A 72089-nucleotide genomic window follows, 5' to 3' on the forward strand; every position below is an offset into this window, starting at 1 on the left:
TATTCCCCACCCCCTTCTTGCACCTCTGACACTGTAGTTGCCATTGGCAGGTTTTGGTGCGTCATAACAATTGTTATGTATAGAGTGCTTGGGGGGGCCCCATTGTAAAACTTGCATCAGAGCCCACAACAGCTCCTTAGCTATGCCACTGCCAGTGATTCATAGCAGAATATCGGTAATCTACCAATGTTCGTAAAGAGATTGCTTATTTCACAGCAAAAGCGGAGATCTACTTTATGTTCCATGGCTGGAATGGGGAGAGCTTAGGCCCAGCTATGATTAATGACTGCTGTATTCCAGAAGGAAGGAGTTAAGATCCTTGCATGACTTGGCACAGAACATGTAATTACACTCCAGTCTGCGTCGCGCACACCTGTTCCAGCCGCCAGTTGTCACATGTGGTCTTCCCAGCAGAACAGCGGGATTCTCTCATGTTCAAGAGCTCTAGAAGATTCCGGCTTGCAGCTGACACCTCCTATATGTCATTGGCCGCTTAGTGTCAGGAGGAAGCAAAGAAGGGAAAATGTCAGATTTACACTCCGAGCATAACCGAATCGCTATGACACAAAGCTGCTTGGAAAACGGATAGCTTTCACGCCACATTAAAGAGAAACCCTGGCTGGAATGATAAGCTGCATTTAGATGCTCCGTCTGTGAATATAACTGCGCAAACCTTCTGTATGACCTTCCTGGCGATGTATGAATTAGTATCTCTGACTCAACTCTTCTAACACATTAGTACCGGGTTTTAAAGCCTATCTTCAGGCTCAGAGCTAAAAATACCATCTAAGAGCTTAATAATTGGAGTGCTTAGATGTTACCTTTTGGTGTCAAACAAGGCTTCCGCGGCTAAAATTCCTGCCGCAAAATTATGACCAGAAACAGCTGAGTTCAGCAAGTCAGTTTCAGGATCTGTGGCTGCTGCTGCTGTTTGGATTGTGTCATTTTCACTGTTCAAACTACAAGGGGAGAAGCACAGACTGAATTTCTCTGAGGAGACTGTAGACTAGACAAGGGGTCCCCAACCTTTTTCAGCCCGGGGACCCCTATCCAGACCAAACTTTTCTCTAAGGCCTAGGGGGGCATTGTCTGGGTTAGCGGTGGTCGCCCCCGATTTTGCATGTATAACCTTGTGCTATGTTGTATAACCATTTGCTACCTCTCAGTCTGTCACTCCTTGTTGCAATGTATGTACCCCTATTTATTGTCCAGCGTTGCGTAATATGTTGGCGCTTTATAAATACAATAAATAATAATAATAATACTAATGGGAACTGCTGACCCGCTTCCTTCCTCCTTACAGCAGCCGAGGAATGCGCTGCTGTTATAGAAGATGGTGCATGGAGGAGAGGGGCCACCAGGGAATATAAAAGAGGAAGTGTTCGCCAGCCCATAAGGTAAAGGGCGGCGGCTGCGGAGAGGAGGGGGGGCGAGGCCACACCCGCGGCCCGGCGGAAAACTGTTCACGGACCATCAGTGGGCTGCGGACTGGTGGTTGGGGACCCCTGGACTAGACTCTATAGCAATGGAAGTCACTTTGTGCTGCTACTAAAGGAAGTGGATAGTGTCTGAGACCCTGGCCATGTACTTTTAAAGTGAACCAAGCACCATTTTTAGCACCCAGGGCATCTCAATAGCACAATAAAATGAATGCCAACAATGTGGCTCATTATTTAAAAAAACCTTCAGTTTGACCTTAACTTTTTACATTTAAAAGTTTAGCAGAGGCCTTTATTATCCTACTCTAACAGACTGCTGGACCACAAAAAATTTCAGACAAATAAGGGCCGATGTAATTATTTTATTGCACACATTAGAAGAGAACAAACAAAAGCTTTCATCAGCAGAGGGGGCGGAGAGATAAGACACTAAGCTTCAAAGAGTTTAGAGAAGGCACAGATGCTATCTTCACACTTTCCCCTGGATACATAGTGGGCAGCTAGAAGGGGAGGGGGAATATGGCAGCTCCTATAGCTATTAGAAACCAGAAGAAACATTAGAAAAAAAAGTGGCGCTTGGTTCCCTTTAAAAATAATGTATTTGCCTATTTGGCCTATCTGCTTAAACGTAGTCTGTGGACAGGCAGGTCTGTGGCCACAGCCTGCAAACTATGCCCCACTCCCCTCTTTTGCATACTTGCAAATGACAAGGTTGGTGGCATGACAACACTTAGATAGTGGAGGGCTGAGGTACCCAATGACTGCATTTATATAGTGAGGGGATAGGAAACAGGGTTGCCAAATTACATTTTTTTTTTTTACAGACAAAAGGCTAAAGAGTTCTGGACTCATGGAGGACACATGTCTCACTGACGATCGCCGCTGCTGGTCCCCATACACAGTCTGGTGGCTGGCAGTAACATGGGGGTCTCTACTGGGCTGCAAAAGACCAAGGTGAATTCCCCTGGGAAGATTATCATTGGTTCATGGTTGACTCCTGCCGGCCCCCGGGCTATACAGATGGACTGAGCGGCAGTGAGACAGGTGAGCAGCCAGTGAAGCAGACGGGAGGACGTGGAGGGGACGATGAAATTGCTGCAAGTGGATGAAAAACTGATGGAATGCTTACTGTGTCCATCTTGCATCCGCAATATTGTGAGCCGCCGACACTTACAGTAGCTATTATTGATGTGACAGCTCTGAACCTCTTACTGACCTCGGACAACTACATCTGCTCATGGGAAAAACTCAAGTTTTCCTCTATTTCTAAAAAAAGCACTCTTTGGCAAGGACCTATAAAAAACAGTGGCCAACCTGCCTACTTGAGTGCCACTGCTCTGACAGCTGAACACTGCCACGGCCATTCTGGGTGCGCTTTTGAAGATAAAATAAACTTGGAAAATTCCCTATAAAGAGATGGACTACTGCAAACAGACTGAAAAATTGTGCAAAGGTAAATACAATGTAACACTGTGTCCACAAGGACATGGGCCCTAAAGTTCACTTCTCACAAATAGTTGCACGTCTTTAGCCCACTCAAAAGCCGAAAAACTGTACAAATGACAGGCCCTTCTGCAAAACATCAATTTGTAAACTCGTGAGCTCAACACTGGACAGATTTACAACCCTCATCTGTGTATTATCCCGTTGTCGGTTACACGTCGCGCCATCCTCTACCACTGGTGATTGGACTTCCCCCTCTATTTGCCTGTGTACCCCCATTGGGTCCTGTTTCTCAGTAGTGGTGTCTGAGAGGGTGTTAAAGGCAGAAGGGGGCCACTCGATAGGGCTTCTGTTGGTTGCCCTAAAAAACAGGCTTGTTAACATGTTTTAAAGGGTTACGAATATTTTTGTTTATGTTTCTTTTATTCCCCTTTTTGGTATTTCTAGATGTCCCTGAATTTCTTATTGAGGAGTCGGATTCTGTACCCTATTACATCTCACTGGCTGAGGGGGATAGTTCACCACCTGTTATGGGGTTGGGATTGTTCTTAATTGCCCAAGTATATACTCTATTTAGTATGAAGTCCTGACAGTCTCTTTGAAATTTACGTCGTTTTTTAGACTTCCCCCTTTTAGACTTACTGTCCCCCTGGTACGGCGGTAGTTGCTTCCTTTTTGGTGAGTATGCATTACGTTTAGATTCTTTTGGTGCACCGAACACTGAATTTATTCAACAAGAGAGGGTATGGCCTACGTTTCGGCTAGTCTCTACTCTGTTAAAGCACTGACTGCTGAAGCCAGGAAGACTGCTGCAGGGTTGTCCAGATGAATAGCTACACCCCACCATGAGTCTATAGTGGGGGGGGGGGGGGAATGAGCAAAGCCCTCCTCTGGACAAAATGCCCTGACCCTTTCAAACATCTTTTGCTGCGCCTAACACTGACTGACGGGTCAGTGCGGCAGGACATTCTTGCATTTGAATCAGTGTACTACTATTACTTTTAATAAGACAGCTGACATTTACTGTCTATTACATAGGAGTGATTTACATTTATCACTTAAGTGTACTTTTGGGTCCTTGTTCTTGTGGACACAGTGTTGCAAAGAGTTAAGCTAACTTGGACTGTAATATATGAATGAAATGTAGCTTTTTATAGTTTAAGGAAATAGGATTATTAGTAAGCCAATGTCACACAAGAAACATGATCTTGTTAAAAAGGTTACATAAATACAGCTCACACGTTCCCTATTAGGTCCAAAAAGCCTAATGTGTGTTTCATGGTTCGCTGACCACAATCATGCATCATAATCTTGCTGTCTGAATAATCAGTCAATCCAGTCTAGCCATAGACAAACCCATTGGGTAATGATTGAGGACGTGAGTACACTAAGCGATTTTCCTGCCCAACACGCGATTTTCCTACCGATTTTCCCGACAACCGGCGATTTTTGGAGTGATAGGTTATTGTTTCTGCGATCTTGCGATGTGGGTACAGGCGCGTGATTGCACTAACGACGTGCACCGATTAATGACCGTCACGGTGGCTTGGATCTTTAAGATCCACGATGACTCCATGCAAAGTACCACAATCGCTTGAAATCTTATTCGGGCCTGTTGTGTAACGTCCCGTATTCCCGCTGGCTGGAGGAAGATGGATGGGGAGCACCAGGGCCGGATTTACCATAAGACACTGTAGGCATGTGCGTACGGGTGCCTGATGATGGAGAGCGAGCTCACTCCCCTTCCCGAGTGCCTCTCGCCCTCCTTCCCTATGCAGAGTCCTAATGAGAGTGTAAATGAGAGGTTACTCACCCTGCTCTCAGCATTCCACAAACGAGATCTCCCCTCAGTCAGGGGCACCTCTAGTTTCTTAATAATGAGGTACCTCTAGCTACGTAATACTTGTCACTGACAGGCAGAGAATGAAGCCACATGGTGATTTGCTGCACTTCACAGAGCAGGTGAGTGAAGCGGAGCCGCGCATCTAGGTAGGGGGAGACAGGGAGTGAGAAAAGAAGGATATTTGGGGAGGGGAGCCGCCTCTTGCTGCCCTCTAATTGTTGCCGCCCTGAAGTCCGTGAGTCATGTTGCTTCACGTAAGAATTGCCCCTGGGTAAGCTGCTTCCACACTTAACCTGTGGCGCTGACAGCGTACAAGCGAGGCAAACTCCTGCTTTGGGCCTCACTTTACAGGGGGGCCTCGCTCTGTTGCTGGCGGCTGCCGACCTGCTCTGTGCAGCCCCGGGTGGTCCCCGTACTCAACCTCGCTTCTGCACGGACTCCTCGCAGCGCTCTCCTCCTGTCGCCGCCGCTGGCGTCCTGTTTCCATAGTTACTCAACGGTGCCTCTAATGACGTCAGAGATACCGCTGGAAGTAACATGGATGCGGCGAAGTGGCGAGAGCAGGAGAGTTGGAGAGCCCGGCAAGAGGAGAAGAGCGCAGCGAGAGGAGTCCGCGTTGGAACGAGGTAAGCCTGGGCACCACCTGTATCTAGCTACCTAAACTGCTGCCCCTATAGCTCACTACCTATACTGAAGGCCCCATCTGTACCTGGCTACCTATATACTGCTGCACCTATAGCTCACTATCTATACTGATGGCACTATCTGTACCTGGCTACCTATATAGTGCTGCCCCTATAGCTCACTATCTATACTTATGGCACTATCTGTACCTGGCTACCTATATACTGCTGCCCCTATAGCTCACTACCTAAAGGCATCATCTACACCTGGCTACCTATATACTGCTGCCCCTATAGCTCACTACCTATACTGAAGGCCCCATCTGTACCTGGCTACCTATATACTGCTGCACCTATAGCTCACTATCCATACTGATGGCACTATCTGTACCTGGCTACCTATATAGTGCTGCCCCTATAGCTCACTATCTATACTGATGGCACTATCTGTACCTGGCTACCTATATAGTGCTGCCCCTATAGCTCACTATCTATACTGATGGCACTATCTGTACCTGGCTACCTATATACTGCTGCCCCTATAGCTCACTACCTATACTGAAGGCCCCATCTGTACCTGGCTACCTATATACTGCTGCACCTATAGCTCACTACCTAAAGGCACCATCTGCACCTAGCTACCTGTATACTGCTGCACCTATAGCTCACTACCTAAAGGCACCATCTGCACCTGGCTACCTATATACTGCTGCCCCTATAGCTCACTACCTATACTCTTGGCACCATCTGTATCTGGCTACCTTAACGGTGCCGCCACACGTTATCACGCCGGCTGCTATGCGGCGTGAAAGTACAGCGCATGCGCCGTTGAGAGTTAGAAAACAGCGCATGCGCAGTACTGTCACGCCGGCCGGCATGATGACGCGTAGCGTCACCATTCAGGAAGTGTCGGGCCGACACTCAGCCCTGGTGTCACCAGTAATGAAGTCTGCAGTGGGACCCGAAGAGGAGCATGGAGGATGGCGGGGGACCTCGAGGCCTACGGTGGGCTGGAGGAAGCCCCAGGTAAGTACCGATTTCATTTATTTTTACTGCTCAGTGTCCCTTTAGGAGGCAAAATTACTATTTAATGTCTTATTTTTGGCAGATTTTTCATTAGTTTTGATTTTTCTTGGCTCTAAATAGTCTTTTAAAAAGCTGAGTCACTACTCTGGATGTCAGCATTTCCATAAACCGTACTTTAACTTAACAGAACAATGTAAGAAGTATATGAACAGGAATGATTTCTCCCCAGTCTCATTTACCAAGCTTTGGTTTGCTGTAATGATCTCATACATAATGGCAGATTCGATTGATCCCCTTTTAGTTCTGTAGTGTGCTGCATTAGATGTGTAAGCGATCAGGCAGTATTGATCACGCACGGGATTGCTCTTCTGTTTTGCGGTGTGTGGCTGATATTACTGTTTAGATTGGTGGTGCGGACAAAAGGCCATAATTAAAATGTAATAAAACTCTGACAGTACATTCAATAAAAATGTGTTTTCCTACTTTTTATTACCCATTCAGTTACCATGTTTGCTGTTGTGCATAAGTAATATTTCCTGTTTACAAATTACAAGTTCCCAAAATACAGCATATCTGCTCTGAAACCTGCCATTGTATTTAATTAATTTATGTTAGTATATAAATACAAATTAAAAAAAAAAAAAAAAAGGATATAAATACAGCAGCTATACAGTGAAAATGTATCACCTTGTCAGCTCAGTACAGTACCGTTTCACCATGTGGCTGGCTGTAATTAATTGTAACAAAAGAGCAATGTAAACAAAAGATAATGTTATCTCCTCTGGGTATAGATCACAAGCTGAAGGAGCTTTCCACTGCAGAACAAAGTGCTGTGTTTAATTGTTTGAATGCTGTTCTGCTACAATTTTTTATGATAGTAGGTTTAAGGCTATAAATAATCTTTTAGAGCAAAGAAGAAATGCTGAGTTTCTTCCAGAATTAGAAAACAAAGGGGCTCTGTTGTCTACTTAAATCTCCTTCAAAAAAATGTTAGACCATGCTCTTATTATATCTTGTTTGGACTATTGTAATATACTGTGGACTACCAACTAACCGCTCCAGCCTGTACTAAACTCAGCTGCTCATCTCATTCATCTTTCTTCTTCCTTGGCTACCAAATAACCAGAGGATCCAGTTCAAATTCTTAACCCTAACCTACAAAGCTCTCCACAATCTCTCTCCTCCTTACATCGCCTCACTAGTTTCCAGATACCACTCCAACCGCAGTCTCAGATCTGCACATGAGCTTTTGTCCTGCTTTAGAATCACCTTCTCACATTCACGTATACAAGATTTCTCACGTGTTTCACCCCTCCTCTGGAATGCCCTCCCACAACACATCCGTCACTCTCCAACCATTGAAATCTTTAAAGAGACTCTGAAGCGAGAATAAATCTCGCTTCAGAGCTCATAGTTAGCAGGGGCACGTGTGCCCCTGCTAAACCGCCGCAATAGCGCCGCTAAACGGGGGTCCCTTGACCCCCAAACCCCCCACTGCGACACTTGGTCGCAGACTTGGTCGTTCCTGGAGGCAGGGCTAACGGCTGCAGCCCTGCCTCCAGTCGCGTCTGTCAGCGGCGCATCGCCGCCTCTCCCCCGCCCCTCTCAGTGAAGGAAGACTGAGAGGGGCGGGGGAGAGGCGGAGATACGCGCTGACAGACACGCGTGGGGCAGGGCTGCGGCGGTTAGCCCTGCCCCAACCAGGAAGCGCTCCCCCGCATTGCGGAAGGGATTTGTGAGGTGAGGGACCCCCGTTAAGCCGCGGGATAGCGGCGGTTTAGCAGGGGCACACATGCCCCTGCTAACTCTGAGGTCTGAAGCGAGATTTATTCTCGCTTCAGACTCTCTTTAAAAGCTCCCACAAAACTTTTTCTGACAAGCATACGCTCTACCCTAGGCCATTCCCCTTTCGACCTCTAGCCAAGTTGCACTCCTTATTAGATAACCTAAAAAGACACTGCATCTAGTTATGAATATTTTATACTAACCTACTTCTTGTCGCCCCCCCCCATCCCTCTTTCTTTAGACCATACATGGTAAACTCTGGTCTTCGGCACCATTCAATTTGGCCCTCAAGGGGTTTCCCTACTTTGAATTATATATGTCCCACTGTAGACCACCAGGAAAGCTATATGGGAGGTGAAGCCCTAGAACACTAGGGAAGCCATATAGGGGAGATGGGCAACATAATTAAACACTATGGAACTGTATAGGGGAGGGAGGGGAGCACTAGGCACCAGGGAACTGTGTAATGGAGGGAGGGGACCACTAGACACCAGGGAACTGTATAGGAGCTGAAGGGAGCCATTAGACCCCTGGTAACTTTATAAGAGAGGAAGATGGCCAGTAGACATTGAGGTTGGCCCGCGACTAGGTTCCAGTGTATAATTTCGGCCCCCTTTGTATTTGAGTTTGACACCCCTGCTTTAGACTGTAAGCTTACAAGGGCAGGGCTCTCTCACCCTTTTGTGCCTTTGAATTTGTTCATTTTATTCATCATGTTACACTTGTCACTGTAATTACCAATTCTGTATTTTGTACCAGTGTCTATATTTGATAAACACTATTGTCTATATTATTATGTACCCCGTTTATTTCAAACTGTGTATATCACCATATGTTGCTACTTTATAAATCAATAATAATAATTGTATTATATATTGATCAGTATTTATTACAGTTCTCAGGGCCAGTTCTAGCTACAATGGTGCCCTGGGGAAAAAGTAACTTTGTCCCCAAACCCTCTTCCAACCAAATCACCCCCAGGGCCCCTGAGCCAGCTGCGAGGCCCAATCAAATCCCCCCACCCGGTCACACAATATCATTAGTTGTCCATCATATGCCCCCTAAAAAGCATTTTTGGGGTTCCCATTATTCACCTTCTTTTCTTAAATACACAGCATCCCCACCATCATGGGTCATGATAAATGGAGGGAGGAGGAGCATCCTGGGGGACCCCCACAGGGCCTGGGGCAATGGCCCCCTTTGCCTCTATGGAAGTACCGGCCCTGACAGTTCTTTCCCAGCATCATATCCACTGTCTGATACCTTGTAAGACTAATAATGCTATTGTTTGTCATTTTAAGTGGAGGTACTATATTTAAAAATCATGTCTTTCTACTTCATTAGGGCCTATTTCCACTGCCTAGATTTTTATGCATGCGATTTTGGATGCATCCGAATTGTGTCTGCCCTCCAAAAAAAACAACGCTGGCTGCAGATTTGCACACGGTTCCACTGTACAGTGGCGTAGCTAAGGAGCTGTGGGCCCCGATGCAAGTTTTACAATGGGGCCCCCCAAGCACTCTATACATAACAATTGAAATGGCGCACCAAATCCTGACAATGGCAACTACAGTGTCAGAGGTGCAAGAAGGGGGTGGGGAACAGTGTGTTAATGATTACCATTATTCAAAGTATCTATAGAAGTGATTATTATGAGCACAGGACCAATAGAGAGCTAATACTGTGATTGAGGGAGTGCCCTTCGGGGCCCCTCTGGCCCAAAGGCCCCGATGTGGCCACAACCTCTGCAACCCCTATTGCTACACCCCTGCCACTGTAGCGATTTGGGTGCAGCTTTGTAACAGCATGTGTCCATTTCCAAATTGGTTGCCGCACCTAGTGGAAAGCTAGTGGAAAGCTAGTGGGTGGGTGGGGGGAGATAAGACTAAAGCCTCATCTACACGGGTAGATGAGGCTCCGATGATCCTTATCAATCGAGCCGCTGATGCGGCTCGATTGATAAGATCCGACAGGACGGATCTTGCTTCCGCCGATTCCCTGCTCGCTCCCCGCTAGGGGACAATGGCAGGGAATCGAGCAGAAGATAAGCGGCGCCGGCGGGGACGAGCGAGCACAAACGGGGAATCGAATGCTGCGCACGCGCGGCGAGCGGGGACGCGGCGGGGACGCGCAGGAGGCGATCCGGCGGCTAATCGAGCCGCCGGATCGCTACAACCTCTTATGGTGTAGACGGGGCTTAAGATACTCAAAGAATAGAGAAGTCTCCGGATCCTATAGAGACCCCCCCTGTCCTCTCTGTGGGACTCTTTCCACCGCCAGGTCCTCCGTTGAAGTAATCTGACTAGAATGTCAAAATAATCCTCAGAAAGGCTTTGGAAGTACTCCCATCCTGATTTCTCCCAAAGATGAGCGGATCCGTACTGCACATGCGTGGGAATGAGGGAGGGGACGCAGAGAGGCCCAGAAAAGCCCTATGGGATCCAGAGCCTTCCCTCTCCACAGGTGAGTATCTAACTCTTTGTTTTTTAGGTCAGTTCAGGTTTTCTTTAACTCTGTGAGGAAAAAAAATGTAGCTGAGCTTTAAGAAAGTGACTCACCTAATGGATACGCTCCCAAAGCAAGGTCACTGCCGGTGACAAAGCTGCAGCCTTTATAAGTTGCTGCTGTAGAGATTTTCTTCCAAGACAATCCTCAGAGGAGGCCGATCACAGCAAAGCGTTCTGCTGATTCTGCCCGATCTGCAGAGAGTGAGAAAAACAAGCTATTAGCTCGGCCTGTGGGGACTGTGTAATTATCAGTCAGGACTTTGCCAGGTGATCGCGCCCAGGGAAGTTCCTCCTCTGACTGTTCCAGAATATTTACAGCTGCAGCTCAACAAGCCCCACAAGGAAAGGTAAATCCGTGGCCTGTGACAGAGCTCTCTCAGGACTGTGGCCACTGATGACAGAGATAGGTCTGTCTCTGAAATCAAGAACAGGAAGAGGCCCATTTGCAAAGGGCAAGCAGGTTGTGTGCCTTCTCTTTTTTTCAGTTAATTCTTCTTCAGAATTATTGGTACTTTTTTAACATTTTTTTTCCAGGGCAGTTTCTAGGCTAAATTGGACCCAGGGCAAGGGAGTAAAAATTGACCTCCCCTCCCCCCGTGGAGTCAGGTATAGGTCCCCCCAGTATAGGTTAGCCTGCTATAGGTGCCTCCAGTATAGGTAGCCAACTATAGATGCCCCCAGTATAGGTATCCAGGCATAGGTGCCCCCATATAGGTAGCCAGGCATAGGTGCCCTAAATATAGGTATCCAGCTACAGGTGCCCCCAGTATAGGTTACCAGTTATCGCTGCCCCCAATATAGGTAGCCAGTAATAGGTGCCCCCAGTATAGGTAGCCAGCTATAGGTGCCTCCAGTATAGGTGGCTAGGCATAGGTGCTCCCTTTATAGGTAGCCAGGCATAGGTGCTCCCAGTATAGGTAGCCAGGCATAAGTGATCCCAGTATAGGTAGCCAGGCATAGGTGCTCCCGGTATAGGTAGCTAGGCATAGGTGCCCCAGTATAGGTAGCTAGGAATAGGTGCTCCCTGTATAGGTAGCCAGGAATATTTGCACCCAGTATAGGTAGCCAGGCATAGGTGCTCCCACTATAGGTAGCTAGGTATAGGTGCTCCCAGTATAGGTAGTCAGGCATAGGTGGCCGCAGTATAGGTAGCTGAGTACATTACAAAAAGTGGCCTTTTTAACAGCGTGTTTAGGTAGCCATACATAGATGCAAAGATCCATCATGGACTGACATCCTAGCTGATCGATCCTTATCTGATTGGAATTTGATTGGATAGTGATCAATTTGTATCGTACACAACAAGCATTGATTGAATGCTTTGTACTACTTGATGCAGTGTAATGCTACGGGCTATTGGATCCCACCCTCATTTTTTCACAGCAGCTAATGTAATTGATAGCAAAAACACACACAGTGCTGCGCAGCTGTCAGTTTTTGTCTGAATGTGAAAAACGTACTCAAGTGTAAGCTAAATTAACATTAGTTCTCAGTTTTCCTATGCAAAAAATGTGCATGAAAAGAGGCAAAACTATGGAGGCTCCCTCCTAGGATCCTGGCCAATAGCCTGGCCAAGTCGCACACACTTGGCCAGGTGCGCTCCCCTGCTGCGCTCCCATACTTGGGAGTGATATGCAGTTGTGCAGAAGTACTGCGCAGGTGCAGATCACTGAAGCGGGAAAAAAGGGCGCAGGCAGCTAGTGGCCAAAAAGGGCGCCGCCATTCACTCTCATAATAAATAACGTTTAATGGGCGCCGAGCAGGAAAAAAGGGCGCCGGAGATAAATAACGTTTACAAACGGCGCCCGGAGATTTTTAATGATTTATAACTGTGCTTGTGGTGATTTACGTTTATAAAATGCACCCGTGCCGAATAACGTTTATAAAAATACTAAACATATTTATCTTATTTAACTAATTAAAACATTATTTAAAGTTTTATCCCTTACTGTTTGTAAAACATTTTCACAAAATAAAGCGATCAGTACGTAACGTAAATTGCAATATATTTTTTGCAGCCACATTGTAGCAGCATGAGGTGAGTAATTCATCTTCATACATTTTTATTACATAATAATTAAATAATACAGTTCAAGCGACCAACGGTGCATCTTGATTACTAAATAATTACTATAGCAATGCAAAAAGTACAAAAGCAATAAATATATGCATACAATTGTGTGCAAAGCATGTCAATACTGCAAAAAAAATGTTTACTCCCAACAAAGTTTCTTATAAGTCAACCAGATTGCCCCTATGTGGCTAACTTGAAAGTGTCTGTCAAACAAAGCTTTGAACAGACTCACTAAAAGTGCTCAAGTGCTAAAAAGTGCAGTCCAAAGTGTGCTGTACAATTGAGCCGGTCATCAAACAACCTCAGCTACATATACATTAGGAAGCCAAACGGTAGTCGGTCACTATAGTCCGTTTTGGATGACTTTTATCTAACATGTGGACATACCTTACATTAAAGTTTTGACTGCCTCATCTTCAAGGGACCCTGAGCAGGCCCTTAAAATGTAAATCAGCACTTACCTGGGGCTTCCTCCAGCCCCCTATAGCCCGCAAGGTCCCTTGGCATCATCTGGGTTCCCTCAGTGGTACTGTTGGTGGCCCCCCTTAGCCCAGTGACTTCAGGCAAAGTCACGCGCAACTGCGCATGCATGGCTCGTCTGTGTACCTGGCTCAATTACACGCCCGCCGCTGTAAGGGGTCTGCGCATGTGAGAAGCGCGCAAGTGATGAGATGAACATGTGTATGTAGAGTACAAACATAAATTAATAACCAGGCTGTTTTACTTGCCTTATTTTGCTGCTTAATTTCTAGGCATGGATGTGACAGCTTCTGTCTTGTCAGTACCTTGGCCAAAATATAGGTAAACATCACTGGTAAGCAAATTACAGCCTTAAAATTTTCCTGGCAGAATACAACTTCTAAAGGGCAGGGAGAGATAAAATACATGACTATTGAACTATTAACTCTGGGACACTTAATAGCCTGCCACTGATTAACTTCTTGCAGAATGCTCCACGCCAATTGGCGTGGACCCGGCGGCAGCCTCAGGACCGCTCCACGCCGATTGGCATGAATGACCTTCTATGGGGCTACCAGGAGATTGCGCTGATGCGCACGCATGTCCTCTTGGAAGGCGGAGCTCCGCCTTCAGTCTCCCAGCAGCGATCGGAGACTGTTAGATGGCGAAAACGCCGTCTAATTACCCCGTACAGCGTTACGATCTAAGGCATCGATGTACTGGGGACAGCCGTGTGACACGGCTGTCCCCTCCATAGGCTGGGGAGTGTTTGGTTAGGGGGGTGGGGGGAGAATAAAAAATAAATTAAAAATGAGCACAATTTATTAAAAAATAAATACAATAAATATTTATTTAAAAAAATAAACAACTGGGGAGTGATCAGACCCCACCAACAGAGAGCTCTGTTGGTGGGGAGAAAGGGAGGGGGGGGGGGAATCACTTGTGTGCTGAGTTGTGCGGCCCTGCTGCTAGGCCTTAACCACTTCCGGATTTCAGCCTGATCTGTGTTGCGGGGGCTCTTCAGTAGAGTTGGGCCGAACGGTTCGCCTGCGAACGGTTCCATGCGAACTTCCGTGGTTCGCGTTCGCGTCCCGCAGGCGAACCTTTGCGGAAGTTCGGTTCGCCCCATAATGTACCATGGAGGGTCAACTTTGACCCTCTACATCACAGTCAGCAGGCACAGTGTAGCCAATTAGGCTACACTAGCCCCTGGAGCCACTCCCCCCTACTAAAAGGCAGGCAGCGGCGACCATTACGGTCACTCGTGTGCCTGCATTAGTGAGAGTAGGGCGAGCTGCTACACACTCTCTCTCATAGGGAAAGATTAGTTAGGCTTAGCTTGTCCCTGGCTGCATACCTGTTCTGTGAACCCACCACTGCATACCTGTTCTGTGAACCCACCACTGCATACCTGTTCTGTGAACCCACCACTGCATACCTGTTCTGTGAACCCACCACTGCATACCTGTACTGTGAACCCACCACTGCATACCTGTTCTGTGAACCCACCACTGCATACCTGTACTGTGAACCCACCACTGCATACCTGTTCTGTGAACCCACCACTGCATACCTGTTCTGTGAACCCACCACTGCATACCTGTTCTGTGAACCCACCACTGCATACCTGTTCTGTGAACCCACCACTGCATACCTGTTCTGTGAACCCACCACTGCATACCTGTACTGTGAACCCACCACTGCATACCTGTTCTGTGAACCCACCACTGCATACCTGTACTGTGAACCCACCACTGCATACCTATTCAGTGAACCCGCCACTGCATACCTGTTCTGTGAACCCACCACTGCATACCTGTTCTGTGAACCCACCACTGCATACCTGTTCTGTGAACCCACCACTGCATACCTGTTCTGTGAACCCACCACTGCATACCTGTTCTGTGAACCCACCACTGCATACCTGTTCTGTGAACCCACCACTGCAGACCTGTTCTGTGAACCCACCACTGCATACCTGTACTGTGAACCCACCACTGCATACCTGTTCTGTGAACCCACCACTGCATACCTGTACTGTGAACCCACCACTGCATACCTATTCAGTGAACCCGCCACTGCATACCTGTTCTGTGAACCCACCACTGCATACCTGTTCTGTGAACCCACCACTGCATACCTGTTCTGTGAACCCACCACTGCATACCTGTTCTGTGAACCCACCACTGCATACCTGTTCTGTGAACTCACCACTGCATTCCTGTTCTGCTGCTTTGCGTCAAATCCAGATTTTTCCCGGGGACTTTTGGCGTGTATCCCACTCCGCCATGCGCCCCTCCAGGTGTTAGACCCCTTGAAACATCTTTTCCATCACTTTTGTGGCCAGCATAATTTTTTTTTTTTTCAAAGTTCGCATCCCTATTGAAGTCTATTGCGGTTCGCGAACTTTAACGCGAACCGAACCTTCCACGGAAGTTCGCGAACCCGGTTCGCGAACCTAAAATCGGAGGTTCGGCCCAACTCTACTCCCTTGGGATCATATGTATAATAGTAATAATATAATAATTACATATATATTATCAGTTTGAACCCAATAAACTTGTTATATATTTTTGAATATACCCTGTAGTGGTGCTGTTCATATGGGGAGACCTTTTCTTCCTTTTTACCTTGAATATATGTAATCTGCTGCACAAAAACGCTCCAGAAAACGCTCGGCATGTTTAGAAAACCTCCCTAAACATGCCTAGAATCGCTCTGAAATCTGCTTCAAAAACCTCTAGCGTTTTGCAGATCTGCTAGAGGTTTTTGGTGTGCATTGGGCCAAATAGTCTACCAAATGGTCTCAATTTCAGGAGAGAATTTAGACTGACACCAAACCCGCCATAGGTAAGCATTTGTAGTAAGGTAACGCAATTCAACAAGTTGTTACCTCTTGCTTACCATTAAAATGTATTTGTCTAGTTTTTGCTACAAGTCTTCCAGCGGCGTAACTAGGCCCGACCGGGCCCCCCTGCAGAATTTATGAGCTGACCCCCCCCCCCGGAGCCCGCTCGGGGATATTTTGTTATACAGGAAGTCGCGTCAGAGACTAGCGAGAGGAATGCACGCTGGAGCGGACTGAAGGTATGTATCTGTCTGCTGCCTGCCACTGCCCGCCGCTGCCCGGACCCTAATTTAAAGTGGAGGGGAACGCAGAGGGGAGAGCCCCGAGGTGAGGGAGGGGGGAGAACGTCCCCTCTCCCCGCCGAATGTGGCCATGGCTTTCCCCTCATGCTGTGTCCCCTCCAACCCCCACAAAACGGCCCTGTGCGGGCCCCGGGGGTGGGGTGGGGTTGGGGGCTGCCCCCTCTCTCCCCCCTTCGGGAGCAGGGGCTGCAGGCCCTATTGTTACGCCAGTGAAGTCTTCGTGTTTTACTTATTGTTTAGGAAGAGTTATCTGTAATGTTTATCTCTTTATCCTGTTTCCGTATCAGTGCAATCTGTCAAACTTACTGTAAAGGTGACCATAGATCCAGGGGAGTTCTTCCATGAAGCAACGTGAATCACATGATTCAGGGCGGCAACAATCAGAGGGCGGCACGAGGCGGCTCCCCTCCCCAAATGTCTCCCTCCTCACACTCCCCATCACCCTCTTCCTAGATGTGCAGCGCCGCTTCACTCACCTGCTCTCAGCGTTTCAGCGATGGGATCTCCAATCGCCCGTCCAGTGTCCTGTATCCACGGCTACAGCGGTGCCTCATGTGACCTATTACATGCTGCCGGGTCACATGAGGTGCTGCTGTAGTCAGAGAGGAAGAAGGACTTTGCGTGTGGCTGGTGATCCAACCGCTAATCTGCTGGGTGCGGGGGAGTGATGCGGCTGCGGTGCAGCACATACTTGGCCGGCATCCTGAGGATCAGCTGCTGCTGCTCCTTTGAAAGTACTTGATCGGGTGCTCAGCAATTCTAGCGTTTGATATCAGGATGACCATTGTACGTGACCGATGACCGTTGTATGTGAGGCGCTTGACCCAGACTTAGACCTGCATTTCCCATATACTCCTACCCCACTGCCTGATGAAGCAGGGTCATACCTATGAAACGTGTTGCAAAGAACCTTGGAGTGTATCAATAAATTCTCTAAGTTTTAAATGTTAATACGTTTTTGTGTCTACTTGGAGGAGGTAAGTCCACCCCTGTTTTTGGCACCTCTGTTCACCTTGTACTATACTTTGTATGTCAGTTGAGTTTCTGATACTAGACATCTGTTTTATGTATTTTGCTCCAGTACCTGGCTTTGGGATAATGCCATCAATAGAAAATATCCATTACAAATAACTCAGAAAGAAAACTATCAGAACTGTGACATTTAAATAATGTATTCTAGGCCTCGCTGTACTATTTACCGTATGAGATGGAAACGCCTGTCTGAGAAATTGCTCATGAACTCGCACTGGATTTTTGAACCGAATATTTTCTGCCTGTTGAGATGATTGAATTAGCCACATGTGGTTGTTTTTTATTTTAATGTAATTTATTCATATTAAACTATTTCTCCTCCCCTGCTCCAATTACATCGCATTTCATGTTTCCGTGTAATCTTTCCTCTTGTAAAAACAGCATTTGTCAGATTCTATCAGAAGGCAACTAAAGAGAAGTTCCTGGCATTATTTGGTGCCTGTGTGATAACCTGTTTATGATATTGTCCATAGTTAGAGTGACCAGTTTTTTGTGGGTACAAGCTGGGTCGGGGAGGGGGGCGGGTGGGGGGCGGCGCGGCGGCGAAAAGTGGGGAGGACTGAGGAGCGCGTAGCGACGAAGACTGGGGGGGGGGGCTGCGGCACGCGCAGCGCACCGCAGTGAAAAATGGGCGTGGCCATGACATTGTATGGGCAGAGCTAACGCAATGATGTAACAGCGAGGCATAAGAAAGCAGTGTTTACGCCATGATGTGGACAAATGAGACTTCATGGGTGTGCAGAAACTGTGTGATGCTAATAGTATACAGTAACCACAAAGCAGCAAACATAGCCATCTATGACCATTAAATAATAAATGCAGTAACGGTTACCCCGGACACCAGAAAATAAACGCAATAGGCAACATGTCAGCACAAAATAACCGCAATGCGGGCAACATGTCAGTATAAAATAAATGCAATGCGGGCAAACATGTCAGTACAAAGTAAACGCAATGCGGGCAAACATGTCAGTACAAAATAAACGCAATGCGGGCAAACATGTCAGTACAAAATAAACGCAATGCGGGCAAACATGTCAGTACAAAATAAACGCAATGCGGGCAAACATGTCAGTACAAAATAAACGCAATGCTGGCAAACATGTCAGTACAAAATAAACGCAATGCGGGCAACATGTCAGTACAAAAGAAACGCAATGCGGGCAAACATTTCACCAGAAAAGAAACGCAATGCAGGCAAACATTTCACCAGAAAAGAAACGCAATGCGGGCAAACATTTCACCAGAAAAGAAACGCAATGCGGGCAAACATTTCACCAGAAAAGAAACGCAATGCGGGCAAACATTTCACCAGAAAAGAAACGCAATGCGGGCAAACATTTCACCAGAAAAGAAACGCACTGCGGGCAAACATTTCGCCGGAAAAGAAACGCACTGCGGGCAAACATTTCACCGGAAAAGAAACAATGCGGGCAAACATTTTACTGGAAAAGAAACAATGCGGGCAAACATTTCACCGGAAAAGAAACAATGCGGGCAAACATTTCACCGGAAAAGAAACAATGCGGGCAAACATTTCACCTGTAAAAGAAACAATGCGGGCAAACATTTCACCTGTAAAAGAAACAATGCGGGCAAACCTTTCACCTGGAAAACAAAGCATTGATTTACTCACCTGGCAGAAGTCTCCGGCCTCTGGCGCGCTGCTCCTGGGACCGTCTTACTTCTCCTGCAGTCTCCCGCGCTGACAGGGCTACGGCAAGATGGCGCCTGAAGCCCTGTACTGGAGACACAAATAGGTCTCCAGTACAGGGCTTCGGCAGCCATCTTGCCTAAGCCCTGCTCTGCCGGTGTCGGAACAGACACCGGAAGAGGAGGCTGGAGCGGGGCTGCAGGCAATGAACTGGAACGGCGTCTATAGACGCCGCTGCCAGTTCATTGAGGAGAGAGTGGCCAGAGTCCCGAGGCCGGGATGTCCCGCTGCTGAAAGCGGGACGTTTCCCGGGACCTCATTAAGCCTGGGACAGCGGACCCCGAATCCGGGACGCGTCCCGGGCAATCCGGGACGTCTGGTCACTCTACCATAGTGTTCTGTGCTGAGTATAGGCCTTTTTTTCCATTGGCAGTTGATAGGCCGTGAAATGCCTCTCAAACTCTCACAACTGCTTGCTGCTGCCTGGCAACTGCTCACTGCTGCCTGCCTGGCAACTGCTCACTGTTGCCTGGTAACTGCTTGCTGAGCACACAGTTCAACTGCCCATGGAAATGAACCCTTATTGAGTGGTGGTGGCGAAGAAAAGGTTTATGTCTAGAAGATTATCATAAGTGGTTGTGTACAGAGATGGCACAATGGGAGGAGTTTATTATTTTACAGCAGCACTGTAGTGAGATTGTGTTCCATGGAACCAATGGGTGGAGCTTAAAGTGAACCCAAGGACAAAATACACTGTTGAGGTAATTATTTGTATCCTCCTACTCCTAAAAATTACTTTTTTAAGTATCCCATGGTTTTATTTTATATTTAATCATTTACAAAGTAGGTTGAATGTTTTACTGCCTTTAACCACTTGAGGACCGCGGTGTTAAACCCCCCTAGTGACCAGGACATTTTTACTAAAATGGCCACTACAGCTTTAACCACTTCAGGATTCTGCGTACGCATAAGTACGCCCCTGAATCCTGAAGCGGTTTCCATGGATACGAGCGGCCATTCCATGTCAGTTCACGGAGGGTGCCTCAGTGAACGCCCTGTGAGCCTCCGATCGCGGCTCGCAGGGTAAATGTAAACACGCGGGGAAGATCTTCCCTGCTGTTTACATACATACGTAGAGGAGATCAGCAATCCCCGGCCTCTGATTGGCCGGGGATCACCGGCATCTGATAGGCTGAAGCCTATCTGAGGCGGCGCAGGAGCCCCCCCCCCCCCCCCCCCCGCTAGGCACAGCAGCGCGGCGGCAATCAGACCCCCCCCCCCCAGCAGGACATCGCCCTAGTGGAGAAAAAAGGGGGAAAGTCTGATCACCCTGCCTGCTATCTGATCTGTGCTGCGGGCTGAAGAGTAGAGTTGGGCTGAACCTCCGATTTTAGGTTCGCGAACTTCCGCGGAAGGTTCGGTTCGCGTTAAAGTTCGCGAACCGCAATAGACTTCAATGGGGATGCGAACTTTGAAAAAAAAAAATTTATGCTGGCCACAAAAGTGATAAAAAAGATGTTTCAAGGGGTCTAACACCTGGAGGGGGGCATGGCGGAGTGGGATACACGCCAAAAGTCCCCGGTAAAAATCTGGATTTGACGCAAAGCAGCGTTTTAAGGGCAGAAATCATATTGAATGCTAAATGACAGGCCTAAAGTGCTTTAAAACATCTTGCATGTGTATACATCAATCAGGTAGTGTAATTAAGGTACTGCTTCACACTGACACACCAAACTGTTCACTGAACAGAACAGGTATGCAGTGGCGGGTTCACTTAACAGTACAGGTATGCAGTGGCAGGTTCACTGAACAGAACAGGTATACAGTGGCAGGTTCACTGAACAGTACAGGTATGCAGTGGCAGGTTCACTGAACAGGTCTGCAGTGGTGGGTTCACAGTACAGGTATGCAGTGGTGGGTTCACAGAACAGGTATGCAGTGGTGGGTTCACAGTACAGGTATGCAGTGGTGGGTTCACAGAACAGGAATGCAGTGGTGGGTTCACAGAACAGGTATGCAGTGGTGGGTTCACAGAACAGGTATGCAGTGGTGGGTTCACAGAACAGGTATGCAGTGATGGGTTCACAGTACAGGTATGCAGTGGTGGGTTCACAGAACAGGTATGCAGTGGTGGGTTCACAGAACAGGTATGCAGTGGTGGGTTCACAGAACAGGTATGCAGTGGTGGGTTCACAGAACAGGTATGCAGTGGTGGGTTCACAGAACAGGTATGCAGTGATGGGTTCACAGAACAGGTATGCAGTGGCGGGTTCACTGAATAGGTATGCAGTGGTGGGTTCACAGTACAGGTATGCAGTGGTGGGTTCACAGAACAGGTATGCAGTGGTGGGTTCACAGTACAGGTATGCAGTGGTGGGTTCACAGAACAGGTATGCAGTGGTGGGTTCACAGAACAGGTATGCAGTGGTGGGTTCACAGAACAGGTATGCAGTGGTGGGTTCACAGTACAGGTATGCAGTGGCGGGTTCACAGTACAGGTATGCAGTGGTGGGTTCACAGAACAGGTATGCAGTGGTGGGTTCACAGAACAGGTATGCAGCCAGGGACAAGCTAAGCCTAACTAATCTTTCCCTATGAGAGAGAGTGTGTAGCAGCTCGCCCTACTCTCACTAATGCAGGCACACGAGTGACCGTAATGGTCGCCGCTGCCTGCCTTTTAGTAGGGGGGAGTGGCTCCAGGCGCTAGTGTAGCCTAATTGGCTACACTGTGCCTGCTGACTGTGATGTAGAGGGTCAAAGTTGACCCTCCATGGTGCATTATGGGGCGAACCGAACTTCCGCAAAGGTTCGCCTGCGGGACGCGAACGCGAACCACGGAAGTTCGCATGGAACCGTTCGCAGGCGAACCGTTCGGCCCAACTCTACAAGGGAATGTGGATGGTTTTAAATGTTTTTAAATGTTTTTAATTGTGTGTCCATACAGCTGTTGTTGTTTTTTTTTAAACCAATAAACTTGTTATATATTTTTGAATATACCCTGGAGTGGTGCTTTTTACATGGGGAGACATTTTCTTCCTTTTTACCTTGAATCTCTATATCTGCCCATAGCACATTCCTAGTGGTTGAGTGCGACACATATTTGCATTTCTATACATCAGATTACATATATTGTTACAGTAAAGCTGTCACTGAACAGCTTCTGTTACAAAAGCCTGGAAAACCGCTCTGATCTCAGCGTTTTTCCAAGCGGTTTGCGTTTTTCCTATACTTTACATTGAGGCAGATACGCTTCTGCAAACCGCAAAAGAGCTGCAGGAGCCACGTTTGCGGTTTGGTAAAAACCTCAAACCGCTGGTGTGCACCAGCCCATTGAAATACATTAGCCAAGCGTTTTCACAGGCGGAAGCGGTTTGCGTAACGCTTCAAAAATCGCTCGGTGTGCACCAGGCCTATGAGGTTTTTAGGATCCATACAGCTGAGGACTTTAGGTGTACCTGGGTGTGTTGTGCCAGATGGTTGCATGGCGGGGTGGCCATCCCATGCGTTTTTATCTTTATGCATATTTGTTGGATTAATTGAATTTCATAATTTATATTTTGTTCTATTTAGAATCAGTTGACTAATAGAGCTGTTTGTTTATGACACACATGCCAGCCATAAATTTACCCACTTCTGACTTTTTGGTACAGTTTACAAAACAACCAGTGCTATAATTATAAAAAAAAACTGTAACTACAAAAAGTTCCCCTGGGGGGTACTCACCTCGGTAGGGGGAAGCCGCCGGATCCGATCGAGGCTTCCCCCGTCCTCCTGTGTCCCACACCGGTCTCACTGTGCCCCTCCGAACGGCGGGATGTAAATATTTACCTCCTCGGGTCCAGCGCAGGCGCAGTATCCGCTCTCCACTCGGAGATAGGCGGAAATAGCCGATCGCTGTCGGCCCGCTCTACTGCGCAGGCGCATGTCTCCTGCACCTGCGTAGTAGAGCGAACCCGACAGAGATTGGGTATTTCCGCCTATCTCCGTACGGTTTGCCGCAACAGCGCCCCCGCTGGAGCCAGGAAAGGTAAATAAATCAACGCTTATCAGCGCTTGTCAGGCTTGTCGAAGGAGGATTGCTGGACACTTTGTGGGAGCCAGCGCTGGACTGCCTGCAGCTACAGGGGAGGGGGGGGGAGCCTCATTGGGACCCTGAGGCTTCCCCCTACCGAGGTGAGTACCCCCCAGGGGATTTTTTTTTTGTTACAGAGTCTCTTTAAAGCAGCAGGGACAGCCTATCCCAGAAAAAAACACATATATAAGTAGATAAATACTTGTTCTACTTACATAACATATGTATTATACTGTTCACCTTTTGATTTCATTTACTTTTATATAGTAAATTAAGCGTAGACAGTTCCAGGAATATTCCATCTTTACTGCATCTAACTGAAGCCAATCCTGATGTAATTTCTTCCCTTAGGCTACTTTCACAGTGGGACGTTGCGTTTTGATGCAACATTAAAGTCGCAATGCAAACTAACAACACAACGTCCCAAAAATGTCACAACGCAACTCTATGCCCTGTTATCATCGCATACAGTAGGGCATACAGGCAATGGAAAGTATGCTTCCAGGTCATTACTGAGCATGTGCAAACAGTCCAACGCAGTTAATAACGCGTATAACGCACAGCATGCAGCACTTTCTAAGGATGCTAGCCTACACGTTACACACAAACGCAACGTGTGCACTGTGAATGTTGCACAGACTTAGTATTGCTGTGCGTTAGTCCACGTTAAAACATTTTCTAACGTGCGACTTTAAAGCGGTATTGTCACCATAAAAATCAAATTTCAACAGCAACTGGTCTGAGTGTATTAAATGATAAAGATGCTAATCCTGCATTCAAAACTTTTTCTGCTGTTATGGTTTGGAGTTATCACATACTTAAGGAGCACTGGCCCTAGTGCCAAACAGTGCCAAAGAGTTGAATGCTGGGAGTTCTTTTGAATGTTGGTTCTTTTTTTCTATAATATATTCCTCCTCTTCCATTTATTTCCCTGCCTAGCTGATCACTTGTGTTTACAAGCAAGGCTGAGGTGACTCAGTGTTTGGATGTGTAAATATAAAAAAAAGACTCTGGGAGGAGGGCAGCTAATGAATACACAATGAGCAAGAGAAGGGAGGGGGGAAAACAAGAGTCAGGGAGGATATGATGTCAGCATTAGCTTGGCAAGATGGCCACTGCCTTGAATAGGATTTTCTGCTTTTCGTTTATAAAATTCACAGGAATCATTATGTGGATAGCACAATACATCTGTTATGTAAGTAGTAGTAGTATTTATCTACTTATATATGTGTTTTTTATTTCTAGGTTAGCATGGGTGTCGCTTGTTCTTTAACGTCGCACTGTGAAAGAGGCCTAACTCTGTCATATCCTGCTTTCTTTGTAAACACATGTGAGCTCAGCATAAATTGTGTTTTAGCAGCTTCTGCAGAGGGGGGATGTTCATTGCCCTTCTCAGCCTCCTGGTACACTGAACTGCCTTTAGCCAATCAGTAAAGAGCAGGAATGTGGGAGGGAAGATAACAAGCTTCCCTCTCCTAGGCAATGTACCAGAATAGAGCCAGGCTGACTGAGATAAGATTCATTACAGGAGACACATTTATGATTATATTGGAATGCTGTCAATGCAGAGTCAGGATGTAGACTGCTTAATACACACAGAGCAGTGGGTAAATGGAATTTGATTTTATGGCTGACAATCCTGCTTTAACAAAATTTTACATGACTACAACAAACCTCCCAAAATTCGAGCAGTAATGATTACAAACAGCCCACTGCAGAATGTGACTATCTACATTAAGAAATATGAACACACAAATTAAAGGCATTACTCACAGGTGTCAGCGGCTGCAATGAATTATTAAATCTCTCCTCCCGGCTCTTAATTAATATATGCTAATGGGTTTTCTGCGCACTGTCACTTTTTTCTTTAGATGCGGCTCCTGTAAAAAAAGTATCTGCAAAGTTAATTACTGTTTTGTTGTTCGGTCTAATTCCAGAGAAATTCACAAATAGTTTTTTTTTCCCTTGCAAAAGGTGATCATTAGCTTGTCAGCTTCACAATCTCATTTCTGTGTGACTAAAGGAATTCCAAGAAACACGTATTAGAGTTTCAACGTTAAAGTTTAAAGTGTACCCAAGGCAACATGTGACATGATGAGATAAACATGTGCATACCTCCCAACTTTTTGAGATGAGAAAAAGGGATGCTTAAGCCACGCCCATGCCACACCCCTGATCACGCCCCACCACGCCCCTAGTCACGCATACCATAAAGATTTCATAAGAAAAATATGTTGTTTTATAATTCAAACCACACTGGTCCTTTCTGTCCTGGTTCATTTTCCTTCATATTAACATTTTAAAATTAGTAATATATCAATTTAAAGGATGGGTATAAAGTTTAGAGTCAATCAAACACATTTGCGTACTATGTTGGCGCTTTATAAATACAATAAATAAATAAATTTTCAGTATAGAAATATATATATTTATACAGAAAGAGGGACAAATTCCTGAAAGAGGGACAAATGAGGAGGAAAGAGGGACAGAGCTCCCAAAGAGGGACTGTCCCTCCAAAAGAGGGACAGTTGGGAGCTATGCATGTGTATGTAGAGTATGTGTATGCAAAACATATTAAGAACCAGGCTGTTTTACATGTTTTATTTTGTTGCCTGAAAGAGTTCATTTCTAGGCATGGAAGTGACAGCTTCTGTCTTGTTTGTAGCTTGTCCGGAATATAGTAAACATCATTGATAAGCTAATTACAGCCATAAAAGTTTTCCTGGCAGAATACAACTTCTGAGAGCAGACCTTTTTCTAACTCTGGGACACTTAATAGCCTGCCACTGATTAGAGACAGTAAAACATTCAACTTTCTTTGTTTAAATACAAAAGAAAACCATGGGATACTTTAAAAAAGTCATTTTTAGGAGCAGGAGGATAAATATTATTGTTTATTTCATCAGTTTTTTCACCTCGGGTTCACTTTAAGTGAACACATCATGTGGCAAAATGTGATCCAAATGACATGAGTCAGGGTTCACCAATTTGTGGTGGCTTCTAGAGTTGGCCAAATATCTCTGTGTTTGGTTTGCTGGCCATTCGATTGAACAGGCCAAGATTGTTTGGGTCATTCAAATTCGAACACCACTAACCACTTTCCCTCCTCCATGACGAGTATCTATGTCTCAGCAAAATCCCTCTACACCTCGCTGGGATGTAGATACACGTCCCTTGCCTCCGGGCATGCCTGCTCACTCCTGCGCTCGCTCCAGCGCTCGTTCTCGCAACTAATCGTTAGAGTGGAGATCATTGAATGTGAATGCAGTTACTATTCATTGAACTAAGTCCCCATGTGAATGATAGACGGCATCGATGAGATACCATCGTCATTCACAAACACCAATACCTACACGTCCACACATTACTTCCTGTTTGCGTACTAATAGTACACACAGGAAAGTTATGCGTGAGGACATCTTGTGGCCAAGTAGTAAAATGACACCTAAACACGTTTTTTTAAATTAAAATACTTATATTTACATTTAAAAGTAAACCCTTACCTCCCACACTCCCCAAAAGTTAAACAAAAAAAAGGTTTTGTAAATATATATATACACAATGTACAAAAAAAACATAAAAAGTTACCTCAGGGACTGAACTTTTTTAATATGTATGTCAAGAGGGTATTTTACTGTTACTTTTTCAATTATGGGCTTGTAATTGGTGATTACTGAAAAAATGCACCTTTATTTCCAAATTAAATATTGGCACCATACATTGTACTAGGGAAATATTTTAAACGTTGCAATAACCGGGATAAAATGGGTAAATAAAATGTGCGGGTTTTAGTTACAGTGACATTTATTATTTTAAAACTATAATGGCCGAAAACTGAGAAATAATGATTTTTTTCAATTTTTTTCATATTATTCCCATTAAAATGCATTTAGAATAAAATACTTCTAAGCCAAAAGTACCATCAAGAGAAAGCCTAATTGGTGGTGAAAAAAACCCAATGTATAGATCATTTGAGTGTGATAAGTACTGATAAAGTTATTGGCAGATGAAAGGATGCAGCGCTGAAAGGTGAAAATTGCAATGGTTTTTAAGGGGAAAAACCCTTGGAGGTGAAGTGGTTAAAGACACTCTGAAGTCTCTTTTTTTTTTACCAGTTTTTTTAATTTAGTCCTGTTCAGCATTAAATACTAAGTGGATTCGCCACATTCCCACAGCAGAACAAATGTTTTATACTACAGAAATAGACCACGTTCCACGACTTTGCAGGTTGCAGATTCTGCTGCCCTGGAGAGGCAGAGCTTTGCGGTATAGCTCTGCTTCCTATCCAGTTAATCTCCACCTCTCCCCGACCCTCTCAGTGAAAGAAGACTGAGAGGGGTGGGGAGAGGCAGAGATCGGAGGAGATTGACTGGAGTAGAAGCAGAGCTACTGTGTACAGCTCTGCCTCTACCCGGAAGGAGGATCTGCAGAGCCCAGGAACTTTGCTGGGCTATTTCTCTGGTATAAAACACTTGTTCACCTGTTGGAATGTTAACCTCTTAGGTTCCTGTTTGAAGATGCGGAGGAGCTAGTGGGGAAATCACCTAAGAAGGGCATGTTTAAAGTTTCTTGGAAGTTCATCTAAGCTGTGGCAAATAAATAAAATGTTGAGAAAGACTAACGGATTCAGAGGGAGCAGAGGCAGTATAACAAACAGTATAGCAAACGTACATCTAAAGGATTGTCGGGATGTCTCTTACTATTGTAATGTGCTCACTGCACTGAGTTTTGACTATTGAAGCTGGTAAATTACTGAACTTCTACCGCACCTGTGAACATTTTTATGAATTAGCACACAAAAGTCTAAAATACCGAATGTGGTGATTTACTGAGCACTATACATTTACCGCACTGTGCAGCACTTTGGGCGGGAGTCGTCGGGGATCTTAACCACTTTACCTCCATTTTTCTATGGGAAGGTGTATAATCGGGTATTTGGATGTGGTTTTACTTTTTGGCCACAAGATGGAGATACAGAGTTAGTGTGTTCTGAAAATAGAAACAGAACCAAGTGTTTATTATTTGTTTATATTTGTGTAAACACCGGGGCGTAGATACTCTATCTGGTGGTGGTAAAGTAGTATTAAAGATCCAATCCGCTGTGATCGTCATTATTGTCGCGTGACGCAAATCGTCATTCGCTCGATCGCACACACGTACCCACATTGCGAGATCATGGAAACAATCGCTCATCACTCATAAAATCATTGGTCATGGGAAAAATAATTCATAAAATCGTGCCGTGGGTAAGTAGGCTTAAAGAGACACTGAAGCCAGTTTAAAAACGGCTTCTTACCTTTTATTTATGTTAGGCATGTTTGCCCCTGCTAAAACTCCGCTATCCCGCGGCAGAACGAGGGGTCTTTACCCCCCAAATCCCCTGGGGCACACGGGCGGGGAGCGCTTCCGTGAGAGGCAGAGCTTTAGGCTGCAGCTCTGCCTCTCCACACGTCTATCAGCGCGTACCTCCGGCTCCGCCCGCCCTTCTCAGTCTTCCTTCACTGAGAGGGGCAGGGAGAGGCGGAGATCCGCGGCTGATTTACGCGCATGGAGGTAGAGCTGCAGCCGAAACCTCTGCCTCCCGGGGCAGCAAAACCCACAACCAAGAAAGTCGTGGAATTTGCAGGGGGGATTTGGGGGGTAAAGACCCCTCGTTCTGCCGCGGGATAGCAGCGTTTTAACAGGGGCAAACATGCCTCACATCAATAAAAGGTAAAAAGCCGTTTTCAAACTAGCTTCAGTGTTTCTTTAAGTGATCCAGTTCAGTAGTACAGGGTGCCTAGAAGTAAGCAGGTAGCGCTGGGCTTTCTTATTAAAAAAAAAAACATGCATGCTTTGCAAACTGAATAACATGGATGCACTCTGTAATAAGTGCTTATTTATTAACTTTTTTTTTACAAGGATGTATTATATTTTAATATAAATCTTCATATACCAAAAAAATACTTCTTCAAAACTCATCTTTTAGTGTTCTTTGAAATATTAAACACTAATCATTTAGCCATCTCTAACGGAGGACCTTTTCTGATATTTCCTCTCGGTATAATTTCAGTGCGCTTCGTCGAGGGAGAATGGCTCCTGTTGACTAAAGTTTATAAATATATGAAGCGCATCCATAATTCATGAGAGCCCTCTGAAGCGCAGTAGGCATTCATAAATGAATAATATATAATCACTTATTACTTATAGCTGAATCAGAGCACTTCTTCTTCAGCTGGGATAAAACGTATTCCAGTGCCACTGTTTACTACTCTCTGCAATAAAACATTTACGTGAGCCAAGAATGGGTCGCGTCGCGTTATACGGATTTCAGGCTATGCTGCTAATTAATTAAAGGGTTCAGTGTTGCTTTTAATTTGAATAAACTGGAAATGAACTCTGGGCAGCCTCATAAACACTTATCTTTATAGTTAATTATCCCCTCTGCTGGAAAGGAGCACTGATGTCTGCAAAAGTTGGCTCGCAGCACTTTAGGTTTATACCAGAAGTTTGAGTCACATGACCCTTTCTGTACACTGTTGTATACGGTGTACAGACACGTACATGGTAACAGGGCGCATGGAAGTGTGGGTGCCAAGAAAGTAGAATATTGATAAATTTACTGATATTCTATTATTAAAGTGTAAAGAAGAACCTTCCCCCCTGATGCCTAATCCTAAATGCCCTCCTTGCACAAACATCCTGCCTGAGGCCTAACCCTAACTGACCCCCCCCCCCACACACACACACACACAAACACCCTTCCTGACGCCTAACCCTAACTGCCTCCCCCCCTGCACAAACACCCTTCCTGACGCCTAACCCCTACTGCCCCCCCCCCCCCCCGCACAAACACCCTTCTTGACACCTAACCCCTACTGCCCCCCCCCCCCCCCCCTGCACAAACAACCTTCTTGATGCCTAACCCTAACTTCCCCCCAACACACAAGCACCATTCCTGATGACTACACCTAACTGTACCCCCTCATCACACAAACACCCTACCTGACACCTAACTCTAACCACCCCCCACGCACAAACACCCTACCTGCCGCCTAACCTTAACCGTTCCCCCCAAGCGCTAACACCCTACCTGACACCTAACTCTAACCATCCCCCCCCCCACACACACACACAAACACCCTACTTGACGCTAGCCCTAACCATTCCCCCCAAGCACTAACACCCTACCTGACACCTAACTCTAACCGCCCCCCCCACGCACAAAAACCCTACCTGACGCCAAACCCTTACCATTCTCCCCCTTGCAGTTGCCTAACCCTAACTGCCCCATGCACAAACACCCTTCCTGAGTGAAGCCTAATCCTAACTGTCCCCCACCTGCACAAACGCCCTACCTGATGCCTAACCATAACCGTTCCCCCCCTCGCACAAACACGCTACCTGACGCCTAACCGTCCCATCTCACCTAACCGTCCCACCCTCGCACAAACACCCTAACTGACACCTAACCTTAAACCCCCCACACCTAAACTTAACCACCACTCTCACCCCTAACCTTAACTACTACCCGAAGCAAAAAAAAATCCCAAAACATAGGAAATGTAATTTATCGGGCGTTGCCATAGGTACTTCTTGAAATCGCATCATTGAGCAGCATTTTGTGCAAACCAATATAAACACCGGACGCTGCGGGTGCCCTAATTCCCCCTCAATACCGCTATTTCAACCGGCACCTATGGCGGCTGCCCCTTTTAGATGTGGTTTCTACGATCATATCAAGCACAAAGATCTCCAGAGCCTAAAATGATGTTCTCTGAGATGAAATCACAACCCTATAGTTTCCAGAGCAAGCACAAGCCAGCTGCTGTTCCTGCATACACTGCGCCTCCCTTTGCTGTGCATACATAAATTACTCTGAAGATTTATGTAGATCATACAAAATGCACAGGTGTGGAAGATCCCGTCCATCTGGCTTTAAAAAATGAGCTAGTCCTATTAATAATACGGCAGTGGGGGAAGATGAAGGGAGAGTTTGAAATGTCTGTAATAAATTTAAAGAGCAAGAAGTTTTGAATCAGGATGACACCAATTGCTTGTGTTTTCTAATAAGTCTGACCCCTGCCTTAACCACCCTGGCGTTCTATTAAGATCGCCAGGGCGGCTGCGGGAGGGTTTTTTTTAAATAAAAAAAAAACTATTTCATGCAGCCAACTGAAAGTTGGCTGCATGAAAGCCCACTAGAGGGCGCTCCGGAGGCGTTCTTCCGATCGCCTCCGGCAGCCAGAAGTAACACGGAAGGCCGCAATGAGCGGCCTTCCGTGTTTTGCTTACTTCGTCGCCATGGCGACGAGCGGAGTGACGTCATGGACGTCAGCCGACGTCCTGACGTCAGCCGCCTCCGATCCAGCCCTTAGCGCTGGCCGGAACTATTTGTTCCGGCTGCGCAGGGCTCAGGCGGCTGGGGGGACCCTCTTTCGCCGCTGCTAGCGGCGGATCGGCGATCAGGCAGCACACGCGGCTGGCAAAGTGCCGGCTGCGTGTGCTGCTTTTTATTTCAACAAAATCGGCCCAGCAGGGCCTGAGCGGCAGCCATCGGCGGTGATGGACGAGCTGAGCTCGTCCATACCGCTAAGATGGTTAAAGGGAGAATTAAGTCAAATCAATTGCACCTGACCGCGATTTTCACAGAACGCACCGACCACTGGAGCTCGGTGAGGAGGCGTGTGGCTGCCCAGCATTGCTGGGGTTGCCGCTGCTTGCTGCAGGGACTCGTACCGACGTTGTGGGCACAGGACAACTCCAGCGAGCTGCGAGAAGCCCTCCATAAGTTAAACTAGTTTTTTTTTATTTGACTTAAGATATCCTTAAAGAGACTCTGAAGCGAGAATAAATCTCGCTTCAGAGCTCATAGTTAGCAGGGGCATGTGTGCCCCTGCTAAACCGCCGCATACGCGCCGCTAAACGGGGGTCCCTTCACCCCCAAACCCCCCACTGCGACACTTGGTCGCAGGCTTGGTCGCTACTGGAGGCAGGGCTAACTGCTGCAGCCCTACCTCCAGTCGCGTCTGTCAGCGGCGCATCGCCGCCTCTCCCCCGCCCCTCTCAGTGAAGGAACACTGAGAGGGGCGGGGAGAGGCGAAGATACGCGTCTGACAGACGCACGTGGGGCAGGGCTGCGGCGGTTAGCCCTGCCCCAACCAGGAAGCGCTCCCCTGCATTACGGAGGGGATTTGGGGGTCAAGGGACCCCCGTTAAGCTGCGGGATAGCGGCGGTTTAGCAGGGGCACACATGCCCCTGCTATATATGAGGTCTGAAGCGAGATTTATTCTCGCTTCAGACTCTCTTTAAAGTGGACCCAAATTAAAAACACAAGATTTCAGAAATAAAATCTATTTTCTAAATTATAATAATAAATCGCAGCCTTTTTTCAGTTGCATGATGACAAATATAAAATATTTTACATTTATTGGAGAAACAACCCCCCCCCCCCCCTTCCATTCAAATTGCCGGGAGAAAATCTGGCAAACTGGTGGAGTAGGAGGTGTCCGGCAATGGAGGAATTGCTAATGGCTGCCACCTGTATAACCCTAGTTATTAAAAGAGAAGGGTGAAAAGCATGCACTGAAATGCTCATAGGTTTGAAGGAGTGTTTATTTATCTTTGTATGTGTTAGAGTGGTGCAGCTAAATATTTTTAATTAAAAAAAATGTTTGGTTTGGGTCCGCTTTAAGGTGGCCATGCACGATACAATAAAATTATCAGGTTTTACAGCAATCCTCTATAATAAAACCTTAATGTCTCTGCGTCCCATGTCCCTAATGTCTGTGTGTCCCATTTGCGCTCTGCACATGTGCAGGGATGCAGAGACACTGAGGGAGAGTGACGTACGGCAAGGGATGATGGGCGAAGGGGAGGACGGGCCGGGAGGCGGTTGTGTGCACGTGGCAGGCAGGCGCACGTGGCGGGCGTGATTGCGGCGGAAATGTGGGTGCGCAGCAGATCCACTAGTTTGATAATAACAAAAAAATCTAAAGTTGTTTTTTTTATTATTCAAGCGGGAAGTGCAATTAGTTTTTACATGTATTTCTGTAGAAGCCGATCGGGAGTTTTTCTGATCAGAGTTTTTAACCATGTTTTTTTAATACTCTACTGCTACATTTAAAGCGGTATCGTCACCATAAAAATCAAATTTCAACAGCATCTGGTCTGAGTGTATTAAGGAACATTAACTGAGAGGTATATGGATGTTTCCTTTTAAACATTACCAGTTGCCTGGCAGTCCTGCTGATCTCTTTGGCTGCAGTAGTGGTTGAATCACACACCTGAAACAAGCATACAGCTAATCCAGTCTGACTTCAGTCAGAGCACCTGATCTGCATGCTAGTTCAGGGGCTGTGGCTAAAAGTATTAGAGACACAGGATCATGAGGAGAGTCAGCAGCTAGTATTATTTTAAAAGGAAAAATCCATATCCTTCTCAGTTTAGGTTCCCTTTAAGATGCTAATCCTGCATTCAAAACTTTCAAAACTTTTTCTGCTCTTATGGTTTGTAGTTATCACATACCTTAGGAGCACTGGCCCTTTAATAGCCATTGCCATTCAGTTGCATGCTGGGGGTTCTTTTTATCTATAATATATGCCTCCTCTTCCCTTTATTTCCTTGCCTAGCTGAAACATGATCCTCTGCTCACTTGTGTTTATAATTTACAAGCAAGGCTGAGGTGACTCAGCGATTGGAGGAGAAAAGAAAAAAGTTAAGGGAAGAAATTGCATCAATATTTAGCTTCAAACTGTGGGCAAAAGGTGTGTTTTCAGTACCCCGAAATGCTGTTATGGCTCAGACTTGCCATAATAATCTACAGTATATAACAAGGGGGGGGGGGGTATTTTACATACCACATCTTGGAACTATCCGTTACCCTTCAAACCTGATAGATGGTACTTACCTCTCTTGCCGTCTACTCCAAACTCCTTCACCCCCATCCTGGTGTTTACTTCAAACCAATAGCGCCATTAGCTGGCCTTTGTTCATCTCCCCAGATAGAAGCATTAGGTGGTCATTCTCCCCCCTCCCTCCTCCAAGTAGTAGCATTGAGTGCCTTGTTTCCCTGCAGAGTGCTTGTAGCAGAGTGTCCTCAACTTTCCAGCGGGTGCGCTGCCGCCCTCTTTCTTCAATGTCCTTCCGACTTCAACCCCGTTGATGCCTCTTCTCCGTTCCCCGCAGGTATGTATGTACTTACTTAACATGCTGCCACAGGTCACGGGGACAGAGGCTGCAGAAAAGAAGATGGCAAAATGCTGATTGAAGAATGGGGGAGTGTGTGCTGGCTAGACAGGTGACAACGCTCACTGCAGGCACTCTGCAGTTCATCTAGGCCAGATCGGGTTTAAGATGCCCCAGGGCAAACTTAAGCTGGTGGGTCCCCTCCTTCCCCTGTAAGTCTACAGACCTGCCCCCTGCAACTACACTCCGCGGTGAGCGGCAGACAGGGAGGCATATACTTTATCTTCCACACTAGCCCGGCTGCCATGGTTTCCTCTGCACGCACTGTGGCAACAGCAGAGCACCTCTTCCCTCTTCGCAGGCATGGATGTACTGATGTGATGTCACATGCATTCTATGACTAGGAGTGCGCTGCTGCGGCCATCCACACCACCAGGAAGAAAGAAGGAAGGCAAAGAGGAGGAAACCATGGCAACCAACTGGGCTGGCATGGAATCAGGTAATGCATATGCCTCTCCAGCCACAAGCCACGGTAGCCAGGGGCTTGCGGTGTCAGGAACCGGCTCGCGGCACGCCTGCGTATACGGTTCCCGACTGCGGGTTTGACCAGATCAAGCGGGGGGACAGCCTTATTCAAGCTACAAACAAGGCTGTGACCCCTAAAAAGCTTCTTACTGCCACCACTAGCGGTTGCTAGACACGTCAACTCAGCTGTGGAGTGCTCAACACGCAATCTGCGTTTTCGTATTCGGGTCAGCTTTGCGCTTAGGCCGAATAAGGGAACGCCACGCACCCACACACACAGTACAGTTGTACAGTAACACAGCACGATCAGGCACTGATTTGTAATGCGAGTTACACTGTCGTGCAGCAAAACCACTAACAGTCGTTCCAAACTATACTGTTAGCCACTCCCACTCTGTTGTCGAGCGCAGAAGTGCCCCATACACACAATGCAATAACAATTTCATATGGTAGTGTTGCTCAAGCATACAATTAGGCATGGACTTATACACAGCTACACTGCAGTCTCCTCTAGGCTATGAGTGTTAGTTTAGTACAGCAGAAGTCAAGCTTATTAAATAATAATTTAATATTCCAGGAAAACGTGGAACAATGCAGAACTTAATATATACAAAAGATGTACAAAAAAACAAAGTAAAAGAGTTCCAAGTAAAAAGTACAAGATAAAAGTTACAAAAATACACACACGGATATTTGCATAAAAATAAACGGGGGAAAAAAGAACGTTACCAGCTTAGGTTAGAACGTTGTTTGACGGGAGGACGCCGTTTTCGACCAGGAGTTGCGATCATCCCTAACTATGGGCTACCTCCAGGAGAAGATACCTGTGACTGTTCTGGACCACCTTAAATAGTCTGAAGTGTCCCCTGGGGCATTTAATGTCCAGCCCCCAGGAACTAATGCAATTTCCCCGTTTGTGACATCACCGAACGCTTGTCATAATCTTCCTGTGATATGCAAACTTCAAAGGGTTCCTGTTTCAGCTTTTTGAAGGTTGCAGATTTCACAGGTAAGATTGTATCCTGAGAACAACAAGTATCCTGTTTACACTTACAGATTTCAAAGCAATTCCAGTTCCAGCCCACTATTCAGACTAAGAGGTAGCCGAACGCCTGTGTGGGCTTCAAACCTGGTCGGGTAAATGTCTAAGTAAGTGTTTCCTGGCTAGTAGCTAGGTAGACAGTTCCTAATTACTGTCCAGGTTCCTTTGCCTATTGAAGGTGACTGGTCTATTCAATGAAGACAATGGCAGTTCCCTTGATCTCTGCCCTGAATGCAAATTTAATCTACATACAGACATTATCCAGGTGACACCTTCCAAAAGACAGACTGGCTGACATACCTACACCTCTGACAAAATATACAGCAGATAGAAAAATGAAAGAAATATGTTCCTGTTATTCTTACATCATCAGCCTCATAACTAGCTGCTATTCCTGACATGCCCCCTCTTCCAGATGGCGCTGGCAGATGATTCTAACGAATCATCCTGCCAAAGCCTACATTGACGGCCTGGACGGGTGGGGTAACCCTTAGCATCCTCAGGAGGGTTCCCCACCTGTCAGTTAGCTCCAAGGTACACGACTGGAAAGCTAGGTCAGGTTGCTGCAATGTGTCGTTGCCCTTGGCAACCTGACGTAACCAACCAGGGGAATGCGGGTCAGTGACGACCATGAATTCGCAACCATAGAGACAGTGCTGCAGCTGGGGAAGGGTTCCAACAGTCGCTACACGCACTTTCTCTATAGTGGTAGGAGCTATCTCTCGGTCCCTTTGGGGAATGATTACCTGCCGGTCTGCCTCCTCTACCTCAGGCAGCTCCGAGGGAATAACTTCCCAGAACCCTCTCAGCCCGCCCCTCCCAGCTGGTGACCTGCTGGCTAGCCCCCTGAGCCCTTCCAGGTTGCTGTCAAATCGAACAGCCCCAGAGAGCTCAGTGCTGCCTGTCACACATTCCAGGAAAGCTGCAGACGGAGAGGCTCCTGGGCCCTCAGGGCCAGGTTCCGAAGGGGATGTTGCTGACCCAGCAACATTTGTCACTTCAGTGGACAGTCCCTCTGCTGTAGACTCGCTAGCGCTGCGGGTTACCACGGCAGCTGAGGGAGCGTCCACATTACACATATCATAAACCACATCACCTTTGGTCTTGAAAACATCTGAAGGGGGAAGATCTGGCCTGGTGCCGTCTGCCCCTTCAGTGGGCAGTTCATCTGCTGCAGCCCCGCGAACACTGCTGGTTACTCCGGCAGCTGACGGAGTGTCCACATGACACAGCATTATGTAGCACAACACATATGACATCAGCATTATCCGTCTTACACATATTGACATTTAGAACATCACATTCCACATCAACATTATCTGCCGCATTATACACAGTGCTACTCAGCACTTCACAAGTAGCATCAACAGTTCTTGCATCGATCGCCTCGATAGTCCATGCGTCATAAATGACATCATCAGTTTCTGCATTCTTTGTATCAACATGTCCCACTCCAGGCCTAGGCACTGGAGAATCACTAGGGCTGGCTCCTAGTACACAGTCCATAGCCCCTGGGGCCTCACCAGCACTCCCCACTTGCACAGCATTATCAAACAGTACCTTGCAAGAGTCCTGAACTTCTGCTGGGGATGCAGGCTCCACGGGGTTTGGAGTAGGCTCATACCGGGCCACTAACCGTCCCAGGTCAGTACCCAGCAAAACGTTGGTGGGGATTTTGTCAGTTACCCCAACTTCTTTCAATCCGCTGCCGGCCCCCCAATCTAGATGGACCAAAGCGGTGGGTATGGCTGGGGTGACACCCCCGATTCCTCTGACAGCAATCATTTTCCCAGGTATGTACTGCTCCGGGTTCACAAGCTGGGGATGTATGAGAGTCACTTCTGCTCCAGTGTCTCTCAGCCCAGTGGCAACTGTACCCCCAACCGTGACAAGCTGCAGATTCTCTGCATAGCTTGTGGCATTCCTGGTAGCACACAAAGCAGTTGGGACTTCACTGGGGTTTGAGGCCTCACTGGATTTTGGGGCCTCCCTCTTCCTCTCTGGGCAAGTCGTGCTGATATGACCCACCCTTTCACATGCAAAGCATTTCCGAGTGTCAGTGGTTGGTTGCTTGAATCCAGGAGACAGCGGTGCTTACCTCCTCTGGGTCTTGGGTGAAACAGGTTTAGCAATCTGTTCTCCCCTCCAGCTGGGCGTAGTAGTCCTACGGGACTCGGGTGCTCTATAGGCGGTGTAGGAATCGGCCATTTCCGCAGCCTCATCCACTGTCTTTGGTTCTCGATCCAGCACAAACAGCCGGACCTCAACAGGACAGGTGTGTAGGAACTGGTCTTTTATCATCAGCTCCTGCAGGGCGTCCAAGGTTTTGACTGACAGTCCTTTTAACCACTGCTGGAAGGCAGTGCGCAGGTTGCACGCATGATCCAGGTAACTGTCATTAGGACCTCGCTGCACTGTCCTGAAATGTTTGCGATACACCTCTGGCGTGAGGTGGTATCGCGCAATGATGGCTTTCTTAATTGCCTCAAAGTCTGTTTCTTCCTCCTGGGGGAGACTCACAAACGCTTCCAGGGCCTTGCCTCTCAGCCCTGGTGTGAGGTATCTTGCCCACTGCTCACGGGGCACCCCATACTGCCGACAAGTCCTTTCAAACCCCTGTAGGAAAGTGTCTATGTCAGAGTCCTTGTCCATAGCGGGGAACTTATCCAGGGGGATTCTGTGGACTCGCTCACCTTCGCGTTCTGCGTGTCCAGCAGACCGGTTCTGCTGCTGAAGTTTAGCCAGCTCCAGCTGGTGTTGCCGTTCAGCACTTTCCCTCTCGGCCTGGAGTCGCTGGGCAGCTTGTTCCCTCTCGGCCTGGTGTCTTTCCCTCTCGGCCTGGTGTCGCCGTTCCGCTTGTTCCTTCTCTGCCTGTCGGTGCAGTAGGATCAGCTTTAGGCGCAGTTCAGGATCAGCCGAGTTTAGTAGCTGTAGATCAGCTTCCAGAGATGTCATCTCCGTGTTCGGCGGATCGTCCAGGACATCGTCTCCACTCGCATTCTGTGGCGGGAGCGATTCCTCCTCTGGCGTGTTGTGAGCTGCATCCGCTGACGTTAAAGCACGGGCTTGCTCTGCCTCATCATACTCCTCGAGGGCATGAACTAACTGCTCCTTAGTCTGGCCGCTCGCCGTCTCGATGCCTTTGTGCTCACACAGGTTGAGTAGCATCTCTTTGTTTTGCTTTGCATAGCTGGATGCTTTCTGAGCCATCGTGTTGCAAAAAGAAAAAGAAAAAAGGGGGGAGGGAAAGCAAAATACCAAGTGTGTATCTTTGAACAAAAAAAAACGTATATAGATTCTGTACTGAGTAGACTTCTGTAGGCTAGTTGCTTCTAGCAAGCTTTTCGCCTTTAGTACTCAGAATAGCGAGCTAAACTGCGTACTAATGTACTAAACGTTCCCACCACTGCCAGCCAATTATGTCAGGAACCGGCCCGCGGCACGCCTGCGTATACGGTTCCCGACTGCGGGTTTGACCAGATCAAGCGGGGGACAGCATTATTCAAGCTACAAACAAGGCTGTGACCCCTAAAAAGCTTCTTACTGCCACCACTAGCGGTTGCTAGACACGTCAACTCAGCTGTCGAGTGCTCAACACGCAATCTGCGTTTTTTGATTCGGGTCAGCTTTGCGCTTAGGCCGAAGAAGGCGAACGCCACGCACCCACACACATAGTACAGTTGTACAGTAACACAGCACGATCAGGCACTGATTTGTAATGCAAGTTACACTGTCGTGCAGCAAAACCACTAACGGTCGTTCCGAACGATACTGTTAGCCACTCCCACTCTGCTGTTGAGTGCAGAAGTGCCCCATACACACAATGCAATTACAATTTCATATGGTAGTGTTGCTCAAGCATACAATTAGGCATGGACTTAATATATACAAAAGATGTACAAAAAAACAAAGTAAAAAAGTTCCAAGTAAAAAGTACAAGATAAAAGTTACAAAAATACACACACGGATATTTGCGTAAAAATAAACGGGGGAAAACAGAACTTTACTGTAAGGAAACGCGGAAAGGCCGCCGTCTCTCGAGGTGAGGCGGCTGTTTCCGCGTCCAGCATGGCGTCACAACGCGGAAAAGACACCGCATGCCGCATAGGCAGTGCGGCGGAATCCGCATCAGAGGCGGCCCCCGCACTAGATACATTGCATGACAGTACTGGTGTGGCTGGGACTGATGGTCCACCAGGATTCAGACTTACACGCGCGCGAGCACAGAGGCAGAGTTTAAATAGCAGTTAGAAGGGTGTTGGCTGACCAGCTGGGTCAGCTGACAAATTCCACTGCTCTCATTGGACCAGCAATTAGGGAGGTCCTGGAAAGGTCCTAGAGTATATATACTGCTGGTTGTTCACTTGCTCTTTGTCTGGCGTGCGATCACATATGTGGGAGCACCCAGATCCGTAGTCAGATCCGCAAGTGTGCCGGGACCAGCTGGAGCTGTAATCCTACACTTAGCTAGATTCTGTTGATAGCTAAAGTACTAGTTTGATTGTGATTATATGTTATGACTTTTGCCTGCTTTGACTATCCTCCTGAACTCTGATCTTGTACCTCGATATTTCTGATACTCTGTTGCCGAACCCCGGCTCGTTCTTTGACTCTGTTTCTGCCTCCTGATTTTGTACCCCGATATATCTGATACCCCGTTGCTGAACCTTGCCTGTACTTTGACTCCGCCTTTGCCTCCTGATCTTGTACTTTATCTGTCCGTGTGTGTACGACCTGGCTTGTCCGACCTCGAGAACCGACCTTACTGTTAGAGGCGGTTCCTCGTTCTGTTAAGTGACCCTTCCGCCAGAGGGTTACTTTCAGTATATCCTTCCCGCTGGCAGCCTGACTCCTCCCGCCTTGGAGAGCTCAGGTTTGCGGAAGGAATCTGTACAGTACGCCTTACTGTACTGAGGCCCTGTCCTCTAAGTGTTACTGTTACACCAAAACACTACACTCTACTCAGGTGAACAGAGGTTAGCTAGTATATCGGATTATCAGTGATACTGCAGATCACGTATAATCTGGTATACATCTGTATTCCCATTGATTCTGCAGATCACTGGTAATCAGATCCTCTCTGTGCTTCACCGATCGTTACATTTACCAGCTTAGGTTAGAATGTTGTTTGACAGGAGGACGCCGTTTTCGTCCAGGAGTCGCGATCATCCCTAGCTATGCGCTACCTCCAGGAGAAGATACCTGTGACTGTTCTGGACCACCTTAAATAGTCTGAACAAATACCAAGGGGTGAGCAGCACAAACCAAAATGTAATGCAATTTTTTTGCAAAGTATGCAAGCAGCAATGGAGATCCCCAATCTCCACATAAAAATATATAATTAATGCAGAGGGGCTGCAGCACACAACAGGAAACAGTGACAGGGGCTCTTGGTTACGCTTTAACACACTTAAGCTCACCAACTGCGCCAAAGTGTCCCCAATCTGGTGAGTCCTACTCTACCATGCAAAATGCCAGTTTTTATAAGCAGTCTAGTGGGAACTAATCCAAAACCCAGAGTCAACTAAATGGGAGAAAAATAAATTAAAAACACCTCACCTTTCACTAGCTACCAAATGAACTCTCTGAACATGTGCTATGCACTAATTTATATGCTTAACTGTGCTAGAGGTGGGCGTGGCTATGCAGGCTCACAGGGGAAAATTATAAACAAATAATGCAAAAAAATTGCATTAAATTTTGGTTTGTGCTGCTCACCCCTTGGTATTTGTTTATAAGTTTCCCCTGTGAGCCTGCATAACCATGCCCACCTCTAGCACAGTTAAGCATATAAATTAGTGCATAGCACATGTTCAGAGAGTTCATTTGGTAGCTAGTGAAAGGTGAGGTGTTTTTAATTTTTTTTTCTCCCATTTAGTTGACTCTGGGTTTTGGATTAGTTCCCGCTAGACTGCTTATAAAAACTGGCATTTTGCATGGTAGAGTAGGACTCACCAGATTGGGGACACTTTGGCGCAGTTGGTGAGCTTAAGCGCGTTAAACCTTAAAAAGTCTGAAGTGTCCCCTGGGGCATTTAATGTCCAGCCCCCAGGAACTAATGCAATTTCCCTGTTTGTGACATCACCGAACGCTTGTCGTAATCTTCCTGTGATATGCGAACTTCAAATGGTTCCTGTTTCAGCTTTTTGAAGGTTGCAGATTTCACAGGTAAGATTGTATCCTAAGAACAACAAGTATCCTGTTTACACTTACAGATTTCAAAGCAATTCCACTTCCAGCCCACTATTCAGACTAAGAGGTAGCCGAATGCCTGTGTGGGCTTCAACCTGGTCGGGTAAATGTCTAAGTAAGTGTTTCCTGGCTAGTGGCTAGGTAGACAGTTCCTAATTGCTGTCCAGGTTCCTTTGCCTATTGAAGGTGACTGGTCTATTCAATGAAGACAATGGCAGTTCCCTTGATCTCTGCCCTGAATGCAAATTTAATCTACATACAGACATTATCCAGGTGACACCTTCCAAAAGCCAGACTGGCATGAAAGAAATATGTTCCTGGTATCCTAACATCATCAGCCTCATAACTAGCTGCTATTCCTGACATGCGGCACCACAAATTTAATTTTTAAAGGGGGGGGGGGGCAGACGCTTTGGGGACCCCTTTGGCTTTGGAGGCCTGGAGGCAATTGCCCCCTTTGCCTTAATGGAATCACCGGCCCTGCCAGGGGTACTACCATTCACTTGAGGATATCTGAGGGTCCCATACAGACAGCTCTTGGGCCCTAGCCAATTGCCCTGTTTGTGTAGCTAAACATTGGTACCCAGAGCACCTGCTCCACGCTCAAACTTTGAGAGAGCTCCAAGGGTAGCGGTTTGTCATTGGAAACCACTCCCCCACCTTACAGGGAGGGGCAGGGCAGGGTGGCCATCTCAGAAGACAAGTCTGTAGAATTTATTGCTGCCACCTCAGCAGTGTGGAGAAGACACGACGGACAAAGACAAGAAGGACAGGTCCACTTTAAACTATACACGGCAGTCTCTCCCTGTAGAATGACAGCATAATTAAGCAGCTTGATGAGAGATATTTGCTCAGTGATCTGAGATTGCAGAGACAGGAAATTCAGTGTAATTATATTACTCTGAGAGGCGGTAGGTCGTGGCCGGAGCTGTTTATCCTTTGAGAAATGTGTGTATATTTTGACATTTCAGCCACCTCCCGGGATAGATCATATACAAGAAAAAAAACATCTTTTCAAGTGAGATTATGAGCTGCCAAAAGACGCATTTTCACAATTTTTTTTCTTTTTTATAGGTCAGAAGATGATGTGTGAACATTTAATTAGCATGAAGCTTAATCTGTGGGCTAACATTACCATTCTGCATAAAAGGCTCGTCTGGATGGAAGCGAATTCTATTTGCATCAGTGTAAGTTGAGTTATTTGTCCAATAGCTGTCCAATTTCTGAAATGACCTAAAGCTGGCCATACATCTAGCGATGATGGGCATATTCGACCAAGAGACAAATCTCTCTCTGATTAAATCCGATTACAGAGATCTGTCGGCTGCCCATAGACCGTAGGCCGATTCCCAATGGATTTCATGTTTATGACGCCGCATCCGCCGTTTTGCGGGCCCGACGCTGCCCCCACGTGGTTGCCGCCGTATATGTGGATGCTTGTGAGACTTCACACACGCCCCCACTTTACTCCTGCAACCACATGAGGCGTGTGTATGTGTACAAAGCCCGGAGTCGGCTGCAGACATGAACAGGTAAAGTATACTGCACTGGGGGCAAAACATTTTACATTACGGGGACAACACTGGGGGTTTTGTCATGTTTGTTGCTCATCCCGATAGTCATAGCCCCCAACCGTCCCGTTTTCGGTGGGACAGTCCCTATTTGGGGGGCTTTCCCGCTATCTCGTTATGACCCCCCCAGTGTCCCGGGCGGCTGGGGGGTCAGATGTGCAAAAAAAAAGGATTGAGGCGCCAGCCGGCGGATGCGGTGTGTGGGATGCGGGTCTGGGATAGTATTGTCCCTCCCTCCCTCCGAATGTGCCCCCCAGTGTCCCCCTGTATGCAGAGATAAGAGCGCAGCGGAGCGGGCAGTCTTACCATTCCTTCTCGTGTACGGGCATCTGGTCTTCCATCTACTTCCTGTGACGTCACAGGAAGCAGGAAGCGGAGAAGACCAGATGCCCGTACACGAGAAGGAATGGTAAGACTGCCCGCTCCTCTGCTCTCTTATCTCTGCATACAAGGGGACACTGGGGTGCACATTCGGAGCATACTTCCCAACATTTTCACATCAGAAAGCGGGACACAGGCCACACCCCAACACACACCCTAGTCACACCCACTAAAATAATTTTTTTTTTTTATTATTACTCCCTCAAACTAAATAACTAATGTGAGGAGGAGGGTGAGGGTGCCCGTGGGTGTGGTAGAGGGTGAGGGTGCCCGTGGTTGGGGAGAAGGCGAAAACAAAATGATTGAGGCGCCAGCCGCGCCAATGTGGGAGGCGGGTCAGCATTTCATTCCTCCCTCCCTTCCTCCTAGTGTGCCCCTCAGTGTCCCCCTGCTTGCAGAGTAAAGTGCGCAGCGAAATGGGCTGTCATCTTACCGTCCATCCTCGTGTACTGGCATCTTGCTCATCTCTGCTTGCTGCTTCCTGTGACATCACAGGAAGTAGAGTGAAGCCAGATGCCGTTACGCAAGGATCAGTGGTAAGATTAGATGACAGCCCTCTCCGCTGCGCACTTTACTCTGCAAGCAGAGGGGCACATTAGGAGTAAGGGAGGGAGGAATGTAATGGTGGCCACCCATCCCGCATACTGCATTGGCGCGCCTGGCGCCTCGATAATTTCCCCCCCCTCTCTGCTCAGCCGCCGGAACCCTGGGGGGCCAAAATGGGATAGCAGGAGAGCCCCCCCAAATCGGGACAGTCCCGCAGGATTTGGGACAGTTGGGGGGCTTGAGTTCCCCGCTTGCCACCTGCTACATTATATTGATTTTAGACAATTTTTAAATGATTGAGACTAGCTGGAGGGGGAGCGGGGAAGGGGGGACCCAGGTGAGGGAGAGGGGACCGACCCCCTCCCCACCGCTGCCCCTGCTACCTACTTCCTTCCTGCTCTCCCCTTCAGCATGGTGGCCCCCCAACCCACGGCAAGGGCTGGGGACTTTTCTACCGACTGGAAACGTCCCTGCAAAAATACCCATTTCTCTCAACACGGAGAGAGAAAAAAAATTGTTTACAAAAACTGATCCGTTCTGCAGGGGACAAGTGTGGACCTAGCCTAATAGCAGAGTGTGTGAATTCCCTTGCCTGCACCCCTTCAACATTAATGGTACTTCTAATTTTTTTCCCTTCTTAAACATACACATACAGTATCCTTGAGGCAGATCCCACTACGTATCCCCTGTGGATAAATAACTATTAAATTGTAAACATAAAGCTCTTGCAGCGTAATCTCCCTCACCTCCTGTCTTCAGTAAATGATAAACATATGCATTATATGGCAACTGAAAAATTCTGCTCCTAGTTTAAAACAGGTTCACAGTTTTCTCTACATCTCTTGAAAATGTAATTACCAGATCTATGCAGTGCTGCATCTACAGACTTTTGCTCAGCCTGCCTGTGACTTTTTTTAATCACTTTTTTGCTAACTTGTCATCACTTGTCATATATCTAATGCCTTAGAGTTATCTCCCCTTGCTAATGCGGAGTGTACAATTAAAGGACACCTAAACTGAGGGATACAGTGGCTGCAGAGGCGTCACTGGGATTAGTGCAGAAAGTCATAGTGACACCCCTCTCTTACACCATGAACCGTCAACCTCACTAGGCTAAACAAAACCAATAATACTTTTTTTTATATAGTCCCATACTTGTTACTGACACTTGTTGAGAATGGGGTTTGGAAGGGATTATACTCATCCCTGGGTCACCTATGAGGTGAGGTAGGCTCTTCAGGCGGCGGAAGTGTGTGTGTGGGGGGGGGCGCCGAGATGGAGGGGGTAGCAGCCAGGAGGGGGGGCAGCGGGCACAGGGTGGGGAGGGGGGGGTCAGAACCCTCCGGTCTGCGTTCCCCTGCAGCTATTAGCGCAGTGGCAGGGGAAATGATGACTGACCTCCTTCCCCGTTCCAGCGATGCATTACATAGTTACATAGTTACATAGTTATTTTGTTTGAAAAAAGACATACGTCCATCGAGTTCAACCAGTACAAAGTACAACTCCAGCCTGCTCCCTCACATATCCCTGTTGATCCAGAGGAAGGCGAAAAAACCCTTACAAGGCATGGTCCAATTAGCCCCAAAAGGGAAAAATTCCTTCTCGGCTCCAGATGGCAATCAGATAAAATCCCTGGATCAACATCCTTAGGCATTACCTAGTAATTGTAGCCATGGATGCCTTTGAACGCAAGGAAAGCATCTAAGCCCCCTTTAAATGCAGGAATAGAGTTTGCCATAACGACTTCCTGTGGCAATGCATTCCACATCTTAATCACTCTTACTGTAAAGAACCCTTTCCTAAATAAATGGCTAAAACGTTTTTCCTCCATGCGCAGATCGTGTCCTCTAGTCCTTTGAGAGGCCTAGGGACAAAAAGCTCATCCACCAAGCTACAGTATTATATTGCCCTCTGATGTATTTATACATGTTAAGCTGGCCACTAATGGTCCAATTTGTAGTGAAAAATCGTTCGAGCGATCAGAAATTCTGATCAGATTGGTTGTAAACAATCTCCATTGGTGGACACAATCGATTATGAACGAGTGAAAAAAATGTCGCCCGAATGAATTTTCGTCGAACGAAAATTTGGACTTTCTTGGTGGTCGTGATAGATAGGAAGCAATGATCAGTTAGTTGATGGTGTAGTGAACGATTTTTCGTCCGATCAGAATTTCTGATCGTTCGAACGATTTTTCACTAGAGATTGGACCGTTAGTGGCCAGCTTTAATTAGATCCCCTCTAAGGCGTCTTTTCTCTAGACTAAATAAACCCAGTTTATCTAACCTTTCTTGGTAAGTGAGACCTTTCCACCGCTCGTCACTTCCTGCAATGCCTCCCACTAGTACAGTACAGTACAGTGGAAGCACTGCTGTGCCCGCTGCCCCCCTTCCTGGCTGCTACCCCCACCAGGCTCCCTATACTGGAGGCAGTTGTACTGCTTATCGGGGGGGCATCCTCACAAGTTTGCCTCAGACGGCAAAAAGTCTAGAACCGGCACTGATTATACTGGACCCATTTGCTATAAGCAAGAGAGGAGTTAGTGATTGGAATCCGAGAGGAGTTAGGGTATCCGAAGCTTTCACTTTCCTACCAGGATCCACCCCCCAGGATCCTTCCTTCTTCTTGGTTCTAGGCGTCCTGTATCATGGTGAGAGCATCCCCTATGATGACATCACAGTTGGAGCTGTTACCATGATATAGGACACCTAAACCAGGAAGAAGAAAGGACATACGTCGCGGGAATCCCAGGAGGTGAGTGAAAGTTTCTGATAAACACTCTGCTTGCGCTCAACCGCCGCTGTGCCCAGGCAATGCCCCACTTTGCCCGTCCCTACAAACGGGTATGGCCCAGCCGTGCCTGTCATCTCCCTGATGACCGGTTAGGGTGATTCAGGGCACTCCTTGACCTGACAACCGGGGCACAGTGTGCAGAGATGCGGGAAAGTGCCCTAATGACGTGCCAGATAGCAGATAATGTTTCCGAGACGGTAAATGTGCACACAGAATTGAGGTGCCCTTTAATGCAAACTGACAGCTCTAATTATTTTTCAGTATTCCAGTAACGTGCTTCATTTCTATTGTCATCCGAATCATATTGTAATTAAGCACAACTGTGTTACGAGAAGCATTTAGAGAAAATTAAAAACGGTTTATATTAATTGTGGGTTCATCAAGCCGTCTCTTTCTCAAATATAAAATTCAATTTCAGTAATAGTAAAAAGGCTGTGCGCTCTTAAGCCTCAGAAACAATTTATCTAATGTGATGGTTTCTGTTTAATGGGGGCGTTCAACGGCCGCGATTACGAAAGTTCCGGGCGCTGAGTAGAAATGCAGAACGCCCTTTGACACTGATCTGCTCTGGATTGCCAAAGTCCATCGACATAAGAAAAGGAAAACGAACGCAAAGAAAACAACAAAAAAGATGCTCCGCCTAAAGGTCCCCCAAGGGAGGGTGACGACATTAACAAAAGATTCTGCAGATCAACTTTGCAGTTCTGACCCAAATCGACATCAACAGATGTTTCAATATTTATAGATGCTGACTCTTAAAATAAATCGTATTATACTTACCTTTGGCAGCTGTCTGCAAGATTAAGGCCCAAAACAGACAAAGGCCTGAATTTGGATGGCGTCTCTTGTTACAAGCATCTGCTGCTGGGATGACTGCTCTTCTCTGGGAAGGGATAGAAGGAATATTATACCATGTCAACAGTGAATTGTGATACGCCCGAAAAACAGGAGTTGTGTGTTGTTTTTTTTCCTATAAAAAAGTCCCTGTTTTTTTCTAACGTACAAACATAACATTATTATTTATCATTATTAATATTATTGATTTATAAATTGGCAACTCGCACAGGCAGGGCTCTCTAGCCCTAATGTGTCTTGGATTTTGTTACACATTTATTCATATTCATTTTCAGTGGTGCTCGGATACCTCTTTTTGATATCCAGGTTGTTCCGGATCCGGATAGCAAAAAATCCGGATAAATCCGGATATCCGAATTCGAACGCTTCGGAAATCCAAGTCGATCCGGATATCCAAACCCATTATCTGGAAATCCGGTATCCGATCTGAAATCCGGAACTGGCCTTTAAATTGCTTCAAAATGTCTTTTATAGTAAATGATGCATGAAGCATCTTTTTTTTTTTTTTTTTTTTTTTTTTAAAGAAAAACAGCAATTGTTTGTGTGGGGAAGTATAATAAAAAGACAATTTGGGTTTGACACCCCTGGTTTAGGGCCAATTTTAGGGGAAGCTAATTAACTTACTTGTATGTTTTCAGAATGTGGGAGGAAACCAGAGTGCTCGGAGGAAACCCACACAGACACTGGGAGAATATACAAACTCATTTCACATAGTACCCTGGCTGGAATTCAAACCAGTAATCCAGCGCTGCAAGATGAGAGAGCTAACCACTACGCCACCGCGCTGCCCAGTGTGGTCAATGAGATACGAATACCGGTAATTCCAAGTTGAAGGTAATTTTATGCAAATAGATACAACTTGAAAATGAAATAAACAAATGCAGCCATTGCTACATCTGATTGGTTAATTTTCAAGCTGCACAGATTTTCATAAAGCCACTACAAAATTAGCATCAGTTTCCTGTTTGCATGATAAGTAGTAGCAGATTTGCATATGATTTGCATCTGAATTGAATGCGAAGTGAGCAGAAAATCTATTTAGGTGCTGCACACTGAGCTGATGGTCATTTCAGATGCAGCCTTATGCTTCATACACACTTGAGATAAAAGTCTTTGGAAAAGGCAAGATCACAGACCAATCTTACCACCCTTCATGTAGTATGAGAGCCATACTCTACACAGTCTATTCTATGGAGCTGCACTCCCCATCAGATAAAATCTTTGCAAGATGCTGCACACAAAGATGCTGTACAGACACAAAAGATCATTATCTGCAAAAGATCTGTTCCTGCAAAATATCCATTCCTGCAAAATGCATTCATAGTCTATGAGATCTGCAGATCCTCATACACACCTGGTTTAACAGACTTCATCTGCATATCTGGCAATCATCTGCAGATCTGAAAATCCATCCTAGTGGATCTGATCTGCAGATGATTGTCTGTTAAACCAAGTGTGTATGATGATCTGCAGATCTCATAGACTATGAATGCATTTTGCAGGAATGGATATTTTGCAGGAACAGATCTTTTGCAGATACTGATCTCTTGCATGTGTACAGCATCTTTGTGTGCAGCATCTTGCAAAGATTTTATCTGATGGGGAGCGCAGGCAGCTCCATAGAAAAGACTGTGTAGAGTATGGCTCTCATACTACATGAAGGGTGGTAAGATTGGTCTGTGATCTTGCCTTTTCCAAAGACTTTTATCTCAAGTGTGTATGAAGCATTAGTGGTATGCGCTGGCGTTCTCCTCGATGTAAAAGGACTTACCTACATCATTTGTTTATTATAATAATAATAATCTGAACATTTGTATAGCGCTTTTCTCCTGTCGGACTCAAAGCGCTCAAGAGCTGCAGCCACTGGGACGCGCTCAGGAGGCCACCCTGCAGTGTTAGGGAGTCTTGCCTTGAACTCCTTACTGAATAGATACTTGACCTAGCCAGGATTTGAACCCTGGTCTCCCATGTCAAAGGCAGAGCCTTAACCAGTACACTATCCAGCCAGCTGTACAGTAATATTTGAAAAGTATTATTATATTAATGGCAATTAAATAAGGTGAACCTCGGGTATGAAAAGACATACTTACCTAAATAGAGGGAAGCCTCTGGATCCTAAAGAGTTTTCCCACACTGTCCTCTGGTGCCCCATCGCCAAGCCCTCAAAAATGACAGACAAGGGCTTGTTGGTAATCACACTGGGGGTGCGCTCCTCTTCAGGAATGAGAAGTACTGCCTCTCCCGAGTATAGCTGCACCTGCGCAGTAAACTGGAGCTGCCCACGCATGAGTGGATCTGTGCTACTATGCAGGCGTGGCCACGCTCGTGTGGGTGCAACACGGCCACGTTCATGCCAAAAGAGCATGGCCCTGATGTGCAGGAGGGTCCTGGGCAGCGGCGGGGGGCTGGAGGACAGCGTGGGATCCAGAGCCTTCCCCCTCCTCAGGTAGGTATTTCTCTTCTTTCTTTTTTTTCCTCCGCCTCAGGTGGTTCTCTTTAAATAATTATGATGTGAACATCAGTACTGTCTATATTTGTGGAATTTTGTTCCCTTCTCTATGCTCTTTTTTTAAAAATTTTTTTTTACTTTTGGCTAATAAATCCTTATTTTTATATATCCGCTATATCATTCCTTGTAAGTTGTCCGTTGTTACCAATTCACATAACTTTATATATATATATATATATATATATATATATATATATATATATATATATATATATATATAGGTCTTGCTACAATAATTACTTATTAACAATCCAGTTACCCACTTTCCCAGGAGAAATCTTTACCTTTTCTCGAATAGATCATTGGGGCGGGGAAAGAGGGAACTGTGTGGCTTATATTGTGGTGAAACCCCTCCCACAGTGTGATGTCATGACCATGGTCCTGACAGTTTGTTGTCTGTAAACAATTGTGGTAAGTAACAGATTTTTCCAACTGCCAAGCAAGAAGCAAGTAGTATCTCCCTCTGTGCATAGAACTCTCAGTAAATGTGCCCATACATTAGTACGAATATGGGCAGATTCGACCAAGAGACAAATGTATCTCTAATCGAATCTGATTAGAGATAAATTTGTCTCTAATCGACTCTGCCCATAGACTACAGGCCGATTCCCGTCCGATTTCAGCATGAAATCACCAGGGAATCGGCTGAGCCGCCCCTGTCCGCCCCGTCGCTGCCCCAAAATGTAGAAATGTATGTAGTGTAGTGCATTCATACATTACCTGTCCTGTAGCAGCTCGCCGGGTCCATCCATCCATCTCGCCGGGTAACAGCCGCACAAACGCTAGCGGCGCATAGCGTCTGACATCAGCCGCTATGCGCCTTCGTGATGTCAGAGCGCCGCCGGTGTGTATGCGGAACCCAGCGAGATGGACGGAAACCACGTGGAGGCTGACTCTGGACAGGTAATGTATAAATGCACTGCATACATTTATACATTGCGGTGGCAGCGGCAGGGGTTTTATCATCTCATCGCTCGTTCGCAAATCGGCCGCCGTACCGCCGCGCACCCGACCAACCAACCTCGGCCCGAAATTTTCCAACATGCGCAATCGACTGTGCGGCCAATTTGTCCCGAAATTGGTCACTTTGTCGGTCAAGCATGCACTTGGCAGCACCAATTTTCATCAAATTCAATTATAATAATGAAATTGGATGGTTGATTGCTTAGTTGGTCGCCTAGTGTATGGCCCCCTTAAGGAACATTCCTCACAGATCACCTGACAGAACTTAAGATGTCACCCACCAGTGATACGTTTCAGAATGTAAATCCGAGAGAGGAAAGATCTTACAATAGACAAATATATAATATAATAATATAATAATATAATAATATAATATAATAATATAATATATAATATAATATTATAATCTATAAATGAATATTTTAAAACAATTTTATTCATTATGTATTTTCACTATGGTAGGATCAGAGTTGCAGAGAAAAAAAATCATACAATTATACAATGCGTCAGGATTGGCAGAATCTTTACAGTAAGTTCAGCATTAGGGAAATTTTACAGGAGAAATGACCCATCGCATGTTGCATCTACCTTTTTATCCTTGTAACAGAAAAATCAATACAACAAATACAACACTGCAGAAATTAGAAATGTCCATGTTTGCGAATTCTCGGTGTCCCTAATTGTTCACCTGAAAAAAACAAACAAACAAACAAACAAAAAAAAGTCCCTATTCAAATCTTACTTTGATCCTGTTGTAGACAGTTGTCACAGAAGAGAGGGAATGAGAGAAAAAAAATCCCATTTGGAAATGACACGAGATTAGAATGTAGCCTTTCCCTGAACCGACAGAACTGCAGTACCGCATAGAGGGCAGCATTATCTCCTATGCGTGTGCGCCGCTATTTTTAGCCCTATTCTCTCCAGGCGCGTTCCCGTGTTTCCTAGCAACCGTCCATACACAGTAGCGAGCGGCAGCCGGCGCTGTGCAATCTGCAGGTAAGCGAGAGGCTAATATGAGAAATGTGTCCACTTTACTATAGTTATATGGAAACTGCGCATTTCATATACGGATGCCTGGAAATGTTCAGCCCTGCTTTAATAATCAGAGAGCTATAAATGAGAGGAAGGGCAGCCTGTGTCTCTCCAGGCTGCTCTGCACTGAGTTATATCTTATATGTGCACTGTACAGTATATGACAAAGGCTCCCCTGCCAGAAAACCTATGAGGTTATGTCAAGAAATAATAGAATACAAAAACAATGCCTCAGAGACTGCATTAGCTGTTAATATTTCATATATTTAATGCATATAACTTTTTCAGGAAGTTTTGAATCAGGACGATGCCATTCATTGGTTAACCTAAAAGAGTGAGGGCTTCTTCACACTGCAGGCGGTTTCGGCTTTTTTTCGCCCGTGTACGGTTTTTAAAAATGACCCGACCGCGTGGACAATAAATGTCTATGAGAAGGTTCAAAACAGCACGGGTCGTGCTCTGTGCAGTCAGTAGAGCGGTGTGTGGACCATTTTTGAGGCGATTCCGCCTCAATGGAAGGTATAGGAGAAACGCAAAAGGCTCAGGAGTTGCAGGGGCTATTGTTATGCCCTTGTTCCAGGCCCACCCCTTAACTTGTCCTCCTTTAGTGACCCCCACAGTCTGGGGGCCCATCCAACAGGGGTGTTAAAATAGCTATATCAAGTACAGCTACAACAATACCTTCTCTAGAGGCTGGACCCCAGTATCAGTGGGAGGAAATGTAAGAACTACTTCCTATATCTCAATATTGCTGTATATTGGCATGTGGCCCCTCCCTCCCAATGATTCTTAGCCTAGGCTGTTTAGCTATGTGGAATTATCCTCCCAGAGCGCTGTGGAAGATGAGGCATTATTTTCCTTGGTTTCGGAATTCTCCTACTTCTTAGGTAAGTATAGCGACCCCAGTCACAATGTAAAAATAGAGGGTTCAGTCTTTAGAGAACCGCACATGCGCAGATCGCTTATGGTGACTGGCATGATGGCATAAAACAAAAAATAATTTTTTTTATTCATTACGTTCTTTTCATTACAGTTCCCCTTTAAATACCTGAGTTTGCGTTTAGTAAAGCAGCTTCCAAGCGCTGAAAACGCGATGCAGGAAATTACAGATGGCCGCCGGGGCTTCAGATGGGAATAGGAAGGCTTTTATAGAGCTATTGTGCTCTGGGAAGGGATTTTCCTGTCCCCTCGCTGTTTTCTGTAACAGGTGCTGCTGATAATGAGACAAGTGGGTCACATGAGAACCCGAACAGCGATACTCCATGGAAGGGACACCTGTGACTATTAAATCTGGATCAATCCAGCTGTCCTCCAGCCTTAAACAACAGTACCAGGTTACTTGGCAGAGGGCTTGTTAAGGGAACAGGTGGTGATGAGTTATCTCCTGCCTGGTGGTATATAACGCACACCAGATGCAGTACCGCTGCTGCAGAACACATAGAAGAGAATTTCCAACTCACATAGAGCAGAATGTTGAGTTGTATAGAATAAATATGCCACACTAAGGGCCCTTTCAGACTGGCGCGGTGCGGCGAAAATGCCGCACTGCTACTGCAACCTGATGTTTCCCTATGGGAAAGTTCACACTCCCCACATTGCGGTACGCTGCACCGGAAGTGCCTGATCTAACACTAGCGCAGAACTACGTTACCGGCGATTTGCGGTGGCCCGGAACTCATGTTAGTCTATGGCAACAGTGCATTTTTAGAATACGCTTCTGTGCACTTCCGCATACCTTGAAGCAGGAAGTAACCGCAAGCGCGTGTCACTTCCTGCTTGGCTGATGGCCAGACAGGGAGCACCGCGTACTAAGTTATAGTCGCAAACAGGGCCTGCGCTTTCATTGCTGCAGAGGGGACAATTGCCCCAGGGCCCTGACCCCTCCAGCCCCCCACCTCCGCCGGTCACCCCAGGTGGCCCCCACTGATTCACTAATCCCCCGCCCTGCCGTGCGCAGGCAGCGTGGCTGAAGACAGAGATCGGAAAGGAGCAGCCGCCGGGACAGGTGAGTTGTTACAACCCGGCTCAGGCAGACGGCAGCTACGAAACATGCGGGGGGAGCAATGGGGATCAGGAAGTCAGTGGGGGACCACCTGAGAGGTTCCAGTGGAAGAGGGGTCCCGGGGGCTCTCTGCTCGCTTGGGGGGTAGGGGGCCCCCAAGCTACTTTTGCCCCACGTGGCTTACACTGGCCCTGGTCGCAAAGCAGCATGCTGCGATGATCAAGCAATCGGCACATTCACACCTGCGTGTTGTCAATGTAATGCGGCGGATTCGGTTCTAATAATGTGAGCTGAGCAGTGCGACTTCAGGTTGCTGCATGTCACCGCGGGTGTTCGACGATAACACGCTGTTGTCATCCCGTCAGAATGGATACTTCCGGCGCATCGCACTGTGGTAAGTATGAAATGCCAATAGGATTTCATTGCTTTAGTGTTACCATTCGGTAAAAAAGATTTAAGCAACGCAATGAAAACACAGGGCCGACAGGAATTGTACTGCGAAAGTAGAGTCATACTTTAAAGAAAACCTGAACTGAAAATAAGATGTCAAAATAAACATACACAGGTCATACTTACCTCCCGTGTAGTCTACTCCTCAATCTCTTTCTCCTCTCCAACTTCCTGTTTGTCCACTGTGATCAATGGAATTCTCCATCCTCCATTTTGAAAATAGGCGTTACCCCAAAACTGCTTCTTTGTCAGCACACTGTTAAACTTTAATATTGCCCACTTGAGCCATAGGGAAACATAGACATTACCTTGCACATCAGTTGTCCTTTCAGTTATAACTGACAGCAACTGAAATATAACTGACAGCAAGTAATATATATCAGTTCTGACAAAATCTTGTCAGAAATGGAAGGATTCATTGTTAGAAGAAAATGGTGAGCTTCTGAGAGGATCTAACAGTAAGGTAAGTATGTAATATTCATTTGCAGGTACATCATGTGTTTATTTTAAATTATTTTACTTGGTTGATTGCCACAAAGTAGATGAGAACAGTGAGGACAATTCCCTAACTTCACAGTTGCAGATCAGCTGCTAGTGCTAATTGTTATGAGAAAGATGTAAAATCTCACACACTGTGCAGGAGAGAGAGAGGCAATCCCTCAGAGAGGAGCCTGGGAGTTTTTAGCAGTCTTGTGCATGGGGGATTGGCAGCTCTGTGGTGTGAAGCTAAACACAGACTGCAGAATACAGATCACTCCAGAGGAGGCTAAGGAATTCCATTATAAGAACGGTCCAGTCCAAGCATACACCAGGCCGTATATGAAGTGTATGCATGAGCTGGCACTAACCTGGGCCTATCTGCAGTAGCTCCATTATACTGACAGGAAGGGGCGGGGCTTAATAGGAGCGTGACACCTGTACATCTTACTCACATCATGTACCGTTTTCAGGAAATGAAACGATTCTTTCAATCCTAAGACTTTGTGTATGAGGGCACAGTAAATACTATCTGGATTTTGCAGGCACAGAGACCTGCAGGCCAGTGACGTAGCCAAGGAGCTTTGGGCCCCAGTGCATGTTTTACATTGCCCCCCCCCCCCCCCCAAACACTCTGTACAAAACAATCATAGCTCCCAATTGTCCCTTTTTCGGAGGGCAGTCCCTCCTTGGGCACCAAATTCCTCTGTTCTTCTTTCTTCCTCCTTTGTCCCACTTTTAGGACTGATGTACAGATCTATGTAAATACATGTATTTTTATACTGAAAATGTGTTTATTTGGCTCTAAACTTTATTCCCATAAATGAAATTGATATATTATTTTCAAATGTTAAAATGAAGAAAAACGAATCATGATAGAACGGACCAGTGTGGTTTGACCGATAAAACTGATAAAACAACATCTTTTGATTCTGATATGCACAGCGAGGGGTGTGGTGGGGGTGTGGTTAGAGGTGTGTCCTAAAGTGTCCCACTTTCTTATCTCTAGAAGTTGGGAGGTATGTAACAATTAATATGGTGCACTGAAACCTGGTACAACCACAGTATTAGAGGTGCAAGAAGGGGATGGGTAACAGTTTGCTAATGACTACAACTATTCAAAGCATCTATAGAAGTGGTAATTACCATTGAGGGAGGGCCCAAGATAGTTCAAGCTGTCAGAACAAACAGTACTGATGGACATGGCCGGATTTCAGTCAAGGCCATAAAGGCCATGGCCAAGGGCATCAGGAAGCAAGGGGCGGGCAGCGGACTGGCACACTCATGCAGTCAAGCTGCTAAACATGTGAACTGCAGCAGTTGGGCAAGTGTCTAGGACTCAGGGGATGAAGCATGAAGCGGGAAATCATTAATTTGGCCTATAAATTGAATAAAAATTATAACCATTCCGTTCATTTCAGATGTAATTGAAACAGATTGATTACCAATTGACAAATTGGGCATTTGGTCATTTGTAGTGGATTAGCACTTTCAACACTGTCCAATCCAATAAATCGGAAGGTTGATCACTCAGTAACATTGCATCATCAATAAGCATCTTTAAATACATTGGTTACTGGGATCAACAAAAGTGTGTGTGGTGGGGGTTTGCCGTCTGTCAGGGCTGGTGATAGTGGCTTTGGGCGGTAAAAAGTACAAATCCGGCCCTGCTGATGGCGTGGTGAGGAGGGCTGTCATAGGAGAGGAGGAATGTATCTGGGACAGAATTCAGACACGGCGTGGTCGTGTGTGCGTAATGCAAAGAGTAAGGCCCCATTTACACTTAAAGAGGAACTCCAGTAAAAATAATTTAATAAAAAAAGTGCTTCATTTTTAAAATAATTATGTATAAATGATTTAGTCAGTGTTTGCCCATTGTAAAATCTTTTAAATCCCTGATTTACATTCTGACATTTATTACATGGTGACATTTTTACTGTTGGCAGGTGATGTAGCTGCTGCATGCTTTTTTGGCAGTTGGAAACAGCTGTAAACAGCTATTTCCCACAATGCAACAAAGTTCACAGACAGGAAACTGCCAGGAGTAACACGGTCCTCAGAGTTTCTTGTGGAAGGGGTTTCACCACAATATCAGTCATACAGCGCCCCCTGATGGTCTGTTTGTAGAAAGGAATAGATTTCTCATGTAAAAGGGGGTATCAGCTACCGATTGGGATAAAGTTCAAGTCTTGGTTTTGAGTTTCTCTTAAATCAGTTGGTACACTTTTTTTCTTCTCCATAGCAGTGCATTATGAGAAATCTTTCAGTTAAAACGCATACAGTGTGAACTGAGCCATTGGGAAACATGGGCATTACTTTGAAAATCAGTTGTCCTTTCAGTTATAACTGAGAGCAACTGATTAAGTGTAAATGGGGATAAAGCAGCAGTCTCGTGTGTATGCAGATGGTGACTTGTACATCAAATAAAGGCGCCTAGAAATTTGGGCGCCCAGTAATGCCGATAGTAAAATATTGGAATTTAAAGAGACTCCGTAACAAAAATTGCATCCTGTTTTTTATCATCCTACAAGTTCAAAAAGCTCTTCTAATGTGTTCTAGCTTACTGCAGCACTTTTTACTATAACAGTCTCTGTAATAAATCAATGTATCTTTCCCCTGTCAGACTTGTCGGCCTGTGTCTGGAAGGCTGGCAAGTTTTTCAGTGTTGTGGTTCTGCTATGAACTCCCCCTTCCAGGCCCCTCTATGCACACTGCCAGTGTATTATTTAGATTAAGGAAGCTTCTCTCTTCTCTCTTATCTTTTACAAGCTGGATAAATCGTCCTCTGAGCTGGCTGGGCTTTCACATACTGAAGAATTACAGACAAGGGCAAAGCTGTTTGCAGGAAGTAACGATCAGCCTGAAACTTCAGTGTATGAGAACTGCAGGGGGAAAGAAACACACAAATGATCTCTTGAGATTCAAAAGGAAGGGTGTATACAGCCTGCTTGTGTATGGATGTATTTTCTATGTGTGGACATACTGTACATCAACCTACTTCCTGTTTTGGTGGCCATTTTGTTTGTTTATAAACAAACTTTTTAAAACTGTTTTTAACCACTTTTAATACGGCGAGGAGCGGCGAAATTGTGACAGAGGGTAATAGGAGATGTCCCCTAACGCACTGGTATGTTTACTTTAGTGCGATTTTAACAATACAGATTCTCTTTAAACCCATTATTTTACTATAGAGTGTAAAATATCGGTATTAAATACCGAAAGTTTACTATAGCTAAACCTAACCCTACCCTCACACAGAACCCTCCCCCCTGACGCTTAACATTTAACCCCCCCACCCCTCCAAACTACCTACCTAACCAGGGCCAAGAGAGGCTCCAGCCTCAGGGCACAGTGTAGGAAGGGGGTGCACAACTCACTCAACTATCATTCCCCTATTGTGTTTGAAGAAGAGAGAACTCAGAAAAGGGGATACATAGCAGTGACTGTAAGCCAGATTACTAGAGATTAAGGTGTTTGGGGGGAGCACAGGGGCACCTCTTAGTCTAATAGCAATCAGTGTGTGACGGCTGGGGTGGGAGGGATGGAGGGGTGCCCTTTGGCGTCTCAGCCTTGGGTGCTGGAGGACCTTGTCCCAACTCTGTACCTAACGCTTAAACCTTAACCCCCCCCACACACACACAAACCTAACCCTCAACAACCTACCTAATGCCTAACCCTTAACCCTACCCTGTGCACAAATGACCTTCCTAACTCCTAACCGTTTACCCTACCCCCAAACTACCTACCTAACGCCTAATTACCCAACCACCCTCCCACCCCATCACCGCAGCTGAACCCCTAATTCTCAGGCATCGCCATAGGCGCCCGGAGCGAAAATCTGGGTGCCTGATAGATAGCAGACACTGTACCAGCTCCAGCACCCAAATACGGCTAAAATACATTGGTGTCTATGGATGGCGCCCAAATAGTCCATTTGCCGCATGCGCCCAAATTTATTGCATCGGACAACAATAAAAAACAATGGTTCCAAACCCCTTCCATACTATCTAAAGCTTACATATTCTTCCCTAATAGCTGCGCAGCTTGCCTGCCAGTGGTGAAACATTATCTGATTGTTCTATTCCTGCACGTCCTCCGTCCTCCACGCGCCGCACATGTCGCTGTCAGACCGAATTCGCCACATCTTCTCCAGCGTCCATTCAGGCTTATCAGTGTCACAAAAATAATTGTCTCTTTGCATGTAAAATCATGCAAATGTTCTCCGGCCAGAAGTGTGTATCCAGGCTATCATTTATCATCTTGAAAGGTGAGGCGTATGATTGTGCGCGGTACAAATGACAAACAGCAGACATGATCATAACACTGACACTGTCTGCAAGGGCAATTACGTGAGGATAGGATGGTCGGTCATCCTTAATGAAAGTGGAATGTGCAATATTGTCGTACACAAGAACACGGAACTCATCCTGGAGAAGTGACAGCGAAGATTCTGCATTAAGATGCCTTGTGCATAAGAAAAAACGTACACAGTCTTATGCACCTTTTGCTACTTTTCTATATGGCAACATACCTTAAAGGGACACTCCGCAGTCATTAAAAATTGTTACAAACATACGTAGCGCCTGGGACTCACTACAGATCGCTGATCGCAATCGCTCAGTGTTTCTGCTAGTGTTTTTTAGAACAAATTCAGCAGCAATTCCCCGCGTTCTTTTTTTTTGTAGTGCTTTAAGCCCAAGCTACACGATACGATTCTTTGTGCGATTCGATTACAATTCTATTTACGATCCGATTAAATCCGACATGTCCAATCCGGATTAAATTAGATTTGATTCGATTTACGATTGTTTTGAAATGGCAAATCGAATTGAATCAAATCGAATCCTGATCGGACATGTCGGATTTAATCGGATCGTAAATAGAATCGTATCGTGTAGATTGGGCTTTAGTTTAGTGCCTTAAGGTGGCCACACACCATACAATTATTTTATTTAGATTCGATTTGAGCATTAGAGTCCAATGCTACATCTACACGTAGCGATCCGGCGGCTCGATTAGCCGCCGGATCGCCTCTTTCGCATCCCCGCGCGTACCCGCCGCGTCCCCGCTCGCCTGCGCGTGCATTGGATTCGATACCTGCTCGTCCCCGCCGGCGCCGCTTATCTTCCGCTCGATTCCCTGCCATTGTCCGCTCGTGGGGAACGCGCAGGGAATCGGCGGCGGCGAGATCGGACCTGTCGGATCTTATCAATCAAGCCGCATTAGCAATTGTTTGGTTGGAAAAATCGGGAGAAAAATGTACTGGATAGTTACATACAGTTTTTTCTGGTTGAATACACATCACACACTATACAATTCTTGATAAAACTGGTCTGAATTTTCCAACATGTTCAAACTAAAAAAAAATTCAAAAGGATTTCTCGATCAAAAACAAAAAAAAAGCTTTTGATTTTTCGGAACAACCGATTGGATTTATCAGATTGGTGTTACATTGGATCTTTTATTTGCATAGTATGTGGCCACCTTTAGGCTGGGTTCACACATAAAAAGGTTTCCAGTCCTGTCCTGTTTGACAGTTGGCATCAGTTTTGCATGTGTCTCTATGGGTGTGTTCACACATAAAAGGTGTACACTTCCGGTCCAGTCAGGAAAACTGATACATAACTGACAGGACAGTACTGGACCAAACCGGAAATGTGCAGATTTATGTGTGAACCAAGCCTTATTGGACACTGCGCACATTTTCTCCAGGTTGTAAATAACTTCCGACTATGTTTTCTGTCCCTTCTCTTTTTTGTGTGTCAAATTAATGATAGTATTCTTCTTTTCTAGAATGGGTAAAAAAGTCAAGAAGGAAGTTGAACCACCACCGAAGGATGTGGTAAGTTTGCCACCTAATTACTAAAATTGGACGGTTCAGGTTCTCAACACTGAAGTGGTGAAGCAACCGGATGAGGACCGGGTCAGTCGGTCTGGTGCTAACAGTCAGTTGGTAGGTCAAGCAGTCTGGTGCTAACAGTCAGTTGGGAGGTCAGGGAGACTGATGCTAACAGTCAGAAAATCAGAGAGTCTGATGCTTGCAGTCAGTTGGGAGGTCAAGCAGTCTGTTGCTGTCAAGTCAGTTAGGTGGTCAGGCAGTCTGAGGCTAACAGTCAGTTGGGGGGTCAGGGAGACTGATGCTAACAGTCAGTTGGTAGGTCAAGCAGTCTGATGCTAACAGTCAGTTGGGAGGTCAGGGCGTCTGATGCTAACAGTCAGTTGGAGGTCAGGCAGTCTGATGCTAACAGTCAGTTGGGAGGTCAGGGAGACTGATGCTAACAGTCAGTTGGTAGGTCAAGCAGTCTGATGCTAACAGTCAGTTGGGAGGTCAGGGCGTCTGATGCTAACAGTCAGTTGGGAGGTCAGGGAGTCTGATGCTAACAGTCAGTTGGTAGGTCAAGCAGTCTGATGCTAACAGTCAGTTGGGAGGTCAGGGAGACTGATGCTAACAGTCAGTTGGTAGGTCAAGCAGTCTGATGCTAACAGTCAGTTGGGAGGTCAGGGCGTCTGATGCTAACAGTCAGTTGGGAGGTCAGGGAGTCTGATGCTAACAGTCAGTTGGTAGGTCAAGCAGTCTGATGCTAACAGTCAGTTGGGAGGTCAGGGCGTCTGATGCTAACAGTCAGTTGGAGGTCAGGCAGTCTGATGCTAACAGTCAGTTGGAGGTCAGGCAGTCTGATGCTAACAGTCAGTTGGGAGGTCAAGCAGTCTGTTGCTGACAGTCAGTTGGTAGGTCAAGCAGTCTGATGCTGACAGTCAGTTGGGTGGCCAGGCAGTCTGGTGCTAACCATCAGTGCCAGAAGTGCTGGCGGCATGTGCACATCAATGGGCAACATAACTACATATTCTAGTAAGGTGCAATGGTTACAGCTAGCGAATACTGATCCTGGTTATTAAGTACGGATCACCCGTGGTCAAAATGCAATTGCTCTTTTATAAATATGACAGTATAAATGTGGCGATCATATATAAATAAACTGAGAACAAAAACGTGGGGTTCTGAAATCGCAAGCACTTTTATACTGCATGACTGATTTTGCGTTTGAAATCCACAACCTCATTGCATTGCATTTTGTACACCAGACAGTTGCCCGCAGTAGTAATGCCGCCCTGTGCCATGCTACTGATAAATTAAGGTAACTGAGTTTAACCTGTACACCTTTGGTTTATGCCAATCAAATATCAGCATGCTCAAGCCAAATTTTCAATGTGATTTACAGCACCCCCTTTCCTAATACATAAACTATATGAAAAAAAGCTTGCACTTCTCAAATTACGGTGTAGTGTTTATTAATGCAAACACAAAGCCAACGTTTCAGGACGCGCAGGTCCCTTTCTCAGCAGGGCCGGATTTATACTCTTTACAGCCCAAGGCCACTGTCATCAGCCACCCCCCTTCAGTATAGGTAGTATAGGCAGACTGATAAGGCTGAGCGGATCGTTCAGGAACAGCCTTATAAGTCCGCCAACAGTGCGTACACACGCACTACAGTCTGCTAAAAACCTGCCCAGCGGGAGGTGCCGACGGACCCGTCGTTGGCTGCTGTCGTGCGTTTGTACGCACCTTTAGTTGTCAGTCTCTCGGATGGGCCCCCCTGCGGCTGCATCCCTTGCAGGGTCTATTGTTACGCCCCTGTTTCTGACATTATTGTCAGATCTGAAAGATTAGCTTCATGCTTGTTTCTGGCATTATTCAGACACTACTCCTAATAGAGCAGCAGGACTGCCAGGCAACTGGTATTGTATAAAAGGAAATAAATATGGCAGCCTCCATATATTTCTCAATTCAGTTGTCCTTTAACCACTTGACGACCACGGGCTTAAACCCCCCTCGTGACCAGGCCATTTTTTACAAATAGGCCACTGCAGCTTTAAGGCCTCGCTGCAGGGCCCTACAACTCAGCACACAAGTGATCCTTCCCTCCCCCCCTTTTTTTGCCCAGCAGAGCTCTCTGTTGGTGGGCTATGATCGCTCCAATGATGTTTGTTTGTTTGTTTTTTATAAATATTTATTTTATAATAAATTTGCTTATTTTTTTTATTTTAACACCGGCCCCTCCCTCCCTCCCTTCCCCGCCAGCCAATCACCGTGATCAGCTGTCATGGGCATCAGCCGATGACTCCTGAGCCTCTAAAGGGGACAGCCGTGACAGTACAGGGCAGCCGTAGATCGCAGTGCTGTACAGTAGAAATAGACAGTGGTTTCACCGTCTAACAGTATCCTAGTGGCAATCGCCGATCAGCATTAGGCGGTACTGGGGCTGCCGGCGCGTTCATGCCAATTAGTGTGGAGCGGTCCTATAGTGGTTAAAAGAAAAAAGCCAGTACAAAATTCCAAACAACTGAAAGTAAAAATACACAGAACAATAACTGTAACAGTAAATACCAATAGGAATCAAGAAGAAAAGGAAAAAGTCGGTAGTTTGTTGCATGTTCTGTGTTGATCACACGTTGATTGATTGTTCAGCCTCGCTTTCCCTTTCTGCTTGTTCCTCCCTCCAGTTTGATCCTTTGGCTATTGAAGGCAAGAAGGCGGAGACAGCGGTGTTGATGCTCCAGTCTCCAGAGGAGGAAATCCTCACCAAGTCCTGCGATGCTTTGTATAAGTTTGCACAAAAAGGTTTGTCATATTTCAGCTAATATAATCAAGGCACAGAATCCTAACTATAGTAGGAGCAGCTCCTGCAACCACAGGGCGGGACCCAACTACCGTATTTTTCAGAATATAAGATGCCTGTTATCAGTCGCTTGTCTAGTCTTTGGCCACATGTACACACGCCTAATTGTCGTCCAGCAGACCAAAATCAGCCGACAATCAGGTGGTTTGGTTGAGCTCATGTGCAGGTCTTAAAGAAAGCATAAAGCAAATTGTGCTTCCCCATGATATACTTACCCGGGGCTTCCTCCAGCCCCTTGAAGCCGACATGTCCCACGCAGCATCTCCGCATGCAGCCGCCGGCCCGCGTTCCCCGCTAGTGCAGAGGCCGACCTCCCCTACTGCGCCTGTGCGAGCGCCATTGTCAATCAAGTCCACGTTGTCCGCGGTGTACTGCTTTGCTTTGTTTAACCTTTATCTGTGTTAGTTACCGACAGCTCCAGGCTGGAGATTATTATTATTATTTTTTATTTATATAGCGCCAACATATTCCGCAGCGCTTTACAAAGCACAATAAGACGACAAGGGGGACATAGATACACTAACAAAATGTACAGCAGAGTTCCAAGCAGCACAAATATTGTTACAAGAACAGTAAACATTAGGAGGATGACCCTGCCCTTGCGAGCTTACAATCTAATGGGTTGTGGGGGACACACTAGGTAAGGGGGTGGAGGATGGATGAGGCAGTGACCCTTTGCCTCTGATTACATTGTGTCAGATATGTAAATAAGGGCTATAGAATGTTATAAGCTTGTCTGAAAAGGTGTGTTTTAAGAGTGCGTTTGAAGATGTCCAGGTTTGAAGCATGACGTACAGGCTGTGGAAGAGAGTTCCAGATAAGAGATGATGCTCGTGTAAAGTCTTGGATGCGAGCATGAGAGGAGGTGATCAGCTTAGAGGCCAGGAGAATTTCTTGGGAGGAGCGAAGGTTGCGGGAGGGACAATATCTTGAGATTAGTGATGAGATGTATGGAGGGCACAACTCATGGAGGGCTTTGTATGTTAGAGTCAGACTCAGGAGTTTGAACTGGATCCTCTGGGTAATGGGTAACCAGTGGAGAGAACGGTACAGTGGGGCTGCATCGGAAGAGCGTGTGGAGATAAATACCAAACATCTCATTTGGTTTTACCGCATGCTCTAACCTTTGTGAATTGACATCTCTTGAGGTATTTACCTCACAAGTCGATAATTTCAGCTTTCCATGCAGTAGCAGCCTAAGGCCCGGTTCACATCTGAGTTTTTTGCGGAGTCAGCAGTACGGATCCGGCCATCTAGCCAAATGGTCCATTTTTACAGTCAGTGTGCTGTAAAACGTTTGTTTTCATAGGTTCCTATTGTGCTGCAAAAGCTAATGTGAACCGGGACATAGTGAATTGGTATTTGATAAGATGTTTGGTAAAATCAGCTGTTGTCTGCAGTACTGAATGCAGCAATGCTGAGTGAATTGAGCCCAAGGAAACAAAAACATCCATTGTACAAAATAACGCAGTTAAGAAGCCGCCATTTATTACAATAACACCAATAAACTCGTTGGCTTCTGTTCTGATTACTGTTGCTTGCTACCTCAGTTTCTCTTCAGCCTAATATAGGTCACACCGCTTACTTTTATCGATCATTTAACAAGCTGTACTATACTTTCAATAACACTAAATTATTAAACCCGGTTCCTGCAGGAGATGAAAATAAAGTAACGCTGCTCGGGTTGGGCGCGATGGAGTCACTAGCGAAACTCATCTCTCATGAAGACAAGACGGTACGAAGAAACGCGGTGATGGTGTGCGGCATCATGGCGGCCCACGGTGAGTCAGATATTGCAGGGGTTCTCCAGGAAAGATGGAAGTTTCTTATGACTGGAATACTGTTCCTCAGATTCCTTGAAGCAGGGGCGTAACAATAGACCCTGCAAGGGTTGCAGCCGCAGGGGGGCCCAGAAGCCACAGGGGCACCATCCTGAGAGACTGACAACTAAGGGCAAGGCGAGAAAAAACTTTCTGCTCACTGCACAATCGTTCTAATGACTGCATCTGCTCAGCCACTGATAATGAATCATACAAAGTTTTGCAGACAAAGATTTGTAGACAGTCCCTATTCAGTATGCAGCAGGCTCTTCTGTACCATGTCCAGCCCCCAACCTCTCCCCGAGTACTCTGTCCTGGCGGAAGGGGGCCCCATCCAAAGTTTTGCAGGGAGGCCCAGTGATTTCTAGTTACGACCCTGCCTTGAAGAGCTTAACCCGCCTGGCGGTAACCCTGACCTACACTCGGGGTAGCCGCCGCAGGGGAGGGATTTTTTAAATAAGACTTGTTGTAATACTTGTAGCTAGCCTATAGCTACCTGTGTCCCCCAAGTCCCTCCGGTCCCCTCCGATCGCCCCCCCGTAATACGTACCCCCCAGGGATCCCGCAGTGGCGCAGCCTCCCAATCAGCTCCAGGCTTCGCTTTGGGGAGGATCGGGACTGCGCATGACGTCGATGACGACATGTCCGATCGTCGCCATAGCGACCGAAACTGCGTACCGCCAGGAGGGTTAAAGAGGAACTTCAGGCTAAACAAACATACTGTCAATAAGTTACAGTAGTTATGTTAATTAAAATAGATAGGTAATATAATCTCTTACCCACCCTGTTTTAAAAAAACAGGCAAATATTTGTGATTTCATGGGGGCAGCCATCTTTTTGGTTGAAAGGAGGTGACAGGGAGCACGAGACACAGTTCCAACTGTCCTGTGTCCTTATCACCCCTCCCAGCTGCGCGTGCTAGGCAGTGAGAACAAAAACTTCAGAAATCCCATCATGCTTTGCACAGCATCAGGGGAAAAATGCCCGGGGAGAGTTGTTTGATGGGGCGGAGCTTAGCTTCTGTGCAGCTAAACATGAGGCTTGGGTAAGAAAAACAAATTTCTGATGCTGTTAAAGTGTTAAAGAAACACCTAGTTAGCACGCCTAAAGGCTTTGGACTTGCTAACTAGGGTGCTAGGTGGTTAGCACGCACCAAGCTGAATCAGATCGCACGCGGTACTTCGCACCCATGCGCCGTTTAGGGCGCATCCAATGCGCCCTTATAGGCGAATCGGGTGCGCCGTTTTTGTCGCACCCAATGTGATGCGCACACCGGCCTTTGCCCGCCAAAGTTTTGCGCGTGGTACTTTGCGCTAATTTGTGCGCACAAAGGATTTTTAGGTGAGATAAGGGGCTTTTCACAAGCATGCTAACAGTTAGCACCGCTGTGTGAATCAAGCCCCTCCCCCCCCCCCCCCCCCCCCCCCCCCCCAAGCCTTTTCAGTGCTGCTGAGTAGATTTTTGGCCTGGAGGTTCACTCTGAACTATTGTTTTAATTGAGGCATGAAGCTACTCTGAATAGCGGTAGGAGGCAGGGATTTTTGTGAGTGAACGGGGAGGTTTTTTTTGCTAATTAGCTGGACTTGCAGTTGGGGAGTGGGTGGAGGAAGGCCCCCAAAGCCTCCAGGGCCCCCTGCGATGGCGGGGGTCGCAGGGGTGATTGCTGCGTCCATGCTTCCAACACACACGGGCTTTGCATTCGTCTGTCTCCTCTGGCTTAGAATATATTGAAATGTTATTAGATTCACTTTTTTTCTTATTCATGTTTTCTCCCAGGTGACGTCCGGAAACTGATGCTGAAGCTGGATATCATCCCTTCTCTAATTGCTCGCCTTGTTCCAGAAGGTAGTTCCGATTTGTAAAATATCATGAATATAATGAATAACCAACCATCTGTTCAGAAGGCTCTGGTGTATCTGATTTCTGCTTGCAGGGATTGGTGCAGTCTCCATACTAATGTTAAAGTGTAACTCCAAGAGCAGGAGTGAACCAGTACAGAGTGCAGTGTGGCCGGACTAGAGGACAGTAGCCTAGTAATGTTAGTGATAACTTTCATTCCATCCTGTAGTTGTTACCCAGAATCCGTTGTTCACAGAATCTGTACTCATGCTGCCTGACCTTCAGTTACGCCCTTCCTTGAATGGGCAGAGGTCAGAGGAACTCCTCTCCAGTATTACCTTATCCAATTGTGTTTGCCTTCAAAAATCAATGGTGAGTATAGTGGCGTAGTGGATAGCACTCTTGCCTTGCAGCGAGGGGTTCCTGGTCTGAATTCCAGCCATGGCATTGGCAATATCTGCACGGAGTTTGTATGCTCTCCATGTGTCTGCATTGGGTTTCCTCTGGGCACTCTGGTTTCCTCCCACATCCCCAAAATACATACAGATCATTTAATTGGCTTCCCACAAAATTGGTCCTAGACTACAATGAATATATGACTGTAGAAGGGATTAGATTGTGAGCTCTTCTGAGGGTCAGTTACTGACATGACTATGTACGCTGTAGAAGATGTCCTACTCCCCCTCATTTGTTTCGTTGACTCTTCATGACCAGTATGTGCTTTTGCATGCCAAATGTGTCTGTCAGTCATAGCTTCTTTCAGCTGTTGCATAGGCATGTTCATAGCTTATTGTCTATCCATCTTTGCCTCCGGCGTCCTCTTCTTCTTCTTTTAACCTCAATTTTTTAAGCATCAAGGATTTCTCCACAGAATCCAGTCTTCTCATTATGTGACCAAAGTATTTGACTTTTAATCCGTGTTTCTCCTAAAATAAGCCCTCCCCTGAAAATAAGCCCCAGCTGATAAGCCCTAGCCGCGACCTGGGAGGTACGTCCTGAGTCGCAGCTTAACTTCCGATTGGAGGAAGCTAACAGGAGGCAGGCAGCGGCGAAGGCAGAGGCAGGGGAGCACACATTGAATGACATACAGAAGGTAAATAGACGGCTAGTGACAAGGAGACTGTCGCTAGCCAGCCGCTCTTTATAGGGGGGCACAGGAGACCCCGGAGGTGGCAAGACAGAGACACAGAGGCATGTCATTATGCACAGAACATGCCTTTGCGGTCTCTTAAGATTTCAAATACCCGCCTTGGGTTCTCTTTAAGGGCCTATTTCCACTAGTTCTGCATCAGTTCTGCATCAGTTTTTCTGCATCCAGATTTCTGGATGTGGCTATGGGAAACGATGTATGATGCAGAAATCTGCAAATCGCATTTAGTGGAAACAGGCTCTATATAGGCATTCATTGGAGTTGGAGTGTGGAGGCATTCATTGGAGTTTTTCTGCATCCAGAATCTGCGTGTAGTGGAAACAGGCCCTAACCCCTATACAGATAACATGATCTAATAGGAGATGCTATGCGTTATGTATGTCTTTACATCTGTGCTTGTTGCTCTTACAGAGGAAGTTGTGATCCACGAGTTTGCTACTCTGTGCCTGGCACATATGGCTATTGACTATTCCAGCAAGGCCAGAATATTCGAGCTGAACGGCCTGGAACACCTCAACCGATTGTTAGGAAGCCCGGATCCTGATGTCAAGAAAAATGCTGTTGAATGTATATACTTGCTGGCCCAGGTAGAGTATTATCTTTGGTTACTTTATAGAAAATATGTCTTTAGAGCCTCTAAAGACACAATGCTCATTCACGGTTACAACTAAGTCAAGCCAGAATACAATTCCTATCAGCTCCATCAGCTTCAGCCTTTTGGATGTATCTTGATGTACCATTTATTGGAAACTAATTATGTGGAATTGAAGAACCTCTTTTAATACTTTTGTAATATGTGTCAATAAAGTTTTTTCTACAAAGTCCTTGATACTATAGCACTTCAGTTCCTCGTCTTTTGAATTTAAGTCCTTTTCTATAAAGTAACCAAAGGTCTATACAGGCAAAGTGGATTGCCTTTTAAAAGGACTGTGTTTTTTGATCCTTCACTCTACAAAAGGACTGTACCCTAATATATATATATATATATATATATATATATATATATATATATATATATATATATATATATATATATATATATATATATATATATACCAGGTAGAGTATTACCCATCCTGGCAATTATGTGGTTACTTGGAGTCAATGGCTTCAATCCACTGACGCCTAATACACACCATGCAATTTCCCATCAGATTGACAGGTCATATTGATAATATCTGAAGTCCAATCTGATTTCTGATCAATTTTCTTATTGATTTTGTACAGAACTGATCATAAAATCGATAAGAAAAAGGATCGGAAATCAGATCAGACCTGTTGGAAATTATCGATTCGATCCATCTGCATGGTGTGTTCCAGGCATAAGACCTGTTCGGTAAAAAATAATAGGCTGGTAAGTTACCGCATACGGTATTTTAGATTTTTTCCCCGAATTTACTAAGATTTTCACGCATGCGGTAATAGTTCAGAAATTTACTGAAAAACATAGTTCAATTCACTAAGACCTGTTTGGTAAAAAGTAAAAGTCAAACCAGCTGTGGAGTAGGTCTTGGCAGCAAGCTGTGCTCTGCTAGGGTGATGTTCTCCCACTTCTGTCCAGAGTTGTGCTGATTCTTCTGGTACAAGTGGTCTGTCGTTCCTTTGTGAATGTGCCTTGCTTCTGCATCTTGTGTTTATTTTCTCGCCCGGCAGTACATCGGTGCCAATGGAGGGATTAGTAGGATATCGTGGCTTCTCCTATTGGCTGGCTCCTTGCCTGTTCATTTAACTGAATGGCTGTTTGTTCACTACCAACAGCTCCAGGCTGGGTATAAAATAACAAACATCTCACTTGTTTTACCGCATGCTCTAATCTTAGTGAATTGACATCTATTGAGGTATTTACCGCACAAGTCGGTCATTTACCTCACTGGTTGGTAATTTTACTTTTCCATGCTGTAACAGCCTTAGTGAATTGAGAGTTGGCAAACTGGTAAAATCAGTTGTTTTCTGCACTACGGAATTCGGTAATGGGTAGTGATTGGAAACCATAGTGATTACTAATAGAGATGTTTTCGAACTGTTCGCGAACAGTTCGGCATCGAACAGTTATGGGCAGCCTGGCTCTGTAATACTTCCGGATCCCAAGGTCCCTCAGTAGTACGCAGGCGCTGGTTGTGATGCCACGCACATGCGCAGAGCGTGCCCGGCCACAAGTGCACTGCCGGGCCAGCGTCTGCGTACTACTGAGGGACCTTGTGACCCGGAAGTAGTACAGAGCCAGGCTGCTCATAACTGTTTGCTGCCGAACTGTTCGCACACATCACTAATTACTAAGCACAGCTGGACTCATGCTCTGTGTTGATCTAATCTCAGGACTTCCAGAGTCGCAGTGCCGTGTGTGAGCACAATGCCGTGCCCTCTTTGCTGGAGCTTCTGAAGTCCGACTACCCACTCATCCAGCTGCTGTCTCTGAAGACTCTTGGCAGTATCAGCAGTGAAGCGGAATGCAGGTTGGCACTCAAGGAGAATCAAGCATTGGATCAGCTCCTAAAAATTCTGGAAACAAAGGTATTATTACTGTGTGCATGAAATTGAGGCGCAAGGAAAAATGGGAGCGGGTGAAGCTGAAATCTTAATGAATGATAAAGATCATGTTCAACTGGGCGCAGGGTGAAGCCGAAAACATGTAAACGATAAGTACCGTTTTAAAACAGACGCCAAATAAAACGAAAAGATATTTACTTTAAAAAAAGTTTTAGAATTAAAAAATACAGCTTAATCTAACCCTACTCTCACACAGAACCCTCCACTACCGATGCTTAACCCCAAGGGCCCTTTCACACTGGCGTGGTGCCGCAATGCTACCGCAGCCTAATGAAACCCTATGGCAGAGTTCCCCAAACCCTGTCCTCAAGGCCCACCAACAGTACCTGTTTTGCAGAAAACCACAAGCATTCACAGGTGGGGTAATTAGTGTTTCAGCAGAGCTGATTAACTTCCTCTGTGGATCTCCACAAAACCTGCACTGTTGGTGGGCCTTGAGGACA

At 46.3% G+C, this 72089-nt stretch overlaps 1 protein-coding gene and 1 long non-coding RNA gene across 2 annotated transcripts in view; one reads left to right on the forward strand and one right to left on the reverse strand.

Moving 5' to 3' along the window:
* Positions 1–10734: 10734 nt before the first annotated feature.
* LOC137519601 (uncharacterized) lies at positions 10735–40108 on the reverse strand. Its single transcript, XR_011021029.1, has 3 exons — positions 40053–40108; positions 24881–24987; positions 10735–10858 (listed from the first exon to the last, which is right to left on the reverse strand). It is a non-coding gene; the product is annotated as an uncharacterized lncRNA (long non-coding RNA).
* Positions 40109–52589: 12481 nt separating this feature from the next.
* The window catches only part of ARMC3 (armadillo repeat containing 3), a 64030-nt gene continuing 44530 nt past the window's right edge, over positions 52590–72089 (forward strand). Inside the window, exons 1-7 of the mRNA XM_068238580.1 lie at positions 52590–52647; positions 61406–61454; positions 64115–64232; positions 65946–66071; positions 67887–67955; positions 69511–69686; positions 71416–71610. Of these exons, the coding sequence (XP_068094681.1) occupies positions 61407–61454; positions 64115–64232; positions 65946–66071; positions 67887–67955; positions 69511–69686; positions 71416–71610 (732 nt within the window). The 5' untranslated portion in view covers positions 52590–52647; position 61406. The remainder of the gene's footprint in view (positions 52648–61405; positions 61455–64114; positions 64233–65945; positions 66072–67886; positions 67956–69510; positions 69687–71415; positions 71611–72089) is intronic.

The sequence above is a fragment of the Hyperolius riggenbachi genome, chromosome 5 (genome assembly GCF_040937935.1).
Source record: "Hyperolius riggenbachi isolate aHypRig1 chromosome 5, aHypRig1.pri, whole genome shotgun sequence".
Classification (NCBI taxonomy): Eukaryota; Metazoa; Chordata; class Amphibia; order Anura; family Hyperoliidae; genus Hyperolius; species Hyperolius riggenbachi.